The sequence below is a fragment of the Nuphar pumila genome, chromosome 7, assembly GCF_984573655.1.
Source record: "Nuphar pumila chromosome 7, dmNupPumi1.hap1.1, whole genome shotgun sequence".
NCBI classification, from domain to species: Eukaryota; Viridiplantae; Streptophyta; class Magnoliopsida; order Nymphaeales; family Nymphaeaceae; genus Nuphar; species Nuphar pumila.
Window position 1 is genome coordinate 76,469,279 of NC_143255.1, and position 72,089 is coordinate 76,541,367.

The 72,089-nt window shown below is 38.8% G+C and overlaps 1 protein-coding gene across 5 annotated transcripts; it reads left to right on the forward strand.

Moving 5' to 3' along the window:
- The first annotated feature begins 3,739 nt into the window (after window positions 1-3,739).
- On the forward strand, window positions 3,740-58,781 carry LOC149832399 (DNA-3-methyladenine glycosylase 1-like). 5 transcript variants are annotated; one of them, XM_090012446.1, is made up of 3 exons: window positions 3,740-4,191; window positions 4,842-5,295; window positions 58,658-58,781. In XM_090012446.1, exons 1-2 carry the CDS (start codon window positions 3,742-3,744, stop codon window positions 5,289-5,291), a joined length of 900 nt encoding a protein of 299 aa, XP_089868572.1. In that variant the 5' UTR covers window positions 3,740-3,741; the 3' UTR covers window positions 5,292-5,295; window positions 58,658-58,781. The 5 variants fall into 5 exon arrangements, with proteins under 5 accessions (XP_089868572.1, XP_089868575.1, XP_089868573.1 ...); XM_090012449.1 differs by having other exon boundaries at window positions 4,842-5,300; window positions 58,658-58,737; XM_090012447.1 differs by lacking the exon at window positions 58,658-58,781 and adding an exon at window positions 46,296-46,405.
- The last annotated feature ends 13,308 nt before the right edge of the window (window positions 58,782-72,089 follow it).

The window sequence follows — 72,089 nt, forward strand, 5'->3', positions numbered from 1 at the left end:
GTTCGACAACACACTTACCTCGATAGATTGTTTTTTATTCCTTTCAACCACTTCTTGTTGCACTATGCAAACCACTAAGTAAATATCACAACTAAATAGCATCCCTTCTACATCATTGTCGTCGAAAACATTTACCCAGCCTGGTTCATCGCCTATGAACAATGAATATGTATATTGAAGGTTGATTAACTCTTCACTCAGTCATGTTTTTTGTCTTCATTAAAGCTAATGTTTTTTAGGACCATTAAAGATCTCCAACTACGATCATCATCGACACAATAATGCACTTTAGTAGATAGTGAAGTTATCTTAACTACCTATACCAACCACATGAGATATATAACATCTATTAAGACTAGAATACATACAACAACCATTTTGCAAAACCAACTACCAATATTAACACCTTATGCATCGTCAACCCAAGCCCTATTACACATACACACGAAAATAAAAAATATATATAATAATGGACAAAAATCTTCAAAGAAGCAAAAATGTTGATTTTTTATACAATAAAGCATCTTCAAAGTAAACACAGATCTTCAACACAAATATATTATATTCTAAAAAAAAACCTAAACTATATATGTGGAGGGGATTTTGGGCTCCACAATTTGGGGACTACAAAGAACTCACCTTTCGATCTTACAAAAAAAGTTGATGGGAAGAATGTTGCAGCCCCGTTGGAATCATTGGAAGAGTCATCAAAGATAAAAAAAAACTCAAAAATTGTGCAGAGGAGATTTTAAGGACCACAGGTTGGGGACCACGAAGAACCCTAGATTTTATTCTTAAAAAGAAACGAAAATTTTGAGATGTTGATACCAGGTTGAAAATAACCCGAAGAAAAAATAACCCTAATCCAGAGCCGATACCAGCATCTCAAAACATAGAAAAAAACACATGTTTTAAAATTTAAAAGACACTCACAAATTTTTTATGCAATGTTATTTCATTTTTTTCCCGAAGTAATGCAGGTATTTGCGCAGTTTCTTGGTTAGAGTTAAAAAAAAAATGCAATTTTTTTATATGAAGTAACTCAAGTATTTGCGATGTTTGGAGGTTCAAGTTTAAAAAAAAGTTCGTTTGCACATATTTTATGTGATATTATTATATTTTTTATGCGAAGTAACTCAAGTATTTACAAGGTTTGATGGTTTGAGTTAAAAAAAAAAATCTTTATGCGATATCATTACATTTTTTATGCAAGGTAACTCAATTATTTATGATGTTTGTCGGTTAAAAAAAATCATGCATTTTTTATATAATGTTATTATATTTTTTATGTGAGGTAACTCAAGTATTTGAGATGTTTGTCGGTTATAGTTAAAAAAAATCATAGATTTTTTATGCGATATTATTTCAGTTTTTATGCAGGGTAACTCAAGTATTTGCGATGTTTGTCGGTTAAAGTTAAAAAAATCATAGATTTTTTATGCAATATTATTTTATTTTTTATATAAGGTAAACTAAGTATTTGCGATATTTGTCGGTTCGAGTTATACAAAAATTAGTAGTTTTTTATGCAATATTATTACATTTTTTATGCGAGGTAACTAAAGTATTTGTGATGTTCATCGATTCAAGTTAAAAAAAATCATAGTTTTTTTTATGAGAATTTAGGATTTTTAGCGCAAAGCAACTCAAGTATTTACGATGTTCATCAGTTTCAATTTAAAAGAAAGTTTGCACACACTTATTTTATTCGAATTTGGTAAATTTTTAATGTGCAGTAACTTAGGTATTTGTAAGGTTGGAGTTTTCGATAAAGACAAAGGAAATTCACATATAGAGCAAATTTGCACCAAAAATGCTAGGTGTGAGAGCTAAAAAGGTCATAAAAATAACAATATTTGTGATTTTGGACAACATACACATTTGGAAAATTTTAAGGCTTTTCAGGAAACACATTATTTTTGTCATAGAGTATGATTATTTTTTGATTTATTTAAGTACCCTAGTGTTGGCCGTTGGATTTTACCACCAATTGTGATGCTACACATTTCTCTCTTTCTCTTTTTTTTTTTCTCTCTCTCTCTATATATATGAGTCTAGAATATGAGAACTTATCTGTAAACCACAATTTTTATGATTTTTTTTCCCTTGAATCTAACTGTACATATGTGATCTACATGCTTGGTTTCATAAGAACACACTCTTGAATCATTCAATTTTGATGCATAATTGAATTTTTTTTAAGGCTTTAAAATCAATGACTTATATTCTTTATAAATATTCAAGCATTCAAAAATCATATTTTTTATTGATTTTTGACACGATCTAATGGTTGATTCCTAGCAAATTCATCATGCCAAGCACATCCACATGGTTGGATTTGCCAAAAAAGTGTTGAAAATGCCCATATTTTCAGCTCCCATATTTTGGTTCTCATATTTCACTTCTCATATTCTAGTGATTCATATATATATATATATATATATATATATATATATATAGAGAGAGAATCACTAGAATATGAAAACTAATGTGTGAATAGCTATTTTTATAGATTTTTTGCTATTTCCTCTTGAATCTAATCATACAGGTGATCTACATGTTTGGTTTTATAAGAACCAACTCTTGAATCATTCAATTTCGACACATAAATGTGATTTTTTAAGGTTTTAAAACCAATGACTCATAATCTTCATAAATATTCAAGCATTCAAATATTATATTTTTTTTTATAAAAAATACACGATCCAATGGTTGATTCCTAGCAATTTTACCATGCCAAGCATATTTACATGGTTGGATTTGCAAAAAAGGTGTTAAAAATGTCCATATTTATAGATCTCATATTTTACTGACTATATATATATATATATATATATATATATATATATATATATAATATTATGAGAACTAATTGTGAACCATTGTTTTCATGGATTATGACATTTTCTCATGAATCTAGCTGCATTAATGTGATCCACATGATTGGATTTATAAGAACCCGCTCTTGAATAATCCAATTTTGATGCATAAATGTGTTTTTTTAAGGTTTTAAAATCAATGGCTCATATTCTTCATAAATATTCAAGAATTCAAAAATCATATTTTTTCATAAAAAATACATGATCAAGTGGTTGATTCATAGCAAATTCACCATGCCAAGCACATCCACATGGTTGGATTTGCAAAAAAAAGTATTGAAAATTAGTTACTCTCTTTCTCTCTCCCTATATATATACACACACGTACTGGTAAGTGTTGCACTTAGCAATATGAATGACAGTGGACCGGAGTGAAGGCAGGGGACAAGATCTCTGCCCTCATCCCGTTTCAAAATTTTACTCTCCATCCTCACCTTAATCTTGGTACTAGTTTTGATTTTAACCTTCATCCTTGGTTTATTCCCTGTTTCATGTTTTTCATTTCTGGTCCAAACAGGCAGAGGAGGAGCATAGCCCCATTTTTCCCGTCCTTCCATTGTCCGTTAGAAAAAAAATATAAATGAGAACTAGAGAAAGAAGAAAAGAGAGTTTAGAAAAAGAAATTTATATTAAGGGTTATAAAAAATAAATAAATATATATATATATATATATATAATTTTACAATACTTATAAGAGTATAATATTAATTTTTTAAAAGGAATCGGAAACGGAGGGAGGTGAGGTGGCTGGGGCACGAATCCTCATCCAGGGTCCAAACTAGGCGGGGCGGAGCCCGTTTTCCCCCGGTCCACTCCAATGCTACTTGGGAAGGTTGGAGATGCCAAGCATCGGCGGCGATCAATGGCGAAGCAGAAGCAGAGGAACGACGGAGTAGCTGAAGGGCCCGCTGAAGCAGGCGGCGCACCTGGAGGAGTTGGAGTTGGAGGCGGCTGTAGCGGGATCGATGAGGCGTCTCCCTCGCCCTCCTCGTCGACCATCGCGTTCCGGGAGCGTAAGATGAGGAAGGTCTTTAACTCTTCTGGAGAAAAGAGGGAGAACAGGAAGGCTAAGGCCGACGTCATTATCGTGGCCCCCTTGAGGACTCTCTCGGAAGAAGGTGCAATCTCCCTTGCCATACAACACCTCAAGGCCTGCGATCCTCTCTTAGGTCGCCTGATCGACGTCCATCACCCGCCTATCTTCCACAATCTGCACACGCCATTCCACTCTCTCGCTCGTAGCATCCTCTATCAGCAACTCGCCATCAAAGCTGCCGCTTCCATCTACTCCCGATTCATGGCTTTGTGTGGTGTAAGTGTATCTCTCCCAATCTCTTCCCTTTTCTTTTTGGGCATCTCTACATCTATATGTACTGATCGGTTGATGGATCGATGCAGCGATCGAGACGACTATGAGCATTTTTTGATGAAACCTTAGTTCTTTTTTGGTCTTCCAACCCCCTCCTTTTTTTACAGTTTCTTTTTAGTTTTTATGTTTTCTCTTGCTTTCTGATTAGAGTATATTGTTTTCATTGTGATTGCAATCCATCAATGGATTTCCTTTTTCTGATCCTTGATCAAACGGATGCAGATTCTCTTCTTTCCTCATTGATGCTACTTTTTGAAAACGTCCCAGATCTAGGATCCCTAACTGCATTGCATTTGGATGTGCATGTTTTTTTATGGATTCCCTGTTACTAAATGTAGAAAGTTACTCAGTTTGCCCAGAAAAAGCTGTGGCATGCACCTAGGAATACCATAGATCCGACCGATTTACTGTTTCTTTGTTCAATGCAGATTTGGTTCTGAAAATCGCTGGAGTCCATCTCGATTTCCTTGTTCGTTCCTGTTTTCTCTTCCGTTCAGTTTATTTACTTTTTTAATTGAACTATAAACAAGGAACAAAAATTTGGTAAAATGGTTTTTTGTACGCCTCTGAGGTCCGGATTCCTTTGCTCACAGGGTGAGAACGGCGTAATTCCTGAGACAGTGTTGAGACTCGGTCCCCTCCAACTACGGCAGATTGGTGTATCCGCAAGGAAGGCTGGTTACCTTCATGATCTTGCTGCCAAGTTCTCCGACGGACTCCTCTCGGATGCGGCCATACTCGAAATGGATGATCAGTCCCTTGTGTCTATGCTCACCATGGTGAAGGGAATTGGTGTCTGGTCCGTTCATATGTTCATGATCTTCGCTCTGCACCGTCCTGATGTACTGCCCGTGGGTGACGTTGGTGTACGCAAAGGTGTGCAGCTTCTCTATGGCCTCAACCAGCTACCTCAACCCTCGCAGATGGACAAGTTCTGTGACAGATGGAGGCCATATAGGTCTGTTGGCTCTTGGTATATGTGGAGACTGGTAGAAGCTAAAGAACCAGCGGTGCCGGTGGACCAACTTCCGAGCCTTGTATAAACTGGTGAGGTGGTCTTCTACCGCTTTGCATAAGCCCTTTGAACCATGTTTTCTATTTTCTGCCCATCTATGTGCTTTGTCTTTTCTTTCTCATCATCATGGTTGGTGCATAACAATAAATTTTTTGATTGTTTGGACCACTAAAATAATCACATCACATCAGTAATTAAGCTAAAAGTGTACAACTATACATGTTCATTAACATTTCTCATTGAACATTATTAGAATCTCCAAAAGAAGTAACTTTCTATAAGAACTCTGCATTAAAATCATAAAGTGCATGATAAAAAAAACATAATAGGCATTAGGTTCAGTGATCCATTGGCCATCCGATCCGAGTCGACTCGCCGGGTTTGCCAACCATGTTTCTGGTTACTCTAAAGAATTGAACCTTGGCTTCCAGCTAGCAATTTGGGCCAGTGTTGTGAGAGGCGAACGCCTCAGTACCTGAAGCGTACGCCTCATAGGCGAAGCGCACGCTGAAGGTACTGAGGCGATGTAGTGAAGTGTTTGAGTCTTGAAGCGCACACTTCACATGGGTGAAGCGTGCGCCTCGCGTCGAGACGCCCTTCGCTTCTAAGGCGTAAGCATCAGCGTCACCAGGCCCAGCCTCCACGCAGAGCTCAACAACGAAAAAGAAAAATAACGCAAATTCTCTGCTAAACTCAAAAAGAACGTCAGAAAAGGAAATCTGCCTCACGAGACAGTATAAAATCCCCAAAAATCATACTGTTTTTTGCTGAGCTCTGCAACCTCCAACTCTGAGGACGACGAAGAGCGAGTTCTGATACAGAAGGCACTTTGCCTACGTAACGAAAAAGAAAAATAACACAAATTCTCTGTTAAACTCAAAAATAATGCCAGAAAAGGAAATCTACCTCACGAAACACTAAAAATCCCCAAAAATCTTACGATTTTTGCTGAGCTCTGCAATCTCCAACTCCGAGGAAGACGACGAGCGAGCAGAGTTGCGTATCCTCGGTCTCAGAATCGGTCGCCTTCCCCTTCTTCTTCTTCTCCTTCTGGTGTTGCAGGAGAGGCTGAAAGAAGGCCGTGAAGTCCTGACGAAGGCCTTTGATTTCGAGATTTTCCAAGCGGGAGAGCAAGGAAGCAGCGTCCATCGTTGATTGGAGACGCGAATTAGGGCAAGAACGATAGATTGAATCGACGATCGGAATGAGAACCAGAGAGAGAGAGAGAAAGAAGCTTGCGGGGGAAGAAAGTGAGGTTGGGGGGGGATTTGTTTGGGGCCGAATTTGACGATGTGTGTTTTAGAAACACACATACAAAGCGATATTTAAAAATGCCGATATAATGCCAAAAGCAAGATATTTAAAAATGTTCGTTCTGTCAACATATTGCAGTTTTATCGTGATGCTAAACTGAAAAATGAACGTTCTTATCATCTATGTTTTAATAAAATTTCATTATTTTATTAATATTATATATTTTATTATTTTGATCATGAAGCTTACGCTTCAATGCCTCGAGGCTTATGCCTCGCTTCATAACAGGCTTAACGCCTCGCTTCGCCTCATTGCATTTAACAACCTTGATTTGGGCTAGTGATCTTGTATTATAAAATCATTGATAATTTGAATATATCATTCTGTTTTTTGTGCAAGTGGTACGGTGATTTCCTATATTTTGATGTCTATGAATATTCGATGAGCTTTACTTGCCTTAACGAAGTTGAAGAAATAATGCATTTCTAAGATTGGACGAGAACCAGGCTTTTAGGTGCAGAGATACCAGAATCCTTGCTTTGGGTTGTATTCCCAATTCATCTATTTAGTGCATTGGTTCTCATCTCTGTCAAATTTTGCATCCCACAACCCACACATACACAGTCTCTCTCATCCTTATGCATGTTTTGCACGTGTACATTATGCATGAAATGCAGCTTTTATCAGTGATCCAACCCCAGCACTGTGGGGTTGTACAAAATGTAAGTTATAACCTACTAACCTACACAACCTTGTGACCATTCACAAGTGGATGGGCCAAATGTTCTTTCTCATTTATGTTTATACTACCATTCAGTAGACAGCGTATATATATGTATGTATGTAAATGTGTGTGTAATTATATAATAATTATATATATATATATATGTTGTATGCTTTCTAGTCTTGACATAAGTTATTGAGTAACAATTATTGCTATCTGCTAGCATCTTGAACCTTTGCTGAATGAAATTTTTTTCTCCTAGGGGTTTATTGTAAGTTTGTAACGTCCTTGCAAACAATTATTTGTTTAATCCCTTTGTCACCCCTTTCATTCTGGGGTGATCTATTTGGTATTTGGAAGTGGGTTAATCTTGAACAACACATTACACACCTGCAAAAGGCCAAGGTTGCATGTGAGGATGGCTTTGATAGTCCTTCAAATTGGTATATGATTTAATTGAATTTATTGGTTTAATTGGTTTAAGGTAGGTTGGAATGGTCTGTCTTTGTTGTTATTTGCTAAGGTCAAACCATTCCTTGAAGTACAATACTTAAATCTTTTGGTAAGGGTCAGTAATGTTTTACAATATGATAAACCAATAGCATAATCAATAAAAAATGTTCTGATCTGTCTCTAGAAACCAAATTCTGCAAGGGTCATGTGTGTCAACCACGGCATTCCAAGGGCTTGACTATATCAGAGATTATTACAACATCGTATTCTACTATGTATAGTTGTCTTGGCTACAGTTCATTTGTTTTGGTTCTTGACCTTTTGTTCCAGATGCATCTGTATCCATCTTAGTTTTTTAAAATTGATCTTCATGTGCTACCACATAGTTGTCTTAGCTACAATTCTTGATCCAATTTTGGTTCTAGATCTGTTGGTGTTGGTTCTAGAGTTGTTGGTGTTGGACATTGTACTGGTGTACACCTAAAACTGGCTCGTGCCTGTGTTTGGCATTTGTATTTGAAGAAAACATCAAACTATAGACTGACCAAGTAATAACTAATGATGAGAAACCGTGGGTGCCAGATTAAAGTGGCTTCATATCTTCAAAGACATTTGAGTTTTTGTAGGCTGTTGGAGCTTGTATGCTTGTGATTTCTTTTTTCATTTGGAGCTTATAGATTCTTTTAGCATGAACTGTTAACATCCACGATTACACATAAAGTGTAGAATCTGTATATTCACATGGCATCAAAATTTTTATAATCTTTGAACAGTTGAACATAAACCGTCTTGGTTTGCATTGTCTGATTAACAATTTATTTAAAAGAGGTGTGCCTGCGAGCCAAATGTATTTATCTCCAGCTGAGAGCTTGGAATACCATGACTGTGACAAAAGGCAATCTTGTGTTTTGTATTGTAACGCCCCAAATTTTCAAACTTTCGAACCTTTCAGAAAACAGGGAAGAAACTATAAAAAATCTCTTTCCTTCAGAGTTCGTTTATGAAATCAGCGGAAGTCTATTCTTTTGTTAATTTCAGAAAGGCAAGCTAACAACTTTGAGCACGTTAGCTAAAAGAACCAAAACGCACAAACCATGCTACTTTCAAGACACTTGGAAAAACCACTTCCATTAAAAGAAGTTTTCAAATAGTACAAAATTCGGATATCCCAAGGAAAATCCGTTACAAAACCCAAAACGTCCAAGACACGAGGTAAGGGTAGAAAAAAGAAAGTCTTGAAGCCATCTTCCCATCGTGCCATCGCTTGTGGTGTACCTAATCATCACCTGTACCCATAAAATGGGTTAGTTTCGCGAAAAACTAGTAGGTGCACAAGAGAGACGACTGAAAACTGAATCATGTACATTTAATTTAGCAGGTTACGCAGTTTAAAGCAGATATGTAGTTAAACATGTAAGTAGTGCAAAACAGGTAAGTAGTGCAACTGTCAAAACGCAGCATGACGATTCATTTGATCGTAAGCTGTGAACTACCATGCAACAAACAAGTCTCACGACCCAACAACCAGTGTGAACAGACTTTATGTTTCGATTTTACTGGCCTGCGGGTACGTCCAGGCAAAATGTAGAAACAACTGAGACTAGTTCGGGCGTCTGTTATTCTATGTATTTTCAATAACCCGAATAGCTAGTTGAGTCCGTTCCTAAAGGGACAGCTTTAGCCGAGAGATGATTCCCCAAAGGTAAGTAAGCAGTGCCACAGATACATCCAACTTTTGCAGAGGTGTTGAGCTAACTATTGTAGCCCCTTTCTCCTAACTCCAATGACTAGGGAGGCTGGATCATTGCCCGTGGGGTGGTTGTTAATAACCTGTCTATTGGAGTTTTGCATCGCTCTGTCCTCTCCCTTGACAAACAACAAGAAGCGAATGGGTGCGTTAGAGGTTGCTTAACTAACTACCCATCCTATGTTGTGGTCTTTAAACCACTCGAGCATCTAGTCTGTGAAGACGATCAATCACCATTTAAGTGATTACAACATTGTGCATTTAGCACTATTCGAGGTCGCACGACTGTCTCATCCGATCATCGCAGTACCAGCATGTAGTGCACGACTACAAGTACTCTAGGATGAAAGGGGTATAGCTCCTCAATAGGAGTCTCAACAGAAGTGTTTCACAAAGATGTAATATTTCTCAAACTTTACTTTTGACATTCTTTATCTTTTGAAACAACCAACAACTTTTGCCAACATTTGGCATGCGATTTTCTAGAATCTCATCCGCTATCGGGGTATCTACATGCCTCGCATGACTCGATATCGGCCTCGATAGACGGGATACAAGTTTTTCAAGAGAACCCCTGCTAAGAAGATTGCTCGAACCCCAACTCGTCTGCAGGACTGCGTACTCGAAGAGCCAGGATCCTTGCGAGGTATCCCTCTCCTTAGACGAGGATGTATCACTAGCTCCTGACTCAACTCTCGTCGTAAGAGGGAGAGTGATAAATGCCTTTTTGCATCCTCCACGAGGCTGCCTTGAAAGCGTATGCAATGAGCGAAAACCTAAGCGTCATCTGCAATAGCAAGGCGGTAACAAAGCATTTGCAAAAGCAAGAGCCTGAGCGTAAAGCGCGATGACAAAGTAAAGACGGGAAGCAAGAGTGCAACACAAAACCTGGGCGCAATGCGCGACGACAAAGTAAAGACTGTAAGCAAGAGTGCAACGCAAAACCTGGGCCCAATGCGCGATGACAAAGTAAAACCATGACAGAAAGTAAAGGACAAGGATCGCGAAACCGAGACCTTGTGTTAAGTGCATACTCGTATAAATATATATATATATTTATTTAATGGTCGTTTTTAGTTAATTGAACTTAATTCAATTGTCGAAGTCCTCCGTGCAATCTTCCCCTACTCCGGAGAGTTGCAAGCTTGCTGGCGTCTACGGGTATAAATGATTGACGGCTCGGGTCGCGGAGCGCGAGCGAGATCCGTCGTAACGGCAGATATGCGATATTAACATGCAACCAAGACTAAAGCAAAAATAAGGAGAAGACTCGACTTCTCTGATACATAGGGCTGGGGCAGGGCTGAATGACTCTTGCCGCCAAAAGAACAGGTGCAGGGGCCATCGGCCTCCGCTGGTTATTTAAAAAGGTAGGTGCCTTCGGCCCCTGCTAGAAATTTTAAAAGGGCAGGGGGCAAATGGCCCCTGTTGGAACAACAAAAAGGGCATCCCTGCTGGAATAATAAAAAGGGCAGGAGCCGATGACCCCTGTCAGAAAAATGAAAAGGTCAGGGGCCGATGGCCCCTGCTAGGAAAATGAGCAGAGAGAGGGGCACAGGGGCCAACAGCCCCCCATGCGGCTCTTGGGAGAGGAGACAGGGGCCTTTTGGCTTGCTTAACAGGGAAACGAGACAGGGGCTAAAGGCCCCTGTCATTTCTGAGAGGAAAAAGGAGACAGGGAGGGGTCCCGACCCTCCCTAGTAGAGACAAAAGGGCAGACAGGGGCCCCACAAACCCCTGCCGGAACCCTCCTCACAGGCCGCAGGGGTTTTACCCCTGCCGATCCATCAACAACTGGTAGGGGGATAAATCCCTTGCTGCACGACCCTTCCTCGTCGTAAACGACCGACGGGAAGGGGCTTTTTGCCCCCGTCTGTCGACGACAAGGAGAAGAAGAGAAAAGGGAAAGAGGAGGCGGCATAAGGAAAAAGAAAAGGGGAAGAAAAGGCGTACCTGATGGTCGCCGGAGAAGCTTCGGGGTGTCGATGGTCGGACGGGAGGTCGTAGGTGGTGTCAGGTTGACAAGGGTCTCCGGGATGGCTCCCCGGAGAGGATCGCCGGTGGCGGTGACCGTGGACGTGCGAGAGAGAGTCAGTGAGGGAGAGAGAGAGTCGTGAGAGCGAGAGAGGGGAAAGGGAGGTTTCGAGAACCTCCCCCCCTTTTCCTTGCTGTCTTTGACAGCGAGGGAGGCGGTGCCTTAACTGGGTCCCGGTCGGCTCCGGGTCCGGATCCGACCCGAATCCAAGGTCATTAATTTTTTTTTGAGTTTTACATCATTTTCTCCTTAAAAATAATTTCATCCGCGAAATTCCTATTGCATATATTGGTCAAAATACAAGTCAGGGTATTTTTCCCTAATATCAGACTCAGGCTCCCATGTGCATTCATTTATTCCATGGTGTTGCCAACGTCCTTTTAGAAAAGAAATAGTTTTCGATCTGAGCACTTGGTCTCGACGATCAACGATTGCCACAGGCTTTTTCTCCAATGTCAAGTCTTTTTGGATGTCCACATCATCGTAATGAATGATATGCGATGGGTCGTGAACGTATCTTCTAAACATAGATACATGGAAGACATTGTGGATCTGAGCGTACTAAGGAGGCAGCGCAACACGGTAAGCCGCCTCACCGATCCGATCCAGGATCTCAAAAGGCCCGACGAACCGGGGACTGAGCTTTCCGTTTTTCCCGAACCAGAAAACGCTCTTTGTAGGAGATACCTTAACAAAAACCATATCTCCCGTTGAGAACACGAGCTCTCTACGTCGACGATCGATATAACACTTCTGTCGACTTAACGCGGTACACAAACATTCCTTGATCATCTGCACTTGCTGAGTATAGTGCTGTAGCACTATTGGTGAATCCTGCGTCCGTTCACCGACCTCGTCCCAATAAACAGGTGATCGATAAGGCTTCTCGTACAAGGCTTTGTACGGGGCCATACCGATGCTCGCATGATAATTATTATTCTACACGAATTCTGCCAACCCGGTATGAGAGTCCCATTCTCCCCTCCAGTCCATCATGCAAGCTCGCAACATGTCCTCCGTGAAAGTGCTATAAGATCAAGGCAACGAGCACTAGAGGTGGGTAAATAGTGCTTTTATATATCGTCTTTTGAATTATGACGGATTTTGAAATACGCAAAGAAATCACTCAAAGAACATAAGAATTTATCCTGGTTCGGTCTTTCCCGACCTACATCCAGTCCCCGCGCAAAACCCACTGGAGTTTTCCACTATCAACCTTGTGTAACTATAAGATCATGCAGACCAAATCCGGTCCCACTTTCAGTAACAATCCTACTGAAAGCAAACAACTCCTTTAAACCAAGGAGTCCTTTCCTTTTACAGAAAAATGAAATAAGTAACTTACAATCAACCTACGAGCCCTTCTTATGAATGCAAATGAAATGCAATTGGCTTATGAGGTTGTTGAAAAACTTAACTCACGAATTCAATATCTCTTAAAAGAATTTGAGTGAAAATATCAAGTGAGTGAGAAAACAAATACTTGAATGAGTAGGAGTGAAAAACAAATAATAATTCAATGTAATTCGATTGGATTTGATGTTTTTGAATGTAGAATGCACTCATATTTATAGTTGAAAGATTCCATACGTTGAGGGTATGAAAGGGTGTCAAAACAGTCAATTTTGAACGATCAAAACGTTTGAAAAATGAAAAGACACGTCTTTTAAAAGTTACAGAAAAATGACAAAATTAGTCGACTAGAACAATAGTTAGTCGACTGAAATTAAATATTAACAGACTGACAGTTATCGTCGGTCGACTAATGTGTTTATCATAGCCATTTGAAAATCTGAAGTTTTCAAACATAGTCGCCTAAAGAAAAAGTTAGTCGACTAATAATATCATCAGTAGACTGAAAAACCTTTTAGTCGACTGCTGTTGAATTTTTCTGAAAACACACGTTCTGTCTGGTCGACTGATAAAATCGTTAGTCGACTGCTGTTAAAGTTTCCAGAAAACAGACATTCTGTTCGGTCGACTAATTTTACAAAAATGACATTTTTGCTTAGAAAATTTGGCGCGAAAAGGTTGGTCGACTGATGAGTCTATTGGTCGACTAATAAACATGAAAAATTAAGTAAAGAGTTTTCTAAACTGATTTTCATGAAGGGTTCTTTTAGAAAAGTTTTTCTAAAGATTTTTTAAGTGAAATGCAATCAAAATATGCACTCTAAGTAAGGCTCTTACAAGAATCTAAGACATTTAATGAATTTTACATTTGCACATTAGTCTTCATAGATTTTTCATTGAATTCTTCAATTCTTGTCATCTTTCTTCATTGCCTTAGCTGAAATGCAGTTGATTCACTTGTTCATCATCAAAATCTTGTACTTGAAGTATTGTGTACGACTTCATTATCGTAACAATCTTCCTTTTTTTTATGATGACAAACTAGTCAAAGATGGAGCATTTAGACGAAAAGTACGTTGATGTAGCTTCAAAGCTTCAATTCGTTGCAAAATTTCATCATTGTCTTGACTAGTAGAGATTTTCTTTCGTTTTGCTTGAGATGAAGGTGTCACAGGAGATGGTGATGATTCAGAGGGTTCAGTTTGATTAAAATTTAAAGGAGGTAGATATTTGATTTTCATTCGTTTAAAAATAGTTTGATCAAAGAACTCCTTTTGTTTAATATATTTTTCATTGGTTAAGGGGTACTTTGAAATATCTGAAAATACGAGTAAGAAGACACCATACAGAAGAAAAAGGTTTTTGTTTTCACAACGTAGTAAACTACACGTGGGCCCAATTTACAGAAATATTTCCAAATAAGACGTAAAGAGCCGTAGAGAGATCTGTGGAATAGTAATCAAAAGATCCAGTTTTAGGTAGAACATTGTGGGCAAGAATTCGTCCAGCAATGCAAGCGCGAGTTTGAAGATTGGTATTTTTGAAAGGAGGACAATGAGGTGCACCGGGAAGAAGAATTTGTTCAAAAATTCTTTCATTATTAAGTTCAATAGTATTGAAAAGAGTTTCTGAAGGTGGAATATCTAAGATTTGTCCAAGAAGTTTAGAATCAAACTCAATTTCAACATCGCGAACAAGAGAGAAAAGAAATCCAGTTTCATGATCAATTTGTAAATTAGTGTAAAACAAATGGATCAGTAAAGGATAATGAAGGGGGTCTGTACTAGCGTCAAAAAGATATGAAATGCCTCTGAATAATTCTCTGATTTTGTAGCGAGAAAAGAGATGAAACATAACATTTCAGCCTGATAAAATAGGAAGTGTAGAAATCAATCCAAAAGTATCATATAAAATAGGATTTCTAAGTAGTCTAAGAGAAAATCCATGACGTGCTTGTGGTGTAAATGGAGGGGAACCTTGTGCGGAGACTGTTTTCTGACGAGGCATGGTTGTTAAGAACGAAACAAATTCACCTGTCAAAGAAAATCGCTGTTTGATGGGAGTGGTTGATCAACAAAGTCTTTGAGAGGAACAGGTGGAGACGCTGTCGATGCCGGCTTTCCAATGTAGTCCAGTGGGAGGAAAAAATTGTCCGACGTCGTAGAGGATATGATGGACAATAGGCCTTCACCGATCACAATCTCTGTTAGTGGCCAAATCAATCGGCGCGAGCAATCCTCCGAAAAGGGATATCGAGGTTCCACAGATTTTAGGAAAGAAGAAAGAGGCGATAAAGGGTTCGACGAACAAGAGGTGACGCGGTGGATAATGACAGGTGAGAAGATGCTCTTGCAAGTGTCGTCTTCTGTCACGACAAGAGCATTCTGGCGAGAGGGAGTTCGTCCGGCACTCTTGGGGTTTTTGGAAAAGATAGAGGAGAGAGAGAGAGGGTTTTGTTTATGAAAAAGGGAAAAACATACGGGCGAAAAATGAAACGGTGCATTTTTAAAAAAAAAAAAAACACGGGCGTAAAAATGATTGCCCCTTTAAAAAAAACCAAGGGGTATTGGGTCCCTTCAGTTAATTTTTTTTTAAAAAAAAAAACATCAGTCGACTAGAATTTTATCGGTCGACTAATAAGGTGCGATTTTGAGTTTTTTTTTTAAAATAACATTTTTTAAAAACAAATTTATAAATATAAAAATGAGCAAATGCTTAGTTCTCTCCTAATTCTCATAAAATCTTCATTTTTAAGTGGTTTAGTGAAGATATCAACATGTTGTTCATTAGTGGTTATAAAATTTAACGAAATATCTCCTTTTAACACATGATCTCGTAAGAAATGATGTCTAACTTCAATATGCTTAGTTCTTGAGTGCTGAACAAGATTTTTCGAAAGATTTATAGCACTAGTGTTATCACAATAAATAGTTGTTGAGTAATTCAAACCAAAATCTTTTAAGGTTTGTTTCATCTATACTACTTGTGAACATGCTAAACTACACGCTATATATTCCGCTTCAGTTGTTGAGAGTGACACTGAATTTTGCTTTTTACTAAACCAAGAGACTAAGGAATGTCCTAAGAAATGACAAGTTCCACTAGTACTCTTGCGATCAGATTTGTTTCTTGCAAAATCTGTATCACTATATGAAACTAAAGTAAAACAAACCAAAATCTGAAGTATCTTTCAAGTATCGAAGAATTTGTTTTACTGCAGTTAAGTGAGATTCCTTTGGATTATCTTGAAATCTAGCACACATATAGACATTAAACATTATATCAGGTCGACTAACAGTTAAGTATAATAAAGATCCGATCATACCTCTATAGAGCTTAGTATCTACATCTATACCATTTTTATCTTTATCAAGAGAAGTAGTTGTGCTCATAGGATTTCTTTTTGATTTTGATGAGTCTATCCCAAATCTTTTGAGAAGTTCTTTTGTATATTTAGCCTCGTTGATGAAGATTCTTTCTTCAATTTGCTTTATTTGAAGTCCAATAAAGTAGTTTAATTCGCCCATCAAGCTCATTTCAAACTCTTCCTGCATAGCTTTAGCAAATTCTTTACAAAGAGAATCATTAGTAGAACCAAATATTATGTCATCAACATAAATTTGCACGATAAGAATATCTGAATTAAGATTTTTAATAAATAAAGTGGAGTCTACCCGACCAATGGAAAAACCAAATTTTTCTAGAAAATTTCGTAGTCTTTCATACCACGCTCTTGGTGCTTGTTTAAGTCCGTACAAAGCTCTTTTTAATTTGTAGACTTTTTCTGGATATTTCTGATTTTCAAAGCCTGGAGGTTGCTCTACATAAACTTCTTCATCATTGATGTGTCCATTTAAGAATGCACTCTTAACATCAATTTGATATAACTTAAAATTCATGTAACTAGCAAAAACAAACATCATTTGAATTGACTCCAATCGAGCCACTGGTGCATAGGTTTCATCAAAATCTATGCCTTCTTCTTGATTATAACCTTGTGCTACTAGTCTTGCTTTGTTTCAAATGACTTCACCATTTTCGTCCATCTTATTTCGGAAGACCCATCTTGTTCCAATTACCGGATAATCCTTTGGTCTATCAACTAGATCCCATACATCATTCCTGGTAAATTGGTTAAGTTCTTCAGACATGACCAAAAGTCAAAATTCATCATCACAAGCCTCATTGATATTCTTTGGTTCTATTTTAGATATGAAAGCAATATTTGCAAGATATTGCAATTGCGTTTTAATTTGGACATCACTCTTTATTTCTCCAATAATTTGTTCATGTGGATGATTAGGAACTTCTTTCTAAACTAGTGGAAGAGAAATATTTTCTTGAGAAGTGCTCTCTATCAAAGGTTCTTCTTGAATTATGACTTCTTCTCTTTCGCTTAGAGGTATAACCTGCTCACAATTCTCATCAAATGCAACATGTAAAGATTCTTCAATGCATGGTGTTCTTTTATTAAAAACACGATAAACTTTGCTTCTAGAAGAATATCCAAGAAATATTGCTTCGTCTGATTTTGAATCAAACTTATCAAGATTTTCTTTGGTATTTAACAAGAAGAATTTACTGCAAAATTTTTTGAAATATGAGATCTTTGGTATACGATCATAATATAATTCAAAACATGTTTTATGTAAGATTGGTCGAATAAGAACACAGTTTAAAACATAACATGCTGTATTTATTGCTTCAGCCCAAAAGTATTTTGGTAAATTTTTATCTTAAGCATGGTTCTAGCACATTCTTGCAAAGTTCTATTCTTTCTTTCAACAACTCCATTTTGTGGAGCTGCTCTAGGAAAAGCAAAGTTGTGAAATATACCATGTAAATCACAAAACTTTAGAAAAGATTCATTTTCAAATTCACCACCATGATCACTATGAATTGTAATAATAGATGTAGAATTTTCATTTGTAATTCTTTTACAAAGTTTAGAAAATTCAGAAAAAGCAACATTTTTGCTTTTTAGAAAAATCACCCATGTAAATCGAGAATAATCATCTACTATAACAAAAGCATATTTGCTACCACCATTCAAACTTTGAATTCTAGATGATCCAAATAGATCTAAATGTAAAAGTTCAAGATGCCGTTTTGTTGAGACTATATCTTTTGCTTTGAAATAACTCTTGATTTGTTTACCCATTTGGCAAGCATCACATAAGTGGTCCTTCTTATATGGTATTCTAGGTAGGCCTCTAACAAGATCATTCTTGGATAACTTAGAAATTAATTTAAAGTTAACATGTCCAAGTCTCTTATGCCATAACCATTGAATTTCATTTGAAGCAATAAGACATTTTTCATTAAAAGTGGGTAACTCATTTAGATAAAGTTCATATACATTGTTCCTTCTTTTACCTTTAAAAATGATCCTTTTAGATTGAAAATAAGAAATTAAGCATAAATCATGTTCAAATGAAACATGAAAACCATTATCACATAATTGACTAATAGATAATAAATTATGCATTAAACCTTCTACTAAAAGAACATTTTCTATCAAGGAAAATTTTGGATTACCAATGTTACCAATACCGATTACTTTTCTCTTGTTATTGTCACCGAAGGTGACGGTTCCTCCATTCTTACTTTGGAGGGTGAAAAATAACTCCGGCCTTTCAGTCATATGTTTGGAACAACCGCTGTCCAAGATCCATTTGCTCCTTATTTTGTTTACCTACAACAAAATTGGAAGACAAAGCATTTGACCCTTTTCTATTTTCGGGTCCATGAGACTTAGTCTTAGGAACCCATATCCATTTGAATTTTGGTTTCCTTTGAGAATAAAAATTCTTTCTATAAAAAGATTTAACATTTCTAGAGTAATCATGTCTAGGCTTATAAGCATTATAAGTACCATGATTAGATGCCTTTCTATTATAACTAGAGAATTTAGTTCTTTAAACAAATGATTGAGAATTTTGTCTTTGATTCTTCACCACATAGTTTGGTCTATTTTGAGTATCAAAGAAGCTATATCCCAAACCAGTTTTGTTAACCGAGCATCTTTGAGAATCAAGAAGTCTTTTTAGATTTTCTTGTCCATTAGTGAATTTGGTCACTATAGAAAGAAGATCATTTGATTTTTCTTTTACACTTGTTATTTCTTCTTGTAAGAGATTGATTCTAATTCCAATTTCTTTTATCTCAAATGCTTGACAAGAGTTTTCTTTCTTGAGATCTTTTATCTCTTGAAGTAACACTTTGTTTTGAGAGTCAACAGTTGAATTTTCAGTTTTTAATTCTTTGTTTTTAGAACTTAGACTCTTAAATTTAGCATATAAATCATTAAATGCTTCTAATAAATCATCATACTCAAATTGACTTACCGAGTCTTATTGTGCCATAAAGCACATGTTGGAGACTTCTTCATTAGATTCTTCATCGGAAGAGGAGTCACTATTATCCCAACATGCTTGAAATGCCTTTTTCTTCTTGAATTGGTCCTTGGGCTTGATTTTAAGAAGAGAACAATCTTTCTTGATGTGTCCACCTTTTTTGCAATTAAAACACTTGACTTCATTAGGATTGGAAAAATCCATTTTCTTTACCTTTCTTTGAAATCTTCCTTTTTTGATGAATCTTTTGAATTGCCTAGTGATGAGGGCAATATCTTCATCTTCTTCTGAATCTTCAGAGTCAGAAGTGGCCTTGAAAGCAAGAGATTTCTTCTTGGGTTCTTCTTCTTGTCTGTCTTGAAGTTGAACTTCATATGCCATCAAATTACCAATTAAGTCTTCAAGAGAAAGGTTATTTAAATCATTGGCTTCCTCTATAGCTGTTGTCTTTCTCTCCCATTCAGGAGTTAAACACCTCATGATTTTTCTAACTAAATCCACTTGCAAATATTCTTTCCCAAGGGATTTGAGAGTATTAGTAATATCAGTCATTCTTTTTACCTTGTCCCATATAGACTCATTTTGCTTCATTTTAAATAATTCGAATTTATGACCCAAAGAAGCAATCTTAGATTTCTTTACCTTTGACGTACCTTCATGAGTAACGAGAAGAATATGCCAAATTTCATTTGATGTGGAACATTGAGAGATGCGATTGAACTCTACTTTGTCAACGACACAATACAACGCATTCATAGCTTTGACATTGAGTAAACAAACTTCTGTTCTTCATCGGTCCATTGGCTGAAATTAGTTGATAACATTTGGTACTTTTCTGAAACAACTCTCCAAATTTCGAGATCCATGGATTGTAGGAATATTGTCATTTTTACTTTCCAATAGCCATAGTTTGTTCCGTCGAAGAGAGGAGGACGAACACATGAGCATCCTTCTTTGTGCTGAGATGATGTTGCTGCCATGCTAGATGATGGTAAGATCAAAATATAGCTAACCTGGTTGAGCATTCGATAGTCAATTCACAACTGCAATGATCCGTCATTCTTTTTAACGAATAAGACAGGAGCTCCCCAGGGCGAAACACTGGGGTGGATGAATCCTTGATCCATCAATTCCTCCAACTGCTTCTTGAGCTCTTCACGCCATTTGATATGCAACCTTAGAAATTGGCGTAGTACCCGGCAACAACTTGATGCTGAACTGCACCTCACGAGGTGGAGGGAGGCCTGGTAGTTCCTCCTGGAAGACGTCTGGAAAATCTCGAGCAACCTCCAAGTCTCCCATCGGGACTCGCGTTGGCTCGGACTGGTTAACACTGACCAAGAAGGCAGTGCATCCCTTTCTCCGGTAGCTCTGCGCCTTTAGCGATGAAATCAACTTGCTCGCCCGAACGAGTTTCACGATTTTGAATTCTACCTTTGGCATTCTTGGTAGAGATAAGACAATCCTGCTATCTTGGCATGATACTTGTGCAGCCAATCCATGCCTAAGATGACGTCAAATTTCGTCATCTCTATCAGGATAGCACAAGCCGACAAATGCCGATTTGCCAAGACTACGTCCAACTCTGGTACGTAGGCCACACAAATGGTGTTTTTCTCAATCGAGTTATACACTTCAAGGGTATTACGCAAGGGTTTTAAGGGTATGTGCAAAAACTCAACAAAATTTACCGAAATAAAAGAGTGTGTGACACCACAATAAAAAAACACAAAAGTCGCTTGGTTAGCGACAAAAAGGGTACCTTGCACGAGGTCGCCCTTGGTCAACTGCTCGCCCTTGGCAGTGTAGACGCGTCCCGACGCCCTCCTCTGACCGCTCGACTGCGGTTGTGACGACTGATACTGCTGTCGCTGCTGTGGTGGCCGAGGGAGCAGAGGTGCTCCGTTGTTCTGCCTAGAGTCGTCAGCCGCCTTTTTGCGGCAATCGCGGGCATAGTGGCCCATCTTGCCACAATACAGGCATCCACTTGTCTCGAGCAGGCACGCCTGCCCATAGTGAGATCGTCGGCATCTGGGGCATACATTGCCAGTCTGCTGCCTGATTAAAGGGTTGCCCTGAGGCCGCTGATGCTTCGAAGGAGGAAACTGTTTTTTTCCTCCTTCGACCTTTATCGGAAAGAACGACCGTTTGCCTGGGCCGCCGGAAGGTGTCTTCGGCTCACTACCCGCCAGTGTTGTGAGAGGCGTACGCCTCAGTACTTGAAGCGTACGCCTCACAGGCGCACGCTCAGTACCTGAAGCGTTCTGGAATTGCATTGAATACATAATTATCTAAAATTATTTCAAATATAACACTGTTTGGATTGCCTTCACTATGATTTCAGCTAAATGTTTGATGCAAGTTTCAATAGCATTAATAGCTCCCGATTAATTGCGTGGTGGTAAACCACTAAAAATCTTGCATTAGTATAACAAACTTAAATTTAAGTATACCTGCATATAAGCAAGAGATGTGCACAAAAGTGCATTACTGAAAAACTATAGTTTCATGATAGTTCTATTGCATGTATGCATTTGATATGTCCAAGAAAAAAAATATTTATATGCATCATTAAGATTTTTTTTTGTTTAGGCCGTTTTTGATGGAAACAAATTCAAGGTTATAATTTTAAAAAATTGGGAGCTATTTATTTTTCAAGTCCTTCAAAAACCTTATATTTACTAAATCAACGATCAAACAAACTCATATATGTATATAACAAACTCATATATGTATATTTATATTAAAAAACCATTTACCAGTGCTATTTTATTAATATTATATATTTTATTATTTTGATCATGAAGCTTACGCTTCAACGCCTCGAGGCTTACGCCTCGCTTCATAACATGCTCAACGCCTCGCTTCGCCTCATCGCATTTAACAACCTTGCCACCCGCAGCGGGTGGCCTCCTGCTCTGAGTACTCCTAGAGCGCTCCCTGGCTTCACTCAGGAGGGTGGCGGCAGCCACTGCCGCAGAGAAGGTTGAGGGCAAAGGTTGGAGCAGTACAGTTTCAAACTCTAGAATTTGGCTATATAATCCGTCAAACTCAAATCGCCTTAGCTGAGCTCCAAGAACTCCACCTTCTTCTTCTCCCTCGCATGAGGCGCGAATTAGTTCTCCAAGAAAGCCTTTCTGAAAGCTTCCCAAGGAATGAGTGAAATTCTCGAAAACTGCATAACTCGGGCCATGTCCCACCAACTGCGGGCATTGTCCTTCAGCCTGAAGGTCCTGAATAACGTATTCTTGTCGTCAGGGACTGACAAGACCTCGAACACTCGTTCCACCTCCTTTACCCAGTTATCGGCCATGTCTGGGTCGAGCTTGCCGTCGAAGGTCGGGGGGTCAAGCTTTAATAATTTCTCAAACGTCATTGCAGTATGCGGGATCGGTTCAGGAACGGGCGCTGGTTCTCTTTGAGAACGAATCTGGTCTCGCATAGCCGCTGTCAAGGTACTTAGGAAATCCATCACTAATCCCGCTGATCTGACCATTCGTCAATCGACTCTTCGTTCAAGTTCCTTACCATCCTTGAAGTAAACAAGGAATATTAAAGATTAGAAATTTCAAGAAACTCGAGATAGAAGAAAAACATATGTACTATTCATGCTTAACATGAGTAGTTTACAAAAACCCAACAATGCTGGTACATAAACAGAACGTGTCAAACCACTTGGCTTGACAACGCAAAAATACACCTATTAAGCAAGAGTAAAGGTATACTCACAGCGCGATGCAGATGCTCAATGATCAAGAATCTTTGCTTCCTTTATCTCTGATACAAAGTTGTAACGCTCCAAATTTTCAAACTTTTGAACCTTTCAGAAAACAGGGAAGAGACTACAAAATTCTCTTTCCTTCAGAGTTCGTTTATGAAATCAACAGAAGTCTTTTCTTTTGTTAAATTCAGAAAGGCAAGCTGACAACTTTGGGCGCGTTAGCTAAAAGAACCAAAACGACAAACCATGCTACTTGCAAGACACTTGGAAAAGCCACTTCCATTAAAAGAAGTTTCCAAATAGTACAGAATTTGGATATCCCAAGGAAAATCCGTTACAAAACCCAAAACGTCCAAGACGCGAGCTAAAAGCAGGAAGAATAAAGTCTTGAAGCCATCTTGCCATCGCACCATCGCCCGTGGTGTACCTAATCATCACCTGAACCCATATAATGGGTTAGTTTCGCGAAAAACTAGTAGGTGTACAAGAGAGACGACACAAAACTGAATTATGTACATTTAATTTAGCAGGTTACGCAGTTTAAAGCAGATATGCAGTTAAACAGGTAAGTAGTGTAAAACAGGTAAGTAGTGCAACTGTCAAAACGCAGCATGACGATTCATTTGATCGTAAGTTGTGAACTACCATGCAACAAACAAGTCTCTCGACCCAACAACCAGTGTGAACAGACTTTATGTTTCAATATTACTGGCCTGCGGGTACGTCCAGGCAAAATGTAGAAACAATTGGGACTAGTTCGGGCGTCTGTTATTCTATGTATTTTCAATAACCCGAATAGCTAGTTGAGTCCGCTCCTAAAGGGATGGCTTTAGCCGAGAGATGATTCCCCAAAGGTAGGTAAGCAGTGCCACGAATGCATCCAACTTTTGCAGAAGTGTTGAGCTAACTATTGTAGCCCCTTTCTCCTAACTCCAATGGCTGGGGAGGCTGGATCATTGACCGTGGGGTGGTTGTTAACAATCTGTCTATTGGAGTTTTGTACCGCTCTGTCCTCACCCTTGACAGACAACAAGAAGTGAATGGGTGCATTAGGGGTTGCTTAACTAACGACCCATCCTATGCTGTGTGGTCTTTAAACCACTCGAGCATCTAGCCTGTGAAGGCGATCAATCACCATTTAAGTGATTACAACATTGTGCATTTAACACTATTCGAGGTCGCACGACCGTCTCATCCGATCATCGCAGTACCAGCGTGTAGTGCACGACTACTAGTACTGTAGGATGAAAGGGGTATAGCTCCTCAATAGGAGTCTCAACAGAAGTGTTTCACAAAGATGTAATGTTTTTCAAACTTTACTTTTGACATTCTTTTATCTTTTGAAACAACCAACAACTTTTGCCAACATTTGGCATGCGATTTTCTAGAATCTCATCCGCTATCAGGGTATCTACATGTCTCGCATGACTCGATACCGGCCTCGATAGACGGGATACAGGTTTTTCAACAGAACTCCTGCTAAGAAGTTCGCTCGAACCCCAACTCGTTTGCAGGACTGTGTACTCGAAGAGCAAGGATCCTTGCGAGGTATCCCTCTCCTTAGACGAGGATGTATCGCTAGCTCCTGACTCAACTCTCGTCGCAAGAGGGAGAGTGATAAATGCCTTTTTGCATCCTCCACGAGGATGCCTCTAAAGCATATGCAATGAGCGAAAACCTGAACGTCATCTGCAATAGCAAGGCAGTAACAAAGCATTTGCAAAAGCAAGAGCCTGAGCGCAAAGCGCGATGACAAAGTAAAGACTGTAAGCAAGAGTGCAACACAAAACCTGGGCGCAATGCGCGACAGCAAAGTAAAGACTGTAAGCAAGAGTGCAACGCAAAACCTAGGCGCAATGTGCGCCGACAAAGTAAAGACATGACAGAAAGTAAAGGACAAAGATCGCGAAACCGCGTCCTTGAGGTAAGGGCATACTCGTATAAATATATATATATATATATTTATTTAATGGTCGTTTTTAGTTAATTGAACTTAATTCAATTGTCCAAGTTCTTTGTGCAATCTTCCCCTACCTCGGAGAGTTGCAAGCTTGCTGCAGTCTACGAGTGTAAACGATTGACGGCTCGGGTTGCGGAGCCCAAGCGAGATCCATCGTAAATGAAAATATGTGATATTAACATGCAACTAAGACTAAAGCAAAAACAAGGAGAAGACTCGACTTCTCCGATACATAGGGTTGGGGCAGGGCCGAACGACTCTTGCCGCCAAAAGACCAGGTGCAGGGGCCATCAACCCCCGTTGCTTATTTAAAAAGGCAGGGGGAAATTTTAAAAGGGCAGGGGGCCAATGGCCTTTGCTGGAATAACAAAAAGGGCAAGGGCCGATGGCCCCTACCAGGAAAATGAAAAGGGCAGGGGCCGATGGCCCCTGCCAGGAAAATGAGCAGAGAGAGATAGGCGCAGGGGCCAACAACCCCCCTGCGACTCTTGGGAGAGGAGGCAGGGGCCAAAGGCCCCTGTCGGCTTGCTTAACAGGGAAACGAGACATCGTTTTTGAGAGGAAAAAGGAGGCAGGGATGGGTCTCGACCCTCCCTGATAGAGACAAAAGGGCAGGCAGGGGCCCCATAACCCCCTGCCGGAACCCTCCTCACCCCTGCCGATCCGTCGGCAACTGGTAGGGTCTAAAGCCCCTGCTGCACAACCCTTCCTCGTCGTAAACGACCGATGGGAAGGGGCTTTTTGCCCTAGTCTGTCGACAACAAGGAGAAGAAGAGAAAAGGGAAAGAGGAGGCGATAGAAGGAAAAAGAAAAGGGGAAGAAAAGGCGTACCTGGTGGTCGTCGGAGGAGCTTCGGGCTGTCGACGGTCAGATGGGAGGTCACAGGTGGTGTCGGGTTGACAGGGGTCTTCGGGATGGCTCGCCGGAGAGGATCGCCGGTGGCGGTGACCGTGGACGAGCGAGAGAGAGAGTCGGTGAGGGAGAGAGAGAGTCGTGAGAGCGAGAGAGGGGAAAGGGAGGTTTCGAGAACCTCCCCCCCTTTTCCTCGTTGTCTTTAAGAGACAACGAGGGAGGCAGTGCCTCAACTGGGTCCGGGTCCGGATCCGTCCCGAATCCAAGGTCATTAAATTTTTTTTTTGAGTTTTACATGTATAGTTAGATGTTCAAAATTCATGTATATTGTGAAAGTTACTGGATACATTCAATCTTATCCAATATCACTGTGGGTGGCCTTTTTAGATTCCAAAGTTGATGCCTTTGCAACTCCATCTCAATCAGTGAGTGGTAGCTTTGCTGTTCCTCATATTGCTAGAAGATGTGGAAGAGTTTGAAGCAGGGTTACCGGAAGTGCCTAGCTAAAAGGGGAAGCGCGCTTCCCCGAGACGCGCTTCGGAAGCGCAAAACACAGCGCTTCCGAAACGCACAGGGAAGCACACGTAAAAAAGAAGAAGCGCGTCCCCCTTTAAAGGGGGACACACTTCTCTTTATAGGGGGACACGTCCCCCTTTAAAGGGAATCGCGTCCCCCTTTAAAGGGAATCACGCCCCTCTTTAAAAGGGGACGCCTTTACGAAATACCAAATTTACCCTTTTTTAAAACGAAATTGACACGTGAAAAACAAGAAACAAAAAAAAAAACTAAATAAGGGTAAAACAGACATTTTAAAAAAATCGTGAAAACTTAAGGGCGAAGGCATGGTTTTTCTTTTTCACCCGACTCCTCTCTCTCTCTCTCTCTCATTTTCGGCCACCGACGACCGGCGACCTCCGACGACCGACGACCTCCGACGATCTGCGAGCTTCAACGATCGGCGACCTCCGACGATCTGCTACCTATGCCGATCTGCTACCTCCGACGATCAGCGACCTCCTCCTTTGTTGACATCCGAAGACATCGATCGAGCAATGTCTCTGTTCAGGTATGTTCCTCTCTCTTCCACTAACGTCCGGCGACCTCCTCCATTGCTTAGCAAGGTTGTAAATGCGCAGGCTCAACGCCTCGCTTCGCTGCACTGAATCAATGAGGCGAAGCGCCTCGATTCGCCTCTGAGGCGTACGCCTCAGGTAATGAGGCGCACGCCTCAGGTAGGTAATGAGGCACACACCTCAGGTAGGTAATGAGGCGCATGCCTTAGGTAGGTAATGAGGTGTACGCCTCTCACAACACTGCCCCCGAACTTCGGGGGCAGCGTCCCCGAATTTTTTTTGACATAAAAAAATGGCTACAATTATTAATAAAAATCTATTTTATATGGACAAATCGAACTATTTGCTGCAGTCAGGGCTGGGTAGGACTGGGCTACAAAAATGAATAAAAATCTATTTCATATAGAATCAGGGCTGGGCTAGCCGGCTAGGACTGGGCTTTTAAAAAAAATAAATAAATAACTGTTACGATAGCCTCCCGAAACAATTATTTATTTTTTATTTTTTAAAAGCCCAGTCCTAGCCAATCCCTGATTCCATATGAAATAGATTTTTATCCATTTTTGTAGCCCAACCCAGTACCCAGCCCTGACTGCAGCAAATAGTTCGATTTGTCCATATGAAATATATTTTTATTAATAATTGTAGCCATTTTTTATTTTATCTCAAAAAAAAATAATTGGCTGATTCACAAATTTTGCTATATTCATTGAGTCTTGGACTCTTGGCTGATTCATGTACTGATTCGTTAAATTTGATTTGATGGGCATATTCTGATAAGAATAAATAGAACTAGTCTGCAGTTCTTTTTAGATTGGATTTATCAAGCTTCTACCTATTTGTGATTTCCTGGGTTAAATTAAATTTGTGGTGTTTCAAGTTTCAACTGTCATGTTTGTTTGAGATTTAGTTTGATTAAACTTGAATTTTAAGGCTTGATGCTTTCCTCTGTATTCATTACGGGTGTTAATGCTATTAGAAAAAGGAAATTTGATTGGTTTCATAGTTCTGAAATTTAGATTGTGACTGCGAAGCTGTGTGATACATATTGTCTGGATTATTTTAAGAAATGAGCATGATTAGTTTATGTGCGCTGACACTGAAGTTGTTTAGTAAACCCCACGGTATTTTACGGGAATTCGATTGCAAGGGGCGTTCATGGTTCACTTTGAGTCTTTTTTTTTTCCTTTTGTTTTCGCATTCCACTCCATCTTTTGCTGTTAATAATAGTTTTTTTTAAAGTGTTCTAAAATGATTCCTATACTTTTATGATACAGGTATATTTGCCTGTTCTTTGCTTCATTAATGACCATCACAAGCTATGATCACGATAATTATGATGACGATGATGATTCTTTTTACAATTTGGAGCATGAATCGTCTAGTGGTGTTGGGAAGGATAATTCAAGAAAGGGCAAGACCAAGAGGTCTTATGATTGTCCATATGAGTTTGAGGACAAAAATGAAAATTGTTTTGATGAGGAAGATGAAGAAGAATATGACTACTATTCTGAAGATGACCAAGATGATGAACCACCTAGCATGCATAAAACAGCAGTGCTATGGCGCCATGTATTGAAACAAAAGAAGAGTGGGCAAGGAAAGCAAGGTGGAACCCAAGTTTTTATGTGCAGGCACTGCAAAAAAATTTATCATGGGTCATATACTCAAGTTTTTGCACATCTCATGGGATCTCCAAAGGGACAAAGTGTTGGGATTGCCTTTTGCCCTGTAGTTGCAAAAAATGCAGAATTGGCAAAAAAAATTAAGATACAAGTTCGTCGAGTAGAGGTTTCATCAAGTGCATTTGAGTTGAGGAGATCAAGAATTGATACTCCGAAGAAGCCTATTAGTATGACTACATCATCTAGTGGAAGCCGAAAAACAATTGATATTCGTGATACCTTTAAAAAGGTAGAAAGAGATGATGTAGATCACAAAATTATCAGATTTTTGTGTGCAAATGGCATACCTTTAAATGTGCTTCGATCACCATATTGGGAAGAGATGATATCTGCAGTTAGTAAAGTGCCTGAATATAAACCCCCATCATATGAAAAAGCGCGAACAACGTTGCTTGACAGTGGGAAAGAGTGTGTTCACGGGGAGTTAAATGAATTTCGAGAAAAGTTTGAGGAGTTTGGAGTTTCCATTGTCTCAGACGGTTGGACAAATATCAAGAACAAACACTTGATAAATATACTTGCCTCAAACTGTTTTGGCTCGATGTTCTTATATGCAAGCGATTTTTCTAATGTGCAACAGTCAGCTGCAAACATTGCCGAGTTTTTGAAGACGGGATTTAAACTTGTGGGGCCTTCTAATGTAGTGCAAGTGATTACAGACAATGCAACAAATTGCAAGTTAGCAGGTGAAGAATTAAAATAAACGTACAAGTATATTTTTTGGGCACCTTGTGTTGTGCACACACTTAATTTGATCTTCAAGGATTTGGCACATGAGTTTCATTGGTTGGGAGAAACATATTTACAGAGTAAAGAAATTGTGAAGTATATCACAAATCATTCAAAAACACTAGCAATCTTTAGAAGTAATGAAAAATTAGAATTAATAAAGATTGCAAAAACAAGGTTTGCTTCACATTATACTACTTTGAAACGCTTGCTTGATGTGAGGGAGAGCTTAAGGCTCACAGTAATTTCAGATAGATGGAGCGATTGGAAACAATCATGCACGGATGACACTATGAAAAAAAAGGGCTGTTACAACAGAAACAACCGTTCTTGATGAAGAATATTGGGATTCTGTACGTTTAGCATTATTGATTACAAAACCCATCTATAAGATGATTAAATTTTGTGATCAGGAAGGCCCTATAATTGGTGAAGTGTATGAAGGCATGTACAACATGTTGGGAGAAATCAAAGACAATCTAAAAGGACAACCAGATTTATATGAAAAGATTCATAAGATTGTCTCAAATAGATGGGATAGAATGAATGTGCCTCTCCATACTCTAGCCCACATGCTTACTCCAAAATATTACGAGTCAAAGTATCTCAAAATCCCAGTAGCATGAGGGGTCAAACGAGTTTCTCCTGGTAAAATTTTTATTCTATCTATTTAATAAAATTTAAAGTTTAATGATTTAATTATTTTATTATTTCATTTGCATTTTCTTGTTATAGTTACTAAACAGTTTTTTTTGCAGAAAAGGATAATGATATCTTAGACGGTGCAATGCTCGCGCTTGAAGTCATATCTTCTGGAAATGAAGAGCTATCTACACTTTATAGGTCACAACTTATGGCTTTTGCATCAAGAAGTGAAAGATTTAGCCGAAATGCAACAAGAATAAATGCACTGAATCCTATAATGTCGGTGCTTAATTGGTGGCGTTTTTATGGTGGTGATACACCTGAGTTGAGAGCATTAGCCATTAAAGTTTTATCTCAACCTATTAGCACATCTTCTGCAGAAAGAGTGTGGAGCACCTATAGTTACATTCACAATGTTAAAAGAAATAGACTCAATGAAGATCGTGCTGATACCTTAGTGTATATTCATTCCAATCTTCGATTGATTGACATGTATAATTAAACTGTGTTGTACTTTTGTTTTGGTATTTTTTTTTCTCTTTTTCTATCATTGATTGTTTATTAGCATTCATATTTTATATTCTTGTTATAAAAGGTGCAACGATCGCTAAAAGAAGGGCCTAGTCGAAAATGAGATATCAATCCAGAATTTCCTATTGTAGAAGAAAATACGTTGAGATTAGAGGATATGCGATGGAGAAATTTGGATGATAGTGCACAACAATCAAGCACTATTTCCAAATCCAAACATAAAGATGCACAACCAAGAGCTCCATTACCTCCAATAATCATACGTACAAATGAAGTTGAAGAGGATACAAATCAATCCAACAGAGCTAGTAGAACTGCAGATATACAAAAGCGACCATCAGTTCCTCAAGGTCGGATTGATCGTTTCTTTAGCAGGAGACCTAGGCAAGGTATGTTGATATTGTGTTTTTTATATTTTAAATTATGGTTTTTGAACATTTAAAATTTTTAAGGTATTTATTTTAGGAAATGAAGGAAGGAGCAGAAGACATGGTCGTGGAGGACAAGAAACACGTGATGATGCAGAAAGTTCACGATCTATTGCTGACTTGAAGGGGAAGAGAAAGATGACAGATTAATGAACTCTTGAATTATTATTTGTTTTTTTGATGATGTAGTTGGAGTAGTCTAACTTAAAAACTTTTATGTTACTTTTTTGTCATGGTTTTATAATATTTTTTTGGTATAGTTTTATTTTGATTCTTGCATGATGAAGTGAAGTAGTGGATTATGTTAATTTTAAGGTTAGACTTAGAGTTTAGAACTTTGTAGCTTATAATTTACAATTTAGAAATTTATAGCTTCCTATGTCGCTTCCGAGACGCTTCCTATGTCGCTTCCGAGACGCTTCCCGGTTCGCTCTTAAGTGGTCGCACGCTTCCCGCTTCCTAAAATTTTGAAAGTGCCTCGCTTCCCGCTTCCTAAAATTTTGAAAGTGCCTCGCTTCCCGCTTCCGCTTCCCGTATCGCTTCCCGCTCCCGCTTCCTCGACTGGCAACTCTGGTTTGAAGTAAACCTATACTTTTAGCAGATTAACTGATTGAATACTTTCCACTTCTCAGTGATTGGAACATGATCGTGCATATGCAACCTTTTTTGGAGGAACTTTAGTCCTTGACAGTGAAACCAAACAATGCAATTCTATGGAAAAGCAAACAAAGAAGGGAGAGTTGTATAAGGCATGGGTTTTTGAGCTGTTTGTCAATGTGAAGGGGCTTACAGATCTTTCTTTGGGATTTTCTTTTATTATATTTTTTTTCTTTTTCTTTTTTATATATTTTGCAAGGATTGGTGGCTCAAAAGCTCCAGTAAAATACCTTGATATCATCAAATCAAACATGATATGCAATCTAGATCAGTTTCCTTTTCTTGGAGCATCTTGATGAGTCAGTACAAGGTTTTTGTTGATTTCTATTGTGGGACTGGCCACCAACATCAACAAGTTACATGTCTCTTTTGATCTCTTCTGATGATCACCTTCAGAGTATGTTGATCTAGTGGTTGTAATGGATTAACTGATCTTTTTCACAGATAAGCCTCCATATCTACTCTTTTACTCTTGAAGATTACATTTTCTCATGAATTGATATTCTTGGCATCAACTTTTTTGAGGGAGATCATGATTTAGCACTAGTAGGGAGCAATCTTGCTTTAAAGGCTTTTTTGTGGTTGCTTGCTAACTAATGGGATTATGCAATGTGAGGCTTTCAATTTAATTATGCACATACAAGGGAAAGTAATTTGGGTTCTTGGACCATATGGTTTGCTAATTTTGGAGTCTTTTTAGCCCTTTGATATGGTCTTGATTGGGTTCTTTAAGGGCTAGCGATTTCCAAGTGGTTCTTTGGAAGGGATGGCTCCTTGGAGTGTGATATTCTTGCACAATGAGGTGGGAAGCAACATGCATGTGGTATATTTCGAGTTCTGGATATGAATAATATTCTGTTTATATCTTCTGTTTGCTAGGTCTTATTGGAATGGGCGGTCCTAAGTTTGTCTACTTGTTACTGCTTCTAGGATGTCATGTTAGTTCTTCATCGATAAGCTGTTTTTTTTTCTTACTCTTTTGCCTATAAAGACACATTTGGTTGTCTCCAAAGGGTTCTTTCTTGTTATACTTGTACAATGGATTTCTCTTTCTTGGTTTCTTAAAGCCCATAGGAACATTGAAAAACCATATACCCTCACCAACCAGGCTTTTTTTTCTTTAATATAATTGAAACTTGATTTTCTTGTGGTAGGGATGGATATAGGATTGGAGGCTTGTTCTTTGTCCATTGAATTAATGATGTGCAGGTTGTTTGGCAATTCCTTTGTCCCTAAGATGTTAAAAAAGTAAACTTCCTCCTACATGAGTAGGATGTGTTTTACAATGGCATCTTGATTTTGTAGATCCACTCACGATTCATTCTTGTTATATGGATGATATGATTAATTTTGAGAATACTCCACTGCGCTGTATGCAGTATTGCCCATAGGTTCTTGTTATATTTAGCCACAAACCCTATATCATTTCCTATTTTCTTTGGAGCTATATCAGTTATTTAACAAACTATTTTAGTTGACGGTGCATGTTGATGAACCAACTAGCAAATTTATCGAATATGTTAGGACTCCAATCGATGAAATTACATTTGAATAGAGTTAGATCTGTTAAAAAAACTAGAAAAGGATAGTGTCCCTAGACCAAAAAACATTGGCCATGCTTTAATTTTCATAGCCATGATTTAATTTTCAAAAATAGATAATTATCTATCCATCCTTTAACGAAATAATGTAGGTTTTCTTTCGATAAGCATGCCTCTAATGGAACTTTTAGATGCGCGTGAATTGGAAATATTTCTTCTTACAACATGATGCCCATTGCCTAAAGTAGGTTGAGACAAATGTGCTTTTGGCTGTAGAACAACATTTTAGGGATTAAACCCAGTTGACTTGGCTTGCATTCCTTCAACATAGGTCATTGAAAGGATCTCAGACGACCCACCAAAGCACGAAAATTAGAATCTTTCAGACCCTCTCTATATTGAAAAATTACAGTAGGTTTCAAGTAGTCAGCAATATGCCATTCAAGATATAGACCATTCTACATGGATAGTATTTCCATTATTTAAGAATGTCCATATAAGTGTTTTCACTAATCTCTATAGATTCACATCCTTTTTTATTTTTAACAAGAATGAGTATTTTATACCAGGAATGATCTCACATTGCTTCTTGTATGTCCCTTAAATATCTTGTCGAGTGGTTTATTAAGTTGTAAAACTTGATGGGTATTGAAATATTAGAAGCAAGAAAGGGAGATCAATAGTATCAGAAGTGCAACTTTCTTAGCTTTAGGAGAAGAACCCTATGCAAAATATGTTCCTGGAATTGCCATCAAAATAACATTTTCCTTCCGCTTCCTAGGTTAGATATTCTAATCGATGGGAGCAAATCTATATGTCAAATGGAAGTGTAGTGATGATAAGGGCCTTAAATCAAATTCTCATCGGGTCATTGTGGATCTGATTTGACATGCGCTATGGGGAGACCTCTCATCTTTCACTATTCTCTATAGTTGCAGGATCAAGTTTGGCAAGTTGCAAAAGCTGTTGCTGGGCTTTTAGGTACCCATGTGGGTTTTGAAAGGATTAATAGTGCGACCAAATGATCAACTTGGATGGTATCTTTTTGGTGCCCAAGAGATTGCATCAAGTGATATTGCTGGTTGGGTTCAAAAACCTTATGATTGACAAGGTAGGTTTGTTCCCCTTGGGAAGGCAGAAATCTACGTTTAGTGTGCCTCCCAATGCTTGCTGTTGGGGACATTTTGTTTCTCTTTTTCTGCAAGTTGGATCTAAGATGTCAAGTTTAATCTCTTTATTTGAGGCCCAAATATCTAGAATCTCATTAGAACTCTTAGCTGAGTTGGATGGGAATCTGAATTCATTTCAAGACCCATATCATCTTATAAATCTATATAAAGCATTGCCATGGTTTTTGTTGACGCTGATAACTTTTTAATTCATTATTTTACTCGGCTTTGCCTTCTAAATATTTGCTAGTGAGTAGGGGGCCAATAAATTATTATTCCGTTTTCCTTTCTTTGATCGGTAAATACCTTTTGTGGTGTTGAAAGCTCTTCGGTCCTTTTTGGTGCTTAAGAGATCGCCTCAGAAGATGTCTGAAGTTGGTCTCAAGAGCCTTATGATTAACAAGGTAGGTTTGTTTCCCTTGGCAAGGTAGACACTTGTGTCTAGTGTCCCTCCCAATGCTTGCTGTTGAGGACATGTGAGGATGGTAGTGTTAAAATGTATCTCTTTTATATATATTTACATATATCTAAAGAGAGATACATATATATATATATATATATATATATATATATATATATATATATATCTAAAGAGAGATACATATATATATGTATATGTATCCATCTTTAGATATATTTATATATATGTTTCTCTTTCTTCTTGTAAAACCCACAAGGGTATTATAGTCATTTCCCCTCTTTTGCGCATATTCATAATTATGAATATGTTGTAATAATTTTTATTTCTTTTCTTTTCTTTTTCATTTTCTTTTTTCTTTTTATTTTTGTTGACTAAGGTCAACTTGGAGGGGCCTCAACACTAGCTGTTGGGCCCCTCCAACTGTTAGCATTCTAACTGCTGGAGGGGCTCCAACAGCTAGTGGAGCCCCTCCAAGGCTCCTTCTTATAAATAGGGGAGATCTCCCTTTGTATTTTTCACTCCATGGAGCTTATGTTCTCCATTCTTCTCAAATAAAGATTCTTTATTTTTATGTGCCTTTGTGCATTTGTGTTTCTCTATTGTACCTTTGTGTACATTTGTTCTAAAGTATTCTTGTGCCTTTGTGCACTTACCTCTTGTGGTGTTGTGCACTTTATCTCTTTTTGAGATATTTTTACATGGTATCATATCAAGGTTTATAAAGAAGGAGAGCTCGGTGTTTGTGCTATTCTTGAAGGTTGCCTCGAAGAACGTGCTCATCCTTTACTCTATTTTGCTTGGTGAGAAAAATTGAAAGAAGAGCCTTGGAGGTGAGTTTTTCACTCTCTTTTTGAAGACTTACTCTCTCTTAGTTGTTTCTATGGGTGAAAAGGACTCACATTTCTCCCTTGGTTTTTAAATTGAATGGGTCTAACTACCATGTTTGGGCCGGCAACATGGAGGCTCATATTAAGGTAAAAGGCCTTTGGGGATATGTCAAAGGCACCATTCCCGAATCTGAACCTAAAATCACCGTTCTTGAAAAGGGTGAAATTAAGGTTCTTGATGGTGAAGAGAGAGAAAAAGCCTTTGAAGAGTACAACAAAAGGCATGAAAAATGAAAAATGAAAAACTACAAGATTCTTTCATGGTTCTTCTCTATCGTTGAAACAAGGATAAATGCAAATATATTAAAAATCAATAAAGCTTTTCAAGCATGGGAGTACCTTGAGAGAATGTGCACCTTAAGAGACTTATCTCACAAGTATTATCTCCAAAAGAAGGCATTAACCCTCCAACAAGGGAAAATGTCTATTAGAGAATACTTTGCCAAATTATCCACCATTTGGGATGAACTTGCTCTTCAAGAACCCAAATGGAGCGGAGAGGTGATTGAGTTAAGACAAACAATTAGAAGAGGATCACTTTTTCAATTTCTTAAATGGGCTTAGACCCGAGTTTGAGCAAACTAGATCCTCTCTTTTGTCTTTCTTCTCTTCCCCACCTCTAGAAGATACGCTTACCAAATTGAGTGGAGAAGAAACTAGATTGAGAATGAATAAAACCAATCAAAGTGTGTTGGCCGTTCCTTCTAAAGAAGAAGATGAGGGAGCCTATGCCGTTTCTAGACCGAGGAATAATGTGAAAAATTATAGACCCCCTCATTTCAACAAAAATCAAGGAGGAAGAGAAAATGGTGGGCAATATGGTAGAAGAGACTATAGCAAAATCATGTCACTTTTGCAAAGAACCGGGTCATATTAAACCGGTATGTCCAAACTGAAAAAAGATGGTGGCTATGTCTACAACATTCCAATCATCCAAAGAGGAGGGATCATCAACTTCCAACAATGCTACTTTATCTCTAAATCAAATCATGGAAGCTCTTCAACCTCTCCTCAAGGGATCCGTTTCCGGGGCCGCCATGTCAACCTTCTCTCCTCCTGATAAGACTCTTTGGCTTTTGGATTCAGGTGCCTCATGTCATATGACTCCAAACATTTTTTCTCTTTCTAAATAAACAAAAAATTTATCATCTTCCTTTGTCTCTACTGCGGATGATGCTTCTCTTGAAATCAAAGGAATTAGAGATTTTGAAAAATGAAGTTTTTTTATTCGTAAAGTTAGATTTATTCTAAAGTTAAATTTAAATTTGCTTTCCGTCTCTCAACTATCGGATCATGGGTGCGATATCAAATTCTCATCAAATAAATGTTGGATACATGATCGCCGGTCCGGAAAGTTGATTGGGGAAAACTCTAGGAAAGGAGATCTATATTATATGGAATTTCTCCAAATTTCAAAACACTCTTTTTGTAATATTGCCCAACATAAAGATATAAATATTTGACATAAGCGCCTTGGGGATCCAAATATTGTTAAGCTTTCTTATTTACATTTTACTAAATTTTTTATGTAAAAACAACTTCAATTGTAATGATTGTATTCTTGGGAAAATGAGAAGCTTACCTTTTGGACAAAGAACCATGTTTTCCACTGAGCCTTTTGAAATTGTGCATTCGGATGTATGGGGACCGGCACCCGTTGTATCCAAGGGAGGTTTTTCCTATTATGTTGATGATTATACAAGATATTGTTAGATATATTTTCTTAAACATAAACATAAAGTTGTATCAACCTTTAAGGTCTATCATATGATGATACAAAATCAATTCAATGGTAAACTACAAATTCTTAGGACCGATTCCAGAGGAGAATACCTCTCAAATGAATTTAATAGTTATATTGAAAATAATGAAATTATCCATCAAAGATCGTGCCCTAAAACACCTCAACAAAATGGCGTGGCTGAACGAAAACATAGACATATAATTGAAACCACTAGAACCTTACTTATCTCTCAAAACATACCAAAAAGATTTTGGGCTGAAGCGGCTCTTGCATCGGTTTATCTCATAAATCGCCTTCCATTGAAAAATTTGAATCAAATATCTCCTTTTGAAACTCTACATAAAAAGGAACCCGACTGCAACAGATTAAGGATCTTTGGTTGTAAATGTTTTCTCCTCACGGACAAACATGATAAATTATCTCCCAAAGCCATCCCTTGTGCATTCCTTGGGTATTCGAAAACATAAAAGTGGTTTAGGTGTTATGATATTCAAAATGACAAACTATATGTTTCAAGAAATGTAACTTTTTTGGAAATACGAGTGGATTTGATGAACATAAATCTCTTGAAGATAATGCCGATTACTCCTTGTTTGAATTATTATCTAGAAACGAAGATATTTTTAGTGATGAAGAGATTGATGACAGACAAATGAATGAAATTATTCCACTACCTATTCAATGTGAAGAAGAAACGATTAATGAACCAATTACATACACACATAGAGATAAAAATACATTTAGAAGTGCAATTGAAAAGTATAGTGAACCAAATGAACCTATCTTAAACCACTCTCGAAGAATCGAAAGATCTAGGAGAAATTCTTCTAGATTTATATCCTATGAATCTTTTTCTCCAAAACATAGGGCATGTCTTAGTGCCATTCATTCCTACGAAGAACCTAGGTGTAATAAACAGATTTTTTTTTTTAATTAAGCTTGGATTTGGGTCGGGTCCGGACCCGGACCCGACCCGGACGCAAATGGGGGCACCGCCTCCCTCGCACTTTCTAAAGACAGCGAGAAAGGGGGGGGGGGTTCAAATACGAAACCCCTTCCCCTCTTCTGCTCTCTCGTTCTCTCTCCCTCACTGCCTCTCGGTCTATCTCGTCTCGCTCCTCTGCGTAGCCGACCCGCCGCCACTTGCGACCTCCCTCCGACGCCGATGCTGCCGCCGCCGGCGACCACCAGGTACGCCCCTCTTTCCCCCTATTTTCTCCCCTCTCTTTCTCCCTCATCTTTCCGTTGCGCAGGGAGGGGTTCGAGCCGCCTCCCTGCTGCCCTAAATCACAGGGAGGGGCAAAGCCCCCTCCCTGCGACTCTTTTCAGCGAGGGAGGGGCCAAGCCCCTTCCTGCGCTGTGTTTGGTAAGGGAGGGGCCAAGCCCCCCTCCCTGTGCCACTATTAGGAGGGGAGGGGTCGAGGCCCCCTCCCTACTCCTTACTCCCCGTGGGGTCACGGGAGGGGTCGAACCCCCTCCCTTTGCCCACTCTTAGTAGGGGAGGGGCCGAGCACCTCCCTGCTAACAATATCGACAGAGGAGGGGCTCGCCTCCCCTCCTCTCTGTTTTTCTCTGTCAAGGCAGGGGAGGGGCCGAGCCCTCCTCCCTGCCTCCTGTTACGGCAGAGGAGGGGCTTGCCTCTCCTCTCTGTTTTCCTCTATCAAGGCAGGGGAGCGGCCGAGCCCTCCTCCCTGCCTCCTGGTACGGCAGAGGAGGGGCTCGCCCCCCCTCCTCTCTGTTCCCTCTGTTTGGCAGGGGAGGGGCACGACCCCTCCTTGTTTCTGTTACGGCAGGGGAGGGGTCGAGCGCCTCCTCCCTGCTCCTTGTTGCGGCAGGGGAGGGGGCCGAGCCCTCCCTGTGCCTCTTCGCTGTTTTTCGGTGGGCCGGGGCAAGCCCCCTCGCCTCGCTTTTCACTAGCATCAGGCAGGCCTCCGTTTGGGGTTGACAGGTAGGGGCTTTGACCCTGCCTCTCTTCTGCTTTGTCAGGCAGGAGCGCAACCCTGCCTGCCCTTGCTTTATGAGGGAAGGGGTGCGACCCCCTGCCTCCTCGGAGTCCGCTGACAGCAAGTCAGCAGGGGCTCGCAGCCTCTGCCCTTGCTTCTTGCGCTTATAGCAGGTGCGCATGTGCACGATGCCCCTGCCTCTGCTTCCCTTACGTCAGGACGACGATAATGCCCCTGACTTTCTATTTTGGTATTAGCTTGCTAAGATCGTTACTTTTGCAGCTCGTACGACAGACCCTGCTGGCGCTCCGCGACCCGAGCCGCCAATCGCGTACATCCGCGGACGACAGGAAACTTGCAACTCTCAAAGGTTGGGGAAGATTGCACAGAAGACTTGGACAATTGAATTAAGTTCAATTAACTAAAAAGAGACCATTAAATAAATATATATATATAGAAATATATATATTTATACGAGTACACATTTAACTCAAGGACGCGGTTTCACGATCCTTGTCCTTTACCTTACCGTTGCGCATCGCACAAAGGTTTTGCGTTGCACTCCTGTTTACAGCCTTTACTTTGCCGTCGAGCATCGCGCACAAGTTTTGCGTTGCACTCCTGCTTACAGTCTTTACTTTGCCGTCGCGCTTTGCGCTAGGCTCTTGCTTTTGCACATGTGTTGTTACTGCCTTGCTATTGCAGATGACGCTTAGGTATTCGCTCATTGCATACGCGTTTGAGGCATCCTCGTGGAGGATGCAAGAGACATCTATCACTCCCTCTTGTGACGAGTTCAGTCGGGAGCTCGCGATACACTCTCGTCTAAGGAGAGGGATTCCTCATAAGGATCCTGGCTTTTCGTGTGCGCAGTCCTGCAGAGTCGACTTGAGATTTTAGGGAGCTGCGCAAAAGCATCAAAGACTGCTCCAAATCGAAGCATTTGGCAGGATGTGAATGGCTGGTTCTGCTCACCTTTTTGGCATATCTCGGGTGATCTCGAATTGGGGGTTCGAGCGAACTTCTTAGCGGGTGTTCTGTTGAGAAACCCGTATTCCGTCTATCGAGTCATGCGAGACATGTAGATACCCCGATAGCAGATGTGATTCGAGATAATCACATGCATAATGTTGGCACAAGGTACTGCTGTTTCAAAAGATAAAGTAAAGTTGATAAACTTTACATCTTTGTGAAACACTCCTGTTGAGGCTTCTATTGAGGAGCTATACCCCCTTCATCCTAGAGTACTTGTAGTCGTGCACGACACGTCTAGTATTGCGATGATCGGATGAGATGGTCGTGCGACCTCGAACATCGCTAAATGCAAAATGCTGCAATCACATAAATGACCTCACATTCGCCTTCACATGCAAGATGCTCGAGTGGTTTAAAGACCACAACATAGAATGGGTCGTTAGTTAAGCAACCCCTAACGTACCTATTCGCTTCTATGTGTCTGTCAAGGGAGACGACAGAGCAGTACAAACTCCAATGGATAGGTTGTTAACAACCACCCTACGGGTAACAATCTGGCCTCCCCAGTCATTGGAGTTAGGGGAAAGAGGCTACATTAGTTAGCTCAACACTTCTGCAGAAGTTGGATGCGTCCGTGGCACAACCTTCTTTGGGGAATCCTCTCTCGACTAAAGCCATCCATTTGGAGCGAACTCAACTAGCTATTCGGGTTATTGAAAATACATACAATAACAGACGCCCGAACTAGTCTCAGTTGGTTCTACGTTTTGCCTGCGCGTACCCGCAAGTTTGTAATTATCGAAACATAAGGTCTGTTCACACTGGTCGTTGAGTCGAGAGATTCGCTTGCACTACTGCTTCACTTGCACTACTGCTTCGCTTGCACTACTGATTCGCTTTCACTACTGCTTCGCTTGCACTACTAATTCGCTTGCTTGCTTGATAGTTCAGTATGCTACTCGTTGAGCTGTGCACGCCTGACAAGGCGTTACTCTAGTTGGTTAAACTACTTACGCAGTTCTTTGCGGAGTAATAAGGAGCTTCTTATACTAGTTAAATGCTTATAATAATAACATTATGCCAATTGCTACATATTAGCATGTGACTTGCTTTATCCCTTGGTCGAACTGTTTGGTGCTTATTGTAGCGTAGCACTTGTTGGCTTGCATCTCTTATGATTGATGTGATTGCATACAACTCGTAATCTATGAACTGGTGGCAACTAGGATTGATGTGGCCGCTTGTCTTATAAGCTGCTTACATATTGTGATATAACTGTTGCCGTATGATTGCTTATGAATGGCTTGTGATGTAATGGTTTATGCCTTACGATTAGTTTAATTACTTGTTGATGGACTGAGCCATTTTATGGTAATTATATGTTTTACGAGCATTGTTATGAGTGCTTGTCTTATTCAGTTGTTTTGTTTGGCTGACAGGTAGAGTTAGTTACTCTTTACCCATAGAATCAACTGGATTGCCACATCTGCGCGTTCTCACGTATCGTTTACGCATGCTTTGAGGGCCTATTTGAGGATTACAATATTCCTTGTGGCAACAATACAATGCGTAGGATTATGTGCTTCTATGTGAAGTGATACGATGCATATTGTTGATATGCATGCTTGTGACCATATTGTGGCTACTGACCCCGAGGCGGTCAATGGTTCAGAGCAGTCGATTAATGACGCATGTATCATTGAGTAGGGCGTCTATCGATGACCTGATCTCCAAAGGATTATCTGCGAGGGCGTGTATGATCAAGATCAGGTACCCGGCTAGAGTGGTAGATTCTCTGTGAGGATGTACACTGTCCACGAACGGGTAGCCGCAAAGACGGTGAACTCCTGTGAGGAAGTGTATGATCCAAGACCAGGTATACTATCTAGGGCGGAATTCCTTGTGAGGTTATACATTTCCCAGACCAGGTGATCCGATGTTGATCTTATTGTTTGTATTAGTGGCTATCGACCCTGAGAACGATCATTTGTGTTGATGCGTGTATCGCAATGATTTTCATTGGATATGACATTTGTTGGGGACCTGCTTCCCAAAGATTTCGCTGTGGAGGTATGTATGATCAAGATCAGGTGACCCGGCTAGAGCGGTAGAATCTCTGTGAGGATGTACACTGTCCACGAACGGGTAACTGCGAAGTCGGTGAACTCCTGTGAGGAAGTGTATGGTCCAAGATCATGTATACCCTCTAGGCAGTAATTCCTTGTCAGGTCGTATATCTCTCGGAACGAACGATCCGACGTGGATCTTGTGTTTTTGCTTACCATAAAAAGTTATGCTGAGCTGTGACGATCTCCTGAGATTGTTTGTGATAGCCAACTATGAATTCATAGTTTTGGCTTTCTGTTTTTGCATGATTAATGCAGGACTCAGATGTGAGAATCAGATCGTTAGCGATTTGAGTTAGTGATTATGTTTTGGACCTTCTACGGAAGGGTGAGCTTTTTTGAGAAAGTATGACGCCTTAGTGAGTCATAACAGGTGGCAGTTGGCCGCGCAAGGTTTTGAGAGATGAGAATAGATTAAGGTTGTTCAGGACAAAGCGTTTGTTAGAAGTAGTGAGTGACAAACGATGTCCCGATGATGATTAGATAAAGAGACCTCGTTCTAGGAACGATAACAAGCTTGTTGCTTAGTAGTTCACAGCTTACGATCAAATGGATCGTATGCTGCGTTGGTCAGCTGTACTGCTTACTTGCTTTGAACTGCTTACTTACTTACTCGCTCACACTGTTTACTTATTCGCTCGCACTGCATACTTACGCGTTTGCACTATTCACCTGCTTGCATTGCTTACCTGTTTAACTGCATATATGCTTTAAACTGCGTAACCTGCTGAATTAAATGCACTTAATTCAGTTTCTTGTAGTCTCTCTTGTGCACCTACTAGTTTTTCGCGAAACTAACCCATTCTATGGGTACAGGTGATGATTAGGTACTCTACGGGTGATGGTGCGATTGCAAGATGACTTCAAGACTTCTTCTTCCTGCTCTTAGCTCGCGTCCTGGACGCTTGGGTTTGTATCTGATTTCTCTTAGGATATCCGAATCTTGTGAATTTTGGTTCTTTTAGCTAACGTGCCCAAAGTGTTCAGCTTGCCTTATGATTTATCAAAAGAAAAATCTTCCGCTGATTTCATAAACAAACTCTGAAGGAAAGAGATATTTTTAGTCTCTTGCCTGTTTTTCTGAAAAGGTTCACAAGTTTGAAATTTGGGGCGTTACACTAGGAATTTTGAAGAAGCAAAAAAATTAATAGAGTGAAGAGATGCAATGGATAATGAACTTAGAGCTCTCAAGAAAGCCAAAACTTGGGTTTTTCAATCTCTATCAAATGAAAAGAAAACAATAGGTTGTAGTTGGGTTTTTAAGGTAAAAACTAAGAGTGACGGGAGTCTTGAAAGATATAAAGCATGACTTGTTGCAAAAGGCTATAGTTAGGAATATTGTATCGATTACGAGGAGACTTTTGCTTCTGTTGCATGAATGGTTACCGTCCGATGTTTGATCACTATTGCATCCATTAAAAAATGGAACATATACCAAATGGATGTAAAAAATGCATTCCTAAATGGAGATCTAAATGAAGAAGTTTACATGGATGCTCCTCCGGGCATAGATGTATCCAAAGGTAAAGTCTTTCGTCTACAAAAAGCACTTTATGGCTTAAAGCAAGGCCCCAAGGCTTGGTATGATCGATTTAACAAAATAATGGTACAAAATGGTTTTATTTCATGCTATACTGACACTGTCTTGTTTGTTAAAAAGTTTGATGCAGGAATTGTAATTTTATTGCTATATGTTGACGATATGTTGATTACAGGTAGTGATATCAAGGGGATCAAAAGTATCAAAGCTACACTAAAAGAAAGATTTGAGATGTCAGACTTAGGGTATCTGACATATTTTTTAGGCATTGAAGTAGCCTATTCTCACAAGGGTTACTTTTTATCACAAACTAAAATTGCGTGCGAAGTTATTGATAGATCCGACATCATAGACGATAAGGTTTGTGAGACTCCTGAAGTTGTAGGATCCAAAATGAAGATTAATGATGGGAGTACCCTTGGATGTTCCTACTCCTTACCGGCAACTCGTGCGATCATTAATGTACCTCAGCATTATAAGGCCTGACATCTCACATGTCGTACACATTGCAAGTCAATTTCAGCATGCCCTTACATCCGTCCATATGGGCGCCGTTCTTTGAGTTATCAGATATATAAGGGGAACCATAAATAAGAGAGTGTTTCTTTCTTCATCTTCAGAATTAAATTTAATTGCTTATACTCATTCTGATTGGGGAGGTGACCCAAATAACCGTCACTCCACCACAGGTTTTTGTATTTTTTTTAGGAGAATCACTGGTTTCATGGAAATGTAAGAAACAACAAAAGATGTCTTTATCATCCACTAAAACAGAATATCGAGCCATGACTTCTATAACTATGGAGATTGTCTGGATTCATCAATTGCTGCAAGACATGAGAATTCAAATCCAAGGACTCATAAAGCTGTGTTTTGATAATAAGAGTGCAATTTATATTGACATATCTACAAAAAGTCATCGACCTTTCTTATGTGACTTCAGAATATCAGTTTACAGATTTCTTCATCAAGGCGCTTTGCTCACCCAGATTCAACTTTCTCCTTGGCAAACTTTTGATGATTGCGCCCTAAGTTTGAGGGAGGGTGTTAAAATATATTTTTCTTTTATATATATATATTTAAATATATCTAAAGATATATATATATATATTACATATATATATATATATATTACATATATATGTATATGTATCCATCTTTAGATATATGTAAATATATGTTTCTCTTTCTTCTTGTAAAACCCACAAGGGTATTATAGTCATTTCTCCTCTTTTGCGTACATTCATAATTATGAATATGTTGTAATATTTTTTATTTGTTTTCTTTTCTTATTTTTTTTTCTTTTTCATTTTCTTTTTATTGTTGTTGACTAAGGTCAACTTGGAGGGTGCTCAACACTAGCTGTTGGGCCCCTCCAATGGTTAGAATTCTAACGGTTGGAGGGGCTCCAACAGCTAGTGGAGCCCCTCCAAGGCTCCTTCTTATAAATAGGAGAGATCCCTCTTTGTATTTTTCACTCCATGGAGCTTATGTTCTCCATTCTTCTCAAATAAAGATTCTTTATTTTTATGTGCCTTTGTGTTTCTCTATTGTACCTTTGTGTACATTTGTTCTAAAGTATTCTTGTGCCTTTGTGCATATACCTCTTGTGGTGTTGTGGACTTTATTTTTTTTTGAGATATTTTTACAGGTAGGTGCAGGTGGCAGTCTTTCGGAACACCTCACTTTTTTTTTTTGGTAAGATTTGTAAGGAAATGAAGTCCACAATTGGATCTTCAAATGATGCTCACAACCAATCTCACAAAAGAACCACGGAGGTTCACAAATAGCATACACTCACAAGAACCACTAGGGTTCATACACCAAACTCAAAAAGAGTATGCAAAGCAAAAGAGAATAAGAAAAGACTTTCATTCAAGTGGGAGAAACCCACACTCAAGAATACAAAATAAGAGGGGACAATCCCCTATTTATAACACAAGAGAATGAGAGGGAAGAGGGAGTCGATGGGCTCCCAACCGCTCTATTGAGAGCGGTTGAGAGTCCAATGGCTCACTCTTACAAAGGCTAAAAGTGTCTAAAAAGAAACTAAACAAAAAGGAGATAACTATCCTAACCCTAACTAGACTATGTAACTAAAGTAAAAAAAGATTACATATGAGGGATGTATTACATATGAGCTATGAGATTACAAATGATAGTTTTCTTTTAACAAGATTGGTCTAAGATGTCAAGTTTAATCTCTTTATTTAAGGAAAGCCAAGTGACTAGAGTCTCATTAGGACTCGTTGAATTGGTCTTGAATCCATTTCAAGACCCATATCATTTTATCAATCTATATAAGATATTGCCATGGTTTTTGTTTACTGGTGATAAATCTATTTAATTCGTTGTTTTAATGTGCTTTGCCTTCTAAATATTTGCTAGTGAATTGAGGGCCAAATAAACATTGTTATTCCTGTATCCATTCATTGATCTATAAATACCTTATTTCATCCCTTTGTGGTGTTGGAGTGTTGTAGGGAGTCCAAGATCACGATGGATCAGCCAATTGTGAAGTTGTGATGGGAGTGGGCTAGTATCATGGACACCTCTCACACAATGCGACCTCTCTCTCTCTCTCTCTCTCTCTCTCTCTCTCTCTCTCTCTCTCTTCTAACGTGTTTTTGTCAAATCTGACCATCAATATGTGTTCTACATACTTGATTTTATAGCCATAGACTCTTGGATTGTCCGATTCTGACACATGGGTAGTTTTTTATAAGGTTTGAAAATCAATGGTCTAATTTTTTTTTCATAAATATTGAAGGCTTAAAAGATCATGACACAATCCAAGTGTTGTGTCCTTGTAAATCAACCATGCTAAACACATCTGCAGAGTCAGATTTGCAGAAAAACCCCGAAAACCCCTGTTAGCTCGTTGTAGGCACCTAACTTTTGTTAGCACCTACTCCCAATCCCATATATAAAGACTTCCACTGTCGTACCTGCACCTGCACTTATACTCATGTGATATAGGAAGTGGGTCTGCTTTGAAAGTAGGTGGCAACTATGTTGATAGAGGCAGTAAGAGTAACCTATTTGATGACTCCCTGTGGCATCAAGGAAAGAGGTGGCAGAGGGATTGGGGTTGTGGTTCGTTGGATTAGCGATTGACTAAGGTGGATTCAATATTAGGAGAAGAAGATATACCCTCATTTGTTGTGGAGTATGAGAATGTGCCCTAAGCCCTTGCAACCCCCTTTAGAGATGTATTTGGAACCTATATGGTGTCAAATTTTCAAAGCTCTCTAATTGCATGGACTAAAGTTCTAGAGGTTCAAGCGAAGATCACTAGGAAGAAGCATTTTTGAAAGTCCATAATATTAAGAAGTTAGTGAATGGTGGGAAAAGGGATAGCTAGAAATTCAACTCTCGTAGAGCTAATCTTAGCGAAAAGAGGTGTTTGGAATATTAGCCCATGAAGTTTTACACCATTAGGATGGTGACTGTAGGTACAATAAGCTAAGACTAACGTGACCTGGTCTTCGATCCTGGGTGCAGTTTCTCTATGTAATAAACAAAAAAAAGGTATTCAAAACATTAGGTGCCTGAAATCGAGGTGTTTAGCAACTCTGTTTTAGCTATTGGTTGAGATCACACAACCAACTTGGAAGTTGATAGAAGATTAATACACATCATATGGAGGGATTGAAGTTTAATTTTAAACCCTTTGTGAATAGATCTGGAGGCATAGAGTCTTGGGTGGGTATCTAAATATTCATGACTTCTTTCTATCGCTTAGCCTTGAAGACAATTTTGCAAGATTTCCATTCATATTGATAGTTGTTTTTGGTTTAGTGATTAGTGATAAGAAAGATTTTTATCTATGTTTTCATCATTCAAGCAACAACTCAAGAAACCTTGGTGTGTGGCTGGAGATTTTAATTCAGCCTTGCACTTTGAGGGTGGAGGACCAACAAACGAGAAAGTTAGAAATGGCTTTAGACCATAGTTACAGGAAGTGCTCTTACTACATAGGAACCACAATTTTCAAGAATCAGTATTAGCACTAGAGAAACAAGAGACAGCTATTGAGAAGAACACTCAAAAGAGAAACTTCATTAAATTATCAAATGAATGGTTACAACAATATATAAGGGTCAACCCTTCTATGACACTACAAGACAAAAATGGTTGACTCTACAACCCTACAACTAACCGAGGCAAAAATACAGTAATACCCCTATATGAAATGATATGTACATAAGAGGGGCACCACACTGAAAGTAAAACACACTACACTTTTCAACACTCTCCCTCAAACTTATGATAATGCAAGCATAATCATCCCATGTTTGGAAAGGAATGATTGAAAGTGTAACATGACAAAGGCTCTTAGTGAAAATGTCTACGAGTTGCTCTTTTGAGACCACATGCTCCAAAGCTATAATCCTATCCTCATATGCCTTCCTAAGAAAGTGACAATGTAACGACCCCAACTCATACCCCTTGAAAATGCATATTTTTTTTTAAATCAATTGCGGAATCCTTCCCAGAAACCCGGGGCCTTTAAAGTTTCACTCCTAATTGGATAAAACAACCAACCACAATAAAGCTTACAGTTATCATCCTTACCAAACTTTTATTGAAATAATAAGTGATAAGTCTCAAGACAATGACATAAATGAAATTCAGAGTGCAATAACTAAATGAAATGAAAAGGAAATAAAAGAAGATTGAGCCACGCTGTCCATCTATGATCTGTCTAGCAAGTGCGTGACACTCGTAACTTCCCCAGAAGCCAGTCGCTTCACTAATCACCTGCGACTGCGAAAAACCATAGAAAGAAGGGATCAAAAATCCGAAGAATTCTGCATACCGATCTCTTTAATGAAATAAATGAGTATAAAGAATATATATACAATTTCATGCAATAATTTAGAGGAATGCAATTATGACAATTACATGATTCAATTAAGCATTCATAAAACATGGAACATCTATTAAGCATGAAGAACATTAATCAATAACAAGAACCACAATGTAAGTAAGCGAGATATTTAACATACATTAAAATTTAAACATTATACATCCACCAACATGTAACAATTAAGGAAAGAGATAAAATATGCATGTCCTAATGCATAGCAGGAATATGCATGATTTATGTGTAATGCATGTACACTTTATTATCTTTTATTAAAGCTTTCCTTTTCATATGCATGCCTTATTAAATGTATGCAATTTAAATTCCTCTTTTTAATTACTGTTGCCCACGGATACACCACACGGGTATAATTTTCTGAGGTCAAGTTAGGTTTCCAGGGTACAAATGTATGTACACAAGTTGTATTTTATTACTGGGTTCCAAACATAGCCCTCGACCGAATCACCTTCGAAACATTAAACCTCTACATCTAATGTCGGGACACTACGGACCTCCACATCTAATAGTGCCACTTTCTTGGTATGCCATAACAACAGCTGTGTCGAATACACTACCCTCAGGTAAAGTGGCAGACTCTTCCTAAAACCGTGGCTAAGAGAAAGAATCTCAATATCGGGTTCAGGGGTTAAAGTAAACCACACAGAGTTTTTGTATCCTCGTGGTCCCCCAAAACTGAACCTCTAAGATGGCCATTCTTCAGATGGAAGATCTCAGTTCATATTTTACACTGTTCTTATTTATTATATTTTTATTAAATGTCAATTATTAAGTTTTGCAATTTAACATGCAAAAGCAAAAACAAACACTCGCATCTACCCCAACGAGAGTCATCACGGGACCATCGTCTACGGAAAAGCATAGAACAATCGCCCACGGAAAAGCATAGAACAATGTAAACACAGTGCAATAAAAATAAATATGATCTTTACGATGCATTTAAAAGTAAGTAAAGAAGGAGCACCCAACGCTCGAGGCTCTCTAGGTCTGCGATGATTCACTTGGATCATCGATGCAATGCATTATTTCTAAATGCTTCTCAATGCACACTCATTAGTGCCATTTAAAGATGTGCCTAAACGATAATATGCATGAGCATGAATTTACAACTTTATATTCACCGCATGCTTTCCTTCGGTGCATACATTCAAAACAATTTCAATACTTCTAATCATCACTCGTAATCATATCAAACTGCATATCTTCCTTAAGTACATGTTAATGTCAATGCATGTTTTTTATTTAAATAAACATCACATGCACCTTTTTTCCAAGTGCATATGCGACTCTCTCTGCACTGTTTTACTCTAGAACAAACACATGCACATAAACATGTGGCTACTCATGCAACTACACGTATGCAACATAATCTAATATTTCAGGTTTACACATACTCATAATTTACACATGTAACTAATATTGCATTTGAATATTGAGTGCGCAAAATCAGTCAATCATAAGCATGCAAAATTTACTTTCACATAGTTGAGGCTTTCACAAGGGCAAAAAAAATCTGGAAATTTACCAAGGCAGTATATAATAACTAAATGTATATTTTTTTTCTGTTACATGACCCAGCCGACCCAGTCGGCTGGGCCAGCCACTCAGCCGACTGCTGGTCGGCTGGAGCCCCAAACAATTTTAAATTGTTGGTTTTTTTTTTTAAAAGGGTCACACCCAGCCGACTGCGTCGGCTGGGGTTCCTAGCAAGCCCAACTGACTTGAGTCAACTGGGTTGAGTTGGGTCGGTCCTGCCCTGCCCAAGGGCCGGACTGGGCTAGGCAGGTAGTTAACAAGTAGGGCTGGCCGTGACAGCCTAGCCGACCCTGTCAGCTAGGTCTCACAGCCCATGCACAGGCCCTAGTCCGGGCCTGTGTGGTGTCAGGCTAAACAACCACCCAAAAAAAAAAACCCTCAGGCAGAGTCCCATGACTACTTGCCTTACATGGTCCACCTCTGACAGCTACAAACACACCCGTGCGTCAGTGGGGTTCGATCATGTGCTTTCATCTCAGCACCCTCACAACCGCCCAAACATGCAGTTACAGAGAAATCAACCATGGGGACGATCCATGGGCCATCCCCCAATTCCATCCAAAAAAAGCATAAAATCGAACCGGTGTTCGATTTCTCATCTAATTTCAAAAGAGGAGACCCGTACCTCAAAAAAAAAGTCCGACGCTTGGGGGGGGGAAAACCCAAGGATGCCGACAACGAGGAACGACTCAGGCGGGGGTCATTGGGGAAAAGGGGCTGTCGACCGAGGGTGGCTGCTGGAGAGCGAGGTCAGAGAGAAAAGGGAGATGGTGACAGGGAGGTTGCTGCAACGAGAGGAAAGTCGCTTCCACCAACCTCGACTGCTCTGACGCCGCGAAGGGGTTCAAGAGAGAGAGAGAGAGAGAGAGAGAGAGAGAGAGAGAGAGAGAGAGAGAGAGAGAGAGAGAGAGAGAGAGAGGGGATCTCCCATAAAGGAAGGAGGCGGTTACCCCCTCCTTCTCAGTGGCTGCGCACTCCTCCTCTCACCATCGACTTGCGTTAGGGTTCATTTTGAATCCTAACGCCCACTTTATCGGACCAGCACAACTTTAATGTTGTGTTTTTTTTTTCTTGTTGGTTACGCGGGGCACGACTTCAGTCCGAGTCCGGGACCCAGGATCCAACTGCGTGTTGGATCCACGACTTGTCTGCCTAATTGGATTTGCGTCTCTCAAGTGACGTGGATCCGCAGGCTGGATCCAACTGCGGATCCTCGTGTTAATGTTTTATATATATGTATATTTTTATGTTTATTTTATAATATTGTTAACATTATTATCATTTTTTTATAATATATCTATATACATGATATTATGTATCTATATATATGAACCCTAATTGATATGAGTTCTGGGTCCGAAACATGGATTCCAGCCCCAACCTCAAAAATTTACGTATCATTTTAAAACAAATTCAAGAAATTAATGAAAATTTTAGGGTTATTACAGACAATCTATCTCAATGGCTCAATGTGCTGCTTTGCAATGTGAATAAGACTCATATTGTCATAATACAAGGAGATTCTTCTACAAATAAAGACACCTAGCTCTCCCAGAAGCCATCTAATATATATAATCTCAGCTGTAACCTGAGCCATGGCCTTTCACTATGCCTCTGCAATGGATAGTGTGACTTGTTGCAATTGTTTTCTTTACCATGATATCCAATCAAACCACAGAATCTCGGAGTAGTGAGTTGATCCCACATAGACCCTCCAAAGTTCGCATCACAAAAGGCTCTAAGAATCTAAAGCGGATGACTATGAAAAGAACATCCCAAAATGCATGGTATCCCTCACATATCTGACGATTCTAAGGACAATAGTAATTTGAATCGATTTGGTCTCAGTTCATGAATTGCATAAGTGATACCATGCCTAGATATCATCATGTATATTAAACTGCCAACTAGTTGCGTGTACACCATTGAGTCCTCTAGTTCCTCTCTATTTGCGGCCCTCAATTTCACATTTGATTAGTTGCATATTTATGTTGTGATAGATAAAGACCCCTTCTCGAGTATGCAACTTTTAAACCAAAGAAGTATTCCAAACTTCCTAGATCCTTTATCTCAAATATGTTAGCTAGCTTTTTCTTGGTATCCACCACTTTTTGCACATCATCTCATATAATAACGATATCATTAACATATAGGAGTAATATGCATTTGCCATGGGAAGATGACATGAACAAAACGGGATCATGATAGCTTTGCTCAAAGCCAAAAGATCTAACAACAATGCTAAACTTTTCAAACCAAACCCATGGTGCTCGTTTGAGCCCGTATAGATATCTCCTCAGTTTGCAAATTCTACCTCGAGAATCTGAGTATCCCTGAGGTAACTCCATGTAGGCTGTTAATGGGTCGGGTCAGGGTTGACTTGGACCTGCCCATATAACTATAACAAGGTTCAGGTTTTGTCGGGTCACAAAAATAGAATCCCAAACCTGGATTTGCATAATTTTAGAAATTTATTTTTGTTAAAAATATATATAAAATACTCTGGTCACGTCGGGTACCTGGAAAAAAGCCAGGCTACCCGACAAAAATCATGATCCAAACCCAGCCCACATATTGCTTGGGTCGAGTTCGGGTCACCCCAAATGCTATTTGGGTCAACACTTTCCATGCCCATACCTGGGAATTTGGTTACCTGATACAAACCAGACTTGTTGACCGCTCTAACTCCATGTACAACCTCACTCAAGAATGTATTCTTTACATCCAACTGCCACAAATGCCGCTGCTTTATTGTGGCAACAACAAGCAAATTCCTTGTAGTAGTAGTATGAGTCATGTGTGCAAAGGTCTGAACAAAATCAACCTCAAATTGTTGGCTATAATTTTTTGCCACCAACCTTGCCATGTATCTCTCAATAGATCCATCTGCCTTGGTATTAATCTTGTAGACTCACTTACGCCCTACTACATTCTTCTCAGGTGGACACTTCATAAGATCTCAAGCATGCATTCTCTCCAGCGCATTTAGCTCTTCTATCATAGTTTGTTGTCACTCCTTCTTAGAGGTAGCTTTTGCATACAAACTAGGTTGAGCATAGGAATGAATCAAAGCCAAGAATGCATGATGCTTAGGAGAAAGACTCATAAGATATAAGGTGAGAAGGAGGAACAATTGCTTTACAGCTTCATCGTACTTGAACTAAGAAGATAAAGTGGAGAAGAGGACTCCAAACCTGTCTGTTCAGGTTCAGCTGTAGAGAGAATGACATCAGAATTGACCTCTATATTCAGTCTCCTCCATCTCTACTTGATCCAAGAATGGTATCTGAATAACCTTCTCATGACTTCTAAAGTAGGTTCGTCCAAACCTATTCTCTCTAGGATGAACTTGCTCCCCCTGAATTTCAATATTCTTACCAACTCTCTTTTTCAAAAAATGACACCAAAAATGAGAAATCAATCTCATGTCCCTCCTTATCTTTCACCTGACTAAAGTAGGGTGTGATTTCATGAAAAATAACATTCCTAGATACCCAAATTCTTCTTTCAATAGTATCATAACACTTGTATCCTCTGTGACCATTAGTACATCTCAAGAAACACCACTTAGAAAAAGTTTCTCTATATCTATCATGCAAGAGTACAAAACAGGTACATGAAAAAACTTTCATCATATAATTTGGAACAATACCATACAAATTTTGAATGGAGATATACTTTTAAGAAAACTGGACGGCATAGATTAATATGATAAATGGCCATACAAACTGCATATGCCAAATAGTCTTTAGGTACACAGCCACCAAAGAGTAAACCTCTAGTAGTCTCCAATATATGTCTTTTCTTCCTTTCGGCAATGCCATTATGCTAGGGGGGTATGATGATCTATCCCGGTTTTCTAAAAGAAACTTTTAAACATATGATTAATGTATTCGCCTCCAGAATCAGTACAAAGAATCTTGATCTTGGTAGAAAATTGAGTTTCAACAACAACACAAAATTTCTTGAAGATTTCAAAAAGTTCACTTCTATTATTTATAAAATATATCCAAGTATATCTTATAAAGTCATAAAATGGTAACAAAATATGCAGAACCACCTTTGGATAAAACTGGTAAGGGACTCCACACATCTGAATGAACAATATCAAAAGGATTATCAAACTACCCATTTTTAAAACCAAATAGCAATTCTTTGCCAATTTACAACTCATACTCTTGTATATGACTTGACACAAATAACTTGGACTCATCAAGACAACCCAAACACACCAAATGCTGCACTCTAGAATTGAAAAATGTGCCCTAGCCTCTGGTGCCACGAAACATACTCATCGATAGCTGCAGCTCCCAAACTGACTCTAGTTCTCCTTTGAGCACTCATATCTAGTCATTCTAGTTAATACAAATCTCCTCTCCTTATGGCCAATCTCAATCATCCTTTCTGACAACTGATTTTGTATAACACAATCAATAGGAGAGAATGTAACGCTATAATCAAATTTGGTAATTTGACTATCTAAAATAAGATTCATAGCCAAAGAGGGAGCATGATACACATGAAAAAAATTATGTAATATCGCGTATTTTTTCATGATTTTTAAATTCAAAATTTTTGATTTTTTAACTAAGTGTTTAATCAAAATGATAAAATTATGGGAAAATATCTTTAAATATAGGTGATGTCAGCTAGGTCTGGGTGCGGCCTAGAGTCCACTGACAAGACCTAAATGAGCCAATTAAAGTTTGATTTTTTTTTTGTTACTTTAACTTCGAGCAAAAATTAAGCAAAATTCAGGTTAAATTCAGGCGAAAATGAGGTATGTATACCGTTTGATGCACCTCATAATTCTGAGTACGTTGGTGCCTTGTTTTCTTGAAATCGGGTTACGGTTGGTCCAAAAATCGCGTTTTTCAAAAATGACACTCCTCTATTTTTGCCTTTTTCTGGATTTGATTGGACTGGATCCGCTCCGTTTGATTCAAGTTAATATTAGATCTAGACCCAGTCCAGGACCCATATTAACTAGGATCTGGTCCAGGTAGGATCCATATAGCTTTTGGATCTGGATTCGAAATCCAAATATGGCCAATTTAAAACTTTAAAATCAATTTAAAAGTTAAATTGGGTTCTACCTGGAGTAGAACTCTCTTATAGGAAGACTTCCAGAGGGGGGGCGACACTCTCTGAAATATTCTTAGAATATAATATTTAATAATTAAATATCAAATAAATAATAAAATAAAATAATTAATAAAAGATTATTTAGAAGAGCTAGAGTTCTACCTTTGGTAGAACTCTACTATCAAAGTTCTCTAGAGGGGACGTCCCCCTCTAGATAAGCTTTAGTTAAAAAATAGAGATAATAAGAATTCTAGAAAACATTTAAATAGGGGTAGTCTCCCCCTCTCTCTAGAAACTCGAGTTTCTAGAGTGAGAGGGAGAGAGTTAGAGAGAGAGAGTAAGGAAACCCCAAACTCATTGGGGAGAGAGAAGGAAAAAAAGGAAAGAGAAAGAAAGAAAAGAAAGATAGAGAGAAAAAAAATAAAGGAAGAAAAGAAGAAGAAAAGGAGGAAGAAAATCTGTGTTCTCAACATTAGTTGTTTTTTGATCTTTTCTATGTTTCGATTTAAGGTACAAGTTTCTCTCTCAATCCGCATGGGAAAGAGGATCGTATAAACTGATTTGAACATAGGTTTAGAGGGGAAGAAAGAAAATCTGGATTTAAAGATATACATACATATATGTTTATTGCCGATTTCATTAGAATATATATATATATACATGGTTACCGATTTCATGAATTGATGAACATGTATATGTATTTCTAATATGTCGATTTTCCATGATCTGAATATATATATTTCAGTTTGGTCGATTTCCATGTTCATGCATATTTATAGTTTCAAATATGTTGATTTCATGTTTATGCATGTGTTCAACTTCAGATCTGCCAATTTTTCTTTTTAGATTTGTGTGGTTTTGCTATTCACAGGCTGATACATGGATCAGAGACTAAGACGTGGATCAGGCCTGTACACGCCTGTGTAAATGCCTTCTCACACAATTTGTACGTGTTTTATGCTGTGTTCAGATTCATGAGTGAATCAGATTCACCCATGAATCGCGTCTCGCTGTGCACAGGTTTATACACCATAAACTGTGTACAGTTTCATATGTGAATCAGATTCAACCATGAATCAGAGTCAAACTGTGTACAGGTTTTATCTACATTGGGTTTTACAAAACTTTTCCAGCATAAATATTTCTTGTACACTGTTTTATGAGTAAAACAATTTTTTTTTAATAACGCTAACTGTTCTCAGACTTTTGCTGTGCACAGGTTTTTGCTTAATCCAGATTTTAAATAGCGGGTTGTGTACAGATTCATATGCGAATTAGACTCACCTATGAATCAGGCTGTATTGTGCACTAATTCATACGTGAATCAGATTCACTTGTGAATCCTGTTTTGCTGTGCACAGGTTCATACATGAATCAGATTGTATAAAATAAACTATGTACAAACTTGCACATAAATCTGATTTTAATGTGCACAATTTTGCACATGAATCAGATTTGGATGTTCACTGATTTGCACATCAATCTGATTTTAATGGGCACAGTTTTGCACATGAATCAAATTTTGATTGTGCACAAGTTGACTCATAAATTAGATTTTCATAAAACACGATGTGCACATAATTTAACGCGAATTAGATTACATGATTTCACAGATGTATACGTGAATCAGACTGCATGTTTTGCTATGCACAGGTTCATATGCGTATACCAGATTTTATAAAGGTGGTGTGATAAGGTGAACCAAAATTTTGTTATCATGTGTTGTGTAATCTGATCAGATCTGTCACTGTGTTTTGCTATGCAATCTGATCAGATTTGGCTGATGTGTGTGTATGTGCACTTCGATTAGATTTGCCAAGGTTTTGTGCTTGTGCAATCTGATCAGATTTGATTATGTGTATACATGTGCATTCTGATAAGATTTGTCAATGATTTGTGTTTGCTTAATCTGATCAGCTTTGGCAATGTATAGTGTGGGTGCAATCTGGTTAAACTGTCGATACGTTGAGTATGAGCAATTCGATCAAATTGGCATATTATGTTGTGTGCTAGGTTTGCGATGCTTGTAGGATTATGTATCCGGTTATATGTCTTGATTTGGTTATGTATGCTTATGCATCCGAATGCCATGTTGCAAATGTGCATCTTATACGCATGGAATTCTGAAGTTTATTTTGATGTTTGCATAGATATGATCATATGCATGTTTTGGTGTTTATGCATGAAATTGATCATGATAATGCGTGTTGCAAGCATCTGTTCACATGCGTATGCAATTGGCTTTATGTGCATTCATGTTGAGTGTTTGAATGTGCATTGTGAACATGTTTGAAATAAGATGTGCGTTGCATGTGCACTGAAATTTTGTAAAATATGCATAAATCACTTTTGAGATGCTTTGGTGATCAGATGTGAACCACTACGGGTCGTGTAGGCCAATAACATGTGTTGCTCAAATGTGTTGATTTTATTTATGCATTGCAAAATTTATTTCTGAAAATTATTAGTTTTTCTAAATTAATTGCACTGTTAAATTATGCAGGCCAGAACCTGAAGTCGGTTTTGCATGAAGATTTGCAAAACAGTTCTTGCGTAAAGAACTTGAAATTATTTAAAAAGGTAAAAGAGACCAAACATTGTAATTAATCTCTTCCTTGATGTTCCTTTTACAGTATAATAATCTTGGATAGCGGTCATGGGGGACCGTGAGGATAATAAAACTTCATGTGCGATTGTGCCCCTAAACTCAATGTGGTGGTTTACATCCGAACAACAGTTTTAGGGAGATTTCAGTCACTTTGCCTGGGGTGTTGTTGACTCAAATGTAGTTTTGGTATACCAAGAAAGTGACGTTAATGGTTGATGATTTCCATTGATGTCTCGACATTAAGTGAGAATTCCTAATGTTCCGATGGAAGGTAAGGATTCTTGATATCGGTCGATGAACGAATGTAGAACCCAGTAATAAAATTCAAATTGTGTGTTAAGCTGCAACTGAGAACCTAATTTGGACTTCGAGAACTTGTGCTCGTTTTGAGTATCCGTGGGTTTAAGGAAAGTGAAAACTAAAATTGTGTGCATTTAATAAGGACATGCATATAAAAGCAACTGTGATAAATAACTTAATAAGTTATTCATGCATGTGCATTGAATCATGCATATTTACTATTATGCATTAGTTTATGCATTCATGCCTATTCTGTTTCACATGATATTGTCTTAAATGATAAGTTGATTGTGGTAAATTGTTATTGTAATATTCTTCTGAAATTATGCATGAATTTGGTTTATTCTATTCCTTTACTGTTTGAATTTTTAGAGGAATTCATATAAAGGACTTTGGTTCTTACCTGTTTTTATAAAACTGTTTTACAGGTCCGGGTGCTCAGTGATGGGTTGACTTGCTAGCTGAAGACTGTGAGTCCTGTCACTAGTTCTGGGTTCCTTGACAGATTGACTCATCATGTCTTAGACAATTGTACTGTTTTAGTTATTTGACATTATTCCTTGATTAATAAAGTTTATTATTCTTCGTTGATTCAATGCATAGTCTGTTTGTGGTTTGGTATATTAAATCTGTGAGATCCTGGATCCTTGGGTTTGTTTATCCAATTGTTTTAAATAAAAATAAATTTCACTATTTTTACAGGTATTAGCTGGGGTCATTACATATCAAGCCTATTGCTATATTAAGATCTAGGTGACCCATCTGTAGTGCAAAAACCCCCCATTGTGAGGGATGATAGTTGATCAAACAGACTCATGAGATGTCTACCAAGGCAAAGTAGGAACTAAAGAGGAAACAATATATTGAGTGAGGAGCTACAACTGGTGGATTTGTACTGGTGGATTTGTTGCTGCAGCTGCACTAGGAACTGAAGCTCACCCGCCATCCACATGCTTAGAAGAAGAGGTAGATTGGGCACCACTACCACTGTTATCAAGCTGCACATCCTTGGACTTACAACCCTCTCCTGCTATAGAGTCACTTACACACGACCCTTTTTCTTGGCACCCCCTCCCTTGATTGAAGCAACAAGCATTGACTCATCAGAAGACTGAATTTTAAGAGACTTAATTTTGGTCTCTTCAACTAAGAATTCTTCCACCATCTGACCCAAGGGTAGGAAGGGATGGTGGAGAATACAGTTGTGAAAGATATCAAACTCGAGATGAAGCACCATCAAAATCGATGACCTACTTATGGTCCCTAGGTTCATTGTCTTGATCCTTGCATTCAATGCACTCATCACACTGCATCTCACAATTGCTGAAATCGGGCATAAAAAATAGAATAATTTTTTTGCCTTGATGCTTTTAGCTCTTGCTCTAATCTATACCTTCTAGCCCAGTTTGATTCTCATAGACTTGTCTTTAGTATCTCCAAGCATTCTTGGCCATGATATAGACTGTAGTATTTTGTTCTACTGAGCCCAGTAGGCAATGTTGCCATCTCCCCTCTAGCTATTAGATTTGGTACCATCAAGATACCCAATATAGCCGAAACCTTTAACTATTGTACTCAAGAATTCAACCCAATAGGCAAAATTTGCCCATTAAATTTAATGGGTATCATCCGGATGGTCTTCTTTTACTCCATATTCACCTAACCCTCAACTACAATATCAAGACAACAAAATATGCTGCACATAGAAATAGAACACCGAGTACCAATATATAGCACGAAACCCAAAACATTCCAAATCATAGTCCAAATGCCAATCAAAATGTATTTGAATACTAACAATATGCAAAACTTTGATACAAGTTGTATGAATAAATGATTTCATTCATAATGAACAAAAATACATAAAAAAAATAAATACATAAGGGCGTCGTTACAATACATTCAAAAACACACAAAAAAATCTAAAACTACCCATCACTCTCTCACCCACAGCAGGCACACACCTCATATATATAGAGAGAGGAAAGAGAGGAAGAGATAGAGTAAAGATAGGAGAGAGAAAACTCTCTCTAGCCATTGGACTAGAAATATATATACGTATATATATACATATATATAATATATTATATAATACAAAAAGATGGAGTAATCTTTGTCAGATTTTCACCAGAATTTGTCTTACGAGAAAGGGAGATGAACAGGAGAAGAGGGGCTGCGGCTATCACGATTTCCAATAATGGAAATTGTGACCTAGAACATGTATTTATACATTTTGTTATACAATATGGGTCGGGTCTGGTATAATATCCAGACCCAGAATACATTTGGTATGACATATGTAATATACAAAATACTACTTTTTCATGTCTCCTCAAGTTGATCATGGTTTTGAACCATGAACAACTTGCCTTTAAGCATCCAAAAACGATCTTTTGTCAAGCCTTTTTGTAAATATGTCTGCTACTTGTCTTTCAGTATTAACAAATTCAGGCTCGATCTCCTTTTCTTCAACTTTTTGTCTTACAAAATGCTGGTTTATCTCAATATGTTTAGCGCGACTGTGATGTACTGGATTGAATGACATGTTAAGAGCACTTTGATTGTCACACAACAAGGTAGACTGAAAGATCATTTCTCTCACTTCAATTAGTAAATGCCTGACCCATGTGACTTCGGCAGTAGCGGCAACCATGGATCTGTACTCGACCTCAGCGCTTGATCTAGCAACGACTTTTTGTTTTCTACTACTCCAGGAGACTAAGTTTCTTTCAATGAAGACACAATATCCTGATGTAGACCTTCGTTCATCTGGATCCCTTGCCCAGTCTGCATCACACTATACAGTAAGCTCACGCATATCCTTGCCAGACGATTTTGGAGAATATATCAATCTATCTCCAATTGTTCCTTTCAGATATCTGGGTATCCTCTTAACAACCTCCATATGTCCAGTACGTGGCGCATGCATAAACTGAGACACTTGATTGACTGAATAAACAATATCAGGTAGAGTGAATGTGAGATACTGTAACATCCCTATTAAACTGCGATACCTGGTGGAACCCTTACACATGTCTCTATCATGAGCACTTAGTTTTTGGTGAAGAACACTTGGAATTCCTAGAGGTTTACAGTCTTTCGTACTTGCTTTGCTGAGAACGTCCATCGTATACTTGTGCTGAGTGAGAGTCAAGCCATCAGCCCGACTATCGACTTCTACCCCAAGAAAATTACGTAAGGCACCAAGATCTTTTATTTTGAACCTCTTACCTAATAGGTTTTTCACTTCTTTAATGTGATCTTCAGAGTTTCCTGTGATGAGAATATCATCCACATAAATTAGTAACAAGGTGGTCACATTTTGCCTTCTAAAAATGAATAATGAGTGATCCAGGGAGTGGGAAAATCCATGCTTTTGAATCTCAAGGGAGAAGCTATCAAACCAGGAACGAGATGCTTGCTTTAGGCCATAGATAACTCTTTTTAGCCTCCATACACGTGTTTTACAATCTTGCTCGTAATATCCAAGTGGTTGTTACTTGTAAACTTTCTCCTTCAAATCCTCATGCAAGAATGCGTTTTTAACATCTGACTCATCTTCCATCCATGTTCAACAGCTAAGGAAAGAATAATTCGAATCGTTCCCATTCTCACCACTGGGCTAAAAGTCTCATCATAGTTTTGCCCTGCTTCTTGCGTGAACCCTTTTGCCACGAGTCTTGCCTTGTATCGTTCAATGATCCCATCTGGTTTATACTTTATTTTGTAGACCCATTTGCATCCTATAACATTTCTGTCAGGTGGTATGGGAACAATTTTCCAAGTTCCACATTCGTGCAAGGCTTGCATTTCATCATTCATGGCTTCTACCCATTTGGTAGAAGTGGCTGCCTTATAGTACATAATAGGTTCATCTTTCTTATTGAGGGTAGTTAAAAAGAGCTGAAAATCCATGGAGAAGTTGTTATAGCTGACCCACCTATCAATTGGATGTCGCATGCGATTGGATCTTCTGACCTCAAGAGTATGGGAGGAAGTAGGTGCAGCTGCTGCGACGTGATTTAAGAGTGCAGACGCAGTCGTTCTTTGTCTAGTATAGGAAATGCCTTTATATTTGCCCGGTACCAATGATGGTGCTTCTTCCCCATTTCGTGATCTCGATGCACCAATAGTCTCAAACCTTTCTTCTCCCTGTGCACGCAGTGTGAAGAATAGACTTCATTGGGACTAGCAAAGAGTTCTGAATTCAGCTAGGAATAATAAACTTCAGTTGCGGTAGATGACATATCCGTTGTGCCAGCTTTGTGATCAAAATTCAACTCATCAAAGACAACATTTCTTGAGATTTTGATACGTCTGTTAGCGGGATCATAACACCTGTATCCTTTGTAGTCGTCTGCATATTCCATAAATCTACATTTCTGAGCCCTGTCTTGAAACTTGTTTCTTAGAGACCGATCAATGTGCACATAACAAACACATCCAAAAGTACGTAAATCATGATAACTAGGATGAACTCCAAAAAGACAATAATAAGAAGACTTATTTTCCAAAACAACCATAGGCAATCTATTTATCACATGTACGACATACTGAAAAGCTTATGTCCACAGATTAATGGGAAGATTAATGTCATGTAGCATCCTCATCGCACTTTCAATGATTGCTTGTGTTTTCGCTCAGCAATCCCATTTTGTTATGGTGTGTGTGTGGACAGGACACCCTTCTTCCTATCCCATTATTTTGAAGAAAAGAAATAAAGTCACTAGATGAAAACTCCCTTCCTCCATCACATTGAAAAAATTGGATGGACTCAGAGAATTGTTTTTTTACTAAGGAAAGAAAGTTCTGAAACAAAGGAAAAACTTCTGACTTATTTTTTAAGAAATATATCCAGGTGTATCGAGAGTAGCTGTCAACAAAAATTAAGTAGTATCTACTTCTAGATCCAGAGGCAACTGAGGCAGTCCCCCATACATTAGAACATATTATCTCAAAAGGCTTTGAAGCTCTCTTATTAATGGAGCGAAAAGGCAATACATGACTTTTGCACAAAAGACAACTGAAACACTTTTGATTTCTTTTATCCACATTGAGACTTTCTTTTGGAATGAGATTATTAAAAACAAGTTTCTCAGTAAAATGACTCCCACAATGTCCTAACCGACTGTGCCATAGGAAAGACTTATTACATTCAGAAATACTAAAAACATTTGCAGAAGAGAAAGAACACGACTCTAATGAAGACTTAAATCCAGATGAGCAGAGCAGACCGAATGACATGGATCTTCTTGAAAGACATACATATTGCATTGTCTCTTTCCTTCAACAAACGTTTTCTTCTTGCAAAGGTCCTTGACCTGCACAAAGAAAGGAGTGAATTCGACTAAAGCATGATTATCATCAACAAGTTTAGAAACAGAGACAATATTTTTCTTGATATTGGGCGCATGAAGGACATCAGAAAGTTCAAGGGTAGAATGTGACATAGGAATGACAAAATTTTCAACGTGAGAAACATGATGGTAGGATCCATCTCCAGTGACAATCTTACTTTTTTCAAAATAAGGAATAGGTTTAAAAAGTTTACCTGCATCACAGTCACGTGTGTTGCTGCCCTTGAGTCAACAAACCAAGTTCCTTGGTTATTCTGCTTTAAATTCAATTATGACAAGGCAAATATCAACAAATCTCTAATCTCTCCAGTGTTTCTGATGCTGCTGGACTTCCTTTTAGATTCTATTTGTGGAAGCTTTCCTTTATTTTCAGGATTGTACCAACAATTCGCCTTGATATGCCCCTTTTTGTTGCAAAGAAAGCAAGTGGGGATAGATCTTTGTCCCTGAGCACTGGTCGACATATTTGGAGTGAGAAGCAATCCACGTCCCCCGTGTCCATTTCGCCCTTGTCCTTCTCGCCCCTATCCTCGCCCATAAGTCACCCCTGTGACAAAAACTTCTTGTGAATTCGTATGAGCATGATTTTCTTCAGACAAGCCTTTTAGAGTAATTTCATACTGAATTAATTTAGCCCGCAGCTCATTAAAAGTAGGAAGAGCAGGCAAGCACAGTAGTGAAGTGACAATCATATTATAATCGGATCCCAGTCCACTCAGAGTTTGCTGCACCATATCACTGTCGCTCACTGCACATCCTATAACTACAAGTTGATCTGTGATAGTTTTCATCTTGTTTAGATATTTCATGATGGTCATGGAGTCTTTTCTCAGCAGTTGAAATTTCCTCTTGAGAAAAACCATCCTCGCCTGTGAAACTTGTGAATACGTCTGAACCAGTCTCTCCCAAAGTTGCATGGTTGAATAATTGTCAGGGATTGCAACAAGAACCTCTTGAGACAATGTAGATGTAATGTATGCAACTACTGATTGATCATTCATTTCCCAGTTGAGATATTATGCATTTTTGACATATACAATTGAAATTGTCCCTTTATCATCTTTCTCTTCTCTCGTAACAAATTCTAATCGGGCTGGAGTGGTTCCATCCAGATGACCCAAGAAACCTTGGCTCTTTATAAAAGGAATGATTTGTCTCTTCCAAATCAAGAAGTTTGAGGTGGTTAACTTTTCGGAAACAAGCTGATTGAAGAAACTCGAAGGAAGACTCGATTGAGAAGAATGGGAGAAATCCATGATTTAAAGTTTTAACAAAGATATTCACAAAGTGCCCAGTCCCCAAAGAAGCTTGCTGGTCGCCTTTTTTTTTGCTGCTGAAGTTGGGCAACCTTCAAGAAATTAGTGATAAGAAACTTTCAGATTCGAAGAGAAAACTGGATTTGAAAGTTTTGTTCCTCTTGTTATATTTATAAGGTTTGTGATTGACGCAGGAAGAAGTTATGAACAACACACGTTGGACAAAATTTAAAACTGATGGCGTTTTCAAATCGATCTCAGATGGGTATTATGTGGACAAAGAGCAGAATGCTATATGAATATCAGATGCGACGACAAGAAATAAAACTGTGGATGCTTGATAGATTAGACTCAGATTTGAAATCTGACGTCAAATATCAAGTCTGGACAGAAACAGGACACAAATCTAACTTTGGGTCTGGTGTATATAGGGCTACTAATATCAATCAAAAACTTAATATTTCAGATCTAATACAAATTCACGATTAGATCTGAATATTTCAGTCAAGTTATATAAAAATGAGAATACACAGGGGTGGAATATTTTAGATCTAACGCAGATGCACGATCCGATCTGAATATTCAAGACAAAATGAGAATGCGCAGAGGTTGAGTATTTCAGATATGACGTAGAAGCACGTCCAGATCTGAATATTCCAGACGAAGAAGGTGGGTTGATTATAGGGATTCACGTGAGACGTGAATGTTCCAGACAAGAAAAAAGACAAATTTCAAGTAAGACTTACGAAAAGAAAAGAAGGGAAACCATAAGGGAACCTCTCTTGATTGAAGCAGGTCGATCTCTCAGGTCAGACCTTTTGGAAGTCGCTTCAAACCCTAGGTGAATCTTCACTCTGATACCATGTCAGATTTTCACCAGAATCTGTCTTACTAGAAAGGGAGATGAAAAGGAGAAGAGGGGTTGCAGCTGTCACAATTTTCAATAATGAAATCATGACCTAGAACATGTATTTATACATTTTGTTATACAATATGGGTCGGGTCTGGTATAATATCCAGACCCAGAATACATTTGATATGACATATGTAATATACAAAACACTACTTTTCAATCTTAACAACCCCCCTCAAACTTATGGTGACTCACCGTGAATTTGCAATTACAAAGAAAGAACCCATTACATAAAATGTCTTCATTGACTTCATCAAGTTCATCCATTCGTAACTTAAAGGATGCTCTTGATTTTCAATCATATGCTATATTATACGAAGGGTCTTTAGGATCTTCAATATCATTAATATTTGAGAACCTGTAAATAGAGCTAACAAAACATCCCAACTATGCACATATCATAAAACATAAAAGATTTCAAAAATAAACTATATCAGTTATATATTATGGAGAGAGGATAACCAAACTTACATCCCAAAACAATTGGGGTCGACGATATGAACCAAAAAAGAAAATCATTCTGGGTCTTCCACATGAATCCTTCTCCTCCAATCATTTCTATCCAATGCCATGTCCTGGGTGAGGTTCAAAGCATTCATATCCTTTCCTATCATCTCCATCCAAGTCTTTTTAGGCCTACCCCGACCCCTTTTAACTAATATATTTTCCCATTTCTCCATCCTTCTAACTGGAGCATCATTAGGCTTTCTCCGAATATGTCCAAACCACCGTAAACGATTCTCTCTCATCTTATTTTCAATGGATGCAACGCCTACCTTCTTACGTATCTCCTTGTTTCGAATCTTATCTTTTATTGTATTTCCACACATCCATCTAAGCATACACATCTCAGCTACACTCATTTTTTGAATATGATGTCTCTTGGCAGCCCAACATTCCGCACCATATAATAAAGCGGGCCTAATTGTCGTCTTATAAAACTTTCCCTTCAACCACAATGGCATTCTACGATCGCACAACACTCCAGTTGCACTTTTCTATTTCATCCAGCCAACCTTTATCCTATGATTTACATCTCTATCAATTTCTCCATACTTTTGAATGATAGATCCCAAATATTTGAAATAGTCATCCACCGGTATTTCTTGCTCACCAAGCTTCACTACACTCCCATCACTACTTCGTTGCTTACTAAACCAACATTCTATATATTCTGTCTTACTCTTACTCAACTTAAAACCTCTTGCTTCCAATGTCTGTCTCCATAATTCTAACTTAGCATTAACCCCAACTCTAGACTCATCAATCAAAACGATATCATCAGCAAACAACATACACCACGACACATTTTCTTGAATTGATCTCGTAAGCTCATCCATCACTATAGCAAATAGGAAAGGGCTTAATGCAGGTCCTTGATGTAACCCAACCGTTATAGAAAAATTGGTTGTCACCCCTCCACAAGTGCGGACATTGGTTACTACTCCTTCGTACATATCTTTAATTATACTAATGTACTTAAGAGAAACACTTTTCTTCATCATTGTCCACCAGAGAACATCCCTAGGTACTCTATCGTATGCCTTCTCCAAATCAATAAAAACCATATGCAAATCTTTGTTCCTCTTTCTGTATCTATCAATAAGTTGTCTAAGAAGATGTATAGCTTCCATAGTTGATCTTCCAGGCATAAAACCAAATTGATTCTCTGATATCATGACAACTTTACACAATTGATTTAAATTTTTTTTTTTTGCACTTTTTCAAGGATATGAGTTGGGGTCGTTACATGCATGAAGTCACCAATTATGCTAAACACGATACAAATAACAAAAATTATTTTTTTTGTAAACAAAATGAAAAAGCATGTAAGCATCGTATTTAAAATTTTACGAAACCATATATTCTTGCAAAATATAATTTTATTACGATATTTTTCTAAAAATATATATACTTCAAGTAAACATGTTTATGCAAAACCATATGTCAAAAGACAATAATTTCCACAAATTTTAATTTTAATTAATTTGAAAACATATTCATTTTTAATAAATAGCCACAATATTTCAAATACATTTTTAAATATATACCATAAAAGTTTAAAGTAGCGAATCCAAAGAAAAATACATAAAAGAATATGAGAGTCTTGAGTCTAAGTCGTGTATCAATTCAAATCTTTCTTTTGAACCACAAACACGAATAAGATGCCAAGACCAAGATGCCTTGCTTTGATACCATGTCACGAAATAGCACGAAACACAAGACATTCCAAACCGTAGTCTAAATGCCAATCAAAATGTATTTGAATACTAATAATATGCAAAACTTGATACGAGTTGTATGAATAAATGATTTCATTCATAACAAACACAAATACATAAGGGCCTCACTACAGTAAAACACACACAAAAGAATCTAAAACTACACATCACTCTTTCACCCACAATAGGCACACACACCCCATATATATATATAAAGAGATAGATTAAAGAGAGGAGAGAGAAAATCCTCTTTAGCCTATGTCACATGGGTGCGGGTGCGACGCAATTTCAAAAATTTTGGACACGGGGACTCGACTATATATATATAGGGGTGGCAATTTCTGACACGACCCGCCAACCCGCCTCTTAGGCGGGTTCGGGTTGGGCTTAAGCCAACCCGTTTAATAAACGGGTCGACCCACGTAACCCGTTTATTAAACAGGTCGGGTTCGGGTTGGGGGTATGCCAACCCGCCAACCCGGCTGACCCGTTTAATAAACGGGTTAGGCGGGTGGGTCAACCCGCCAACCCGTCTGCCAACCCGCCAACCCGTCTGCCGACCCGCCAACCCGACCCGCCAACCTGACTACCTGCCAACCCGATCCGTCAACCCGCCAACCCGACCCGCCAACCTTACTACCTGCCAACCCGATCCGTCAACCCGACCCGCCAACCTGACCCGCGAACCTGAAAACCCGTTTACCCAACCCAACCCATTTATTAAATGGGTTGGCGGGTCGTGTCGGGTTACTCGTTTATTAAACGGGTCGGGTTCGTGTTTGCCACAGCCGACCCGTTTAATAAACGGGTCGGGTTCGGGTTGAGGTATGCTGACACGCCAACCCGCCAACCCGACCCGCCAACCCGCCAATCCGCCAACCCGACTCGATTGCCACCCCTATATATATAAGACTCAGTCAAAGTTGTGCCCATTAGGGGACAAGTGATGAGTTGTGAAGCCTGATTCAGGGTTTTTTTCCTTACAAGAGGGGGGGGGGGGGGGGGGTTCTCGCCGGCGCGGGTCCCGCTGCGCGGTCAGCGGGCGGGGGTCTAGGGGGGCCCGCCCCTGGCGGGGGGTTATAGGGGGGCAGCGCCCCTCCCCCCCAAGATTTTTTTTTTAAAATTCTGTAGCCTAGATTTAAAAAAAAAAACAAATCCAAAAAATGGACCAAAATGACCCTAGGTGCGTTGACCGCACCCAGGGTTGGTTTGACCGAGTCCGAGCTGCACCCGTGTCGGTGCGTGTCGATGCAGGTGCGTCTACCTTGGAGCCGAGTCTGTGTGACATAGACTCTAGCCATTGGACTAGAAATCTAGTTGTTGGGCTTAGTTCCCAACACAAATCTTGCTGTTGGGCCGAGTTCCCAACATCTATTGTCAAGTCAGCTAAAGTTGACTTTGCAATGAATATATATGTATATAAATCTATATAATATATAATATAAATATTATATATATAAATATTATATATATAAATATATATATACAAAAGGGATAGAGTAATCTTAACCAAGAGTCCAAAAATATCACATGCCAAACTATCAGCTATAGAACAAACAAACATGCTAATACCTTTCACCATGAATTTGATAGAAAACCTTCATTTGATCAACAAAACATAGTCAAAACACAATAATGCGGATTCCCAAATCTGAATCAATGAAGGCTTCACTAACCCAAACCAATCAGCTGACTGAATGCAATAGTAGTACTCAAAACTAACTCCCCATGGAATCGAGAAAATATTGAAAAAATCACAGTAATTCCAATATTTCTCCTAATATGAAGATTCTTGGTTTGATAATCATCTAAAATCAAGTATTACTAAAGCCCCAATTCAATCAAAGCAAAACTGACCAAGTCTGACCCAATGTCAGATGAATGATGACATCAGCAAGGGCATGTGTGATCTGTGAGACTCCCAAGACAGGTCCTCAATCAACGATGAATGCAGCTCCTTTCCTCTCCAGATCACATACTCAATCTCCCTCTAGTTGCAAATATCGCTTTGATACCATATTAGCACGAGAGAGAGAGAGAGAGAGAGAGAGAGAGAGAGAGAGAGAGAGAGAGAGAGACTCCATTAAGTTATGAAATGAATGGTTACAACGGTATATGAGGGTCGACCCTTCTATGACACTGCAAGACAAAAATGGTTGACTCTACAGCCTTACAATTGAGGCAAAAATATAGTAATACCTTTATATGAAATGCTATGTACATAAAAAAGGGCAACGACTGAAAGTAAAATGCATGTTACTCTTCTCAATAGCGGGAACCAAAAGCGGTCCAAAATCACCCTTCCTAGCCTTGGGAATCTTGATTCCTAAGGTTGTCAACGGATCAGGTCAGGGTTGACCCAATCCCGTCCATATAAGTATTAACCGGGTTCGGGTTCTATTGGGTCACGAAAATAGAATCCCATACCTGGACACACATATTTTAAAAATTTATTTTCATTAAAAATACATATAAAATACTCGGGTCGGGTCGGGTACCCAGCAAAAACCAAACCCGGTCCACATATTTCTCTGGTCGGGTTCGGGTTGACCCAAATATTATTTGGATCAACACTTTCCTTGCCCATACCCGGGAAATCGGATTCAGGTACCCGGTACAAAGTGGGCCCGTTGACAGCCCTAGTGATTCCCAAACAAGGGATTTGTGCTTCCCATCATATGGTAATTGCAATTCCCAACCATGGGGATCTCGATTCCCATATAATGGTAATCCCAATTCCCAACCATGATTGGGAGCTCTATTTCCTCCCATACCAAGGAATTTTAATTCATGCATATGGGAATTCCAAATCCTAAGTTGAGGAATTTCAATTCCTCATATATAGGAATTTTTATTTTTAAAACTTAGGTAAACTATTTTGCATGTGCTAAAATGAAAGTTTTAAGGGCATAAAAAAGTAACCTTTTTCTATGCATACCCTTTTCTTGTGTAAATCATTTTAAAAGTAAGGGAATTTGTCTTTTTGCTAAAAGTAAGGATTTTCCACTTTAGATTGACATCGGATATCATTTTATAGGTATGGATTTACATAACATTGTCCATCCTTGGCATAACCATTTCAGTCTTATATTGTTGGGCTTGGTTGAAGTTCCTTAGAATTGTAATATGTGATAAGTTATGCATTAATTGCTGTACAAATTTCTTTATTATTTCTATGTTTTGTATCCAAACCATGTTTGCCAAGCGGAATCGGGAAACTATATGTGAAGCGGAAGCGAGAAGCGAGAAGCGATGCATTTTAAAATGTATAGGAAGTGGGAAGCGAAGAATAAAAAAAACAATATAAGAATTGAATGTGAATCAAAATGCAATGCAAATAAAAGCTAAAATAAAAGTGATTGTTTTTATATTTCATGATCTTTTAGTGTAAGAATTAAATTTTTAACAAAATCTAAAAATGATGATTGCCAATTTAGAGAAAGCACATGAAAGTGAGTGAGAAGCGTGAGAGGAAACACATAAAAACATGAAAAGTAGAGTGAGAAAACATATAAGAATAATAGATGAAGCGTGTGGAAAGAATAGGAGAAGCGTGTGGAAAGAATAGGAGAAGCGTGGGAGAATCGAGATTCCCATCAAGTTTCAGAAATGAGGAGTATCGTGCTTCCGAAGTGAGAGTATCTAAGATGCTTTCGGTAACTCTGATCCAAACTGCAAAATAAACTTATTAAGTTGTTTTGTACTTTTATTGAATGTATATTAGTGTGTTATTCTCTTAAATGATAAGATATTTTTTCTTTTTTGAAAGGCAAGCTGGGGTTAGGCAGACCCCTACCAGTTATACAACTATACCTTGGGGTTTGAACCTGCAACGCCCCAACACAAGGTGACGTGCACCAGCTGCTCCTACCAGACAAGCGGAGCCCCCATTGGTATCAAGATATTTTTTCTAATAAGATGATATTGTTGATTTTTTCTTAATTATTCATTAATATACTTCTCTCAAAAAATTTCATTATTTTTTTTCCTTTCATTCATCATTTCATCAGTATTTCTCACAATTTCATATAATGTGATTCCCCTTACTGCTTCACACTCGTGTCCTTCCTGAATCCTCTAAAACTTTTGAATGACCCCTTCCCGATTTTGAC

What these genes read in the sequence shown, in the direction of transcription:
- LOC149832399 (XM_090012446.1), top strand. Translation starts at nt 3,742, where the DNA reads ATGGCGAAGCAGAAGCAGAGGAACGACGGAGTAGCTGAAGGGCCCGCT. An exon ending in GATTCATGGCTTTGTGTGGT is followed by an intron (nt 4,192 to 4,841) that starts GTAAGTGTATCT and finishes CTTTGCTCACAG; the next exon opens with GGTGAGAACGGCGTAATTCC.